Here is a 62,789-nt window from a genome sequence, read left to right as displayed (position 1 = left end):
ACACCAAAACCGTCACCCACACCAAAACCACCACCAACACCAAAACCATCACCCACACCAAAAACACCAACACCAAAACCGTCACGAACACCAAAACCATTGTCCACATCAAAACCGCACCATACTAAAACCATCACCCACACCAAAACTGCCACTTATACCAAAACCACCACCAACACCAAAACCACCACTTATACCAAAACCACCACCCACACCAAAACCATTGTCCATACCAAAACCACACCATACTAAAACCATCATCCACACCAAAACCATCACCAATACCAAAACTATCATCCATACCAAAACCGTCACCAATACCAAAACCATCACCAATACCAAAACCATCATCCACACCAAAACCATCACCAATACCAAAACCATCATCCACACCAAAACCGTCACCAATACCAAAACTGTCACCCACACCAAAACCATTGTCCACACCAAACCACGCCATACTAAAACCATCACCTACATCAAAACCGACACCAAACCGAAATAATCACCGACTTAGCTTCTTGGATTTATAGAGAAAAGAAAAGGCCCCTTGGCCCATCAAGTCCGCACTGACGTGACTACTACCCAAGGTGTTCAAATTTCAATTTCCTGCACTAATCCCACATCCTTGAATGTTATGATATTTGAAGCGCTCATCCAAATAAATTTTAAAAGTTGTAAGGCTTCTGACCTTCACTAACTCCCAGGTGGTGCATTCCAGATTCCCACAACCCACTGAGTGAAAATGTTTTTCCCAAATTCCCTCTGCATCTCCTGCCCCTTACCCTAAAACTATGCCCTCTCCTGATTGACCCCTCAACCAAGGGTGTCAACTGCTCTCTAATCACCCTGTCCATACCCCTCACAATCTTATACACCTCAATCATGTCCCTCTTCAGTCTTCTCTGCTCTAAAGAAAACAATCCAAGCCTATCTAGTCTTTCCTTATAGCTCAATTTCTCCATCCCAGGTAACATCCTAGTGAACCTCCTCTGTACCCCTTCTAGTAATATGACATCCTTCCTGCAGTGAAGTGACCAGAACTGCACACAGTACTCCAGCTGCAGCCTAACTATTGCTCTGTACAACTCCAACATTACCTCCTTGCTGTTAGACTCTCTGCCACGACCGATGAAAGCAAGTATCCCATGTCTTCTTAACTATCCTATTCACGTGCTCTGCCAACTTCAGGGATCCATGAAGATATCTCTTTTCCTCTAAGCTACTGAGTATCCTGCCATTCATTAAATACTTCTTCAACTTGTTTCTTCTTCCAAAGTGCATCACCTCACACATATCAGGCTTATATACCATCTACCACTGGTCTGTCCATCTGACCGACCCATCTATATCTTCCTGTAGCTTACTACCATCTTCTTCATTATTAATCACTCTACCAATCTTGGTGTCATCTGGAAATTTACTTCACACTCCCCCCCATATTTTCATCTATACACGTTTGCATATAACAAACAATAAGGGTCCCAGTACTGATCCTTGTGGGACACTGCTGGGCACCGGCCTCCAGTCACTCAAACAGCCTTCTACCACTACCCTTTGTGTGTTATTACGAAGCCAGTTTCTGATCCAACTTGTCAAGCTTCCCTCCATTCCATGTACCTTCTCAATCAATCTCTCATGTGGGACCTTAAAGCTTCGCTAAAATCCAAATACACTACAATAACCGAACTTCCCTCATCCACGCACATGATCAAATTTTCAAAAAGTTCTAACATTTGTTAGGCACGATCACGAAAACCATTACCTACACCAATATCGTCACCCACACCAATACCATACCTACACCAGTACCGTACCTACACCAGTACCGTACCCACACCAATACTGTATCCATACCAATACTGTATCTACACCAATACTGTACCTACACCAATACTATACCTACACCAATACCGTATCTACATCAATACTGTACCTACACCAATACTGTATCCACACCAATACCGTACCTACACTAATACTGTATCCACACCAATACCGTACTTACACCAATACCGTATCTACACCAATACCATACTCACACCAATACCATACCCATAACAACACTGTCACCCATACCAAATGAGACGAGATTCAGGACTCTGTTTCTGCTTGAAGTTTAGTAGGAGGGTATCAGAGAATCCCTATAATATAGAAGTGGGCCATTCGGTCCACTGGGTCCACACCAACCCTCTAAAGGGCATCCCATCCAAACCCACCCCTACCCTATTCCTGTAACCCTGCATTTTCCCATGGCCAATGCACCAAGCCTGCCATCCTTGGAAACTACGGGCAATTTAGCATGGCCAATCCACCTAACCTGCCATCTTTGGACAATGGAAGGAAACCAGAGCACCCGCAGCAAACCCACGCAGACACGGGGAGAATGTGTGAATGCCACATAGACAGTCACCCAAGGAAGGAATTGAAATGCTCTGAGGCAGCAATGCTAACCACAAAGTCACTGCGTTGCCATATCGAATTAAAGCTTACAAAACACTAAGATGTCTGGGTAGAGTAGACATGGAGAAGATGTTTCAACTAGTTGGAGAGACTAGGACCTGAGGGCACAAGCTCAGAGTGAAGTGATGGTCCTTTAGAACTGAGTTTAGGAGGAACTTCTTCAGCCGGAGGATGGCGAATTTGTGGAACTCATTGCTGCAGAGGGCTGTGGAGACCATGTTATTGAGTGTAATTAAGACAGTGATAATTAGGTTACTGCTTAGTAAAAGGATCAAGTTTTACAGGGAGAAGACTGAAGAATGGGTTTGATAAACATATCAGCCATGATTGATGACTCAATGGGTTGAATAGCCTAATTCTGCTTCTACATCTTATGGTATTATGGTGTATGCATTCTGTTTGCTCTGTATATTTTTATCCATATAACACTTTTCAACAAGAAGTAAACTGAAAGTAAAGTTCCCTGGACACAGTTCCCATCAAACACTTCAAATACACTCCTTGCTCCATGTACACACATCGTCTGTTGACTCCATTCACATACTAATGTGTGTCTCTTTTGTTTCATTGTATTTCCAACCCTCACTTCATCTCTCTATCTCTTTTCTCCACTTCCTTTTTTTTGAATTTATCCTTTAAAAATCTTCCCATAATTTTTACAATGTAGAAGGAGGTCTTTCTTATGTGCATCAGCTCTCTCATTCCTGATGAACAATTTACCCATTTCCTCACCATTCTTCTTCAGATAACCAGCCAATTCCCTTTGGAATGAAAAACCGAACGAACTCCAGATGTTGGAAATCAGAAATGTAAAGGGAAGTTGTTGGAAAAGCTCAGCAGGCCTGGCAGCATCTGTGGAGAGAAATCAGAGTTAACGTTTCAGGTCTGGTTCTGAGGAAGGATCACCGGACCCGACGTGTTAACTCTTGATTTCTCTCCACAGGTGCTGCCAGGCCTGCTGAGCTTTTCCAGCAATTTGTTTTTGTCCCTTTGGGATGCTTCAGTTGACCCTGCCTCCAGCACACTCTTAGGCACTGCATTTCAGACTGGAACTATGTCTCTCCCTCACCCTCTCCGTACATTATTTCTGTTGATGTATTCCCCTTGCACTCTCTCACCTCTGTTTACAGGCTCTGATGGGACTGACTGTAAGTATGATCTTTCACCATCTCTCTAATTCTCTGTCCCTGTTACTTCCCCTTTTTGGTTCAACTCCCATCTCCATCTTTCTCAATTCTCTCCGTCTGTTCGTTAGATCGGTTCCTGCCTTCTCTGTCTCTCAGTCTCCTGCTCTCCGTTCTTCTCACGTTTAATTCACTGAGGTCTGCTCAATTCTTGACTTTTTCTGTCTGCTCATCTGCTCACTATCGTCAATCCTTCATTTTGTCTTTCTCTGTCTTGCATACTTCTGGTTCGCTTCACTCTTTCTCTTTAAATATATATTTTCCTGTTTCCCTTCTCTCTCCCCCTGTTGGTTGGACCTTCTCAGTCCCTCCACCTCTTTCTCTCTCTCCTCCCTTTCTCCTCCCCCTATCAGTTTCCTCCCCCTCTCTCTCCTCCCCCTATTAGCTGCCTTCCTCCCTCCCTCTCTCTTTGGAGGGTGTGAGTTTCCCTCCGGTGCTGCTAACTCGGTTCTCTCCTTCCTGCTTTGGAACAGACACCGCTCCCGTAAGTGACTGAGTGCGGGCTCCGGGGGCAGAGGGAGCGGGCTCGGAGCGGGATTAGTTGCGGAGTGAGCTGGGGGTCGGTGTGGGGCCGCTTCACGATCGCTCTCCGGCCCCAAGGAGGGACAGCACTGTCTGGGATCAGTTTTGGATCTGTCTGGGGGATCAGCCTGGGATTAGACAGTACAGTGTCAGTGTGATAATCTCACACCGTGATTTGTGTATGGAGCTGTATAGACTTTATTCACCACACATTGTGTACGTACCTTCATTGTAATCCTGGCTTTGCCTTCCTGATCTTCTGAATCCACTCTTTCAAGGCGGCACCGCATCCTCTAGTCTATCCAGCAGGCTGTCCTTACCCAGTTTATTCCTCATTTTACTGGTGCACATCTTTCAGTTCCACACTGAACAACCCTCTAAAATCTCTGTCCCAGGCCCAAACTTGTTGAGCTACAATCCATTCTGCTGCCTTTCCTTGATCCCTACACTGTCGACTGATCGCCACTGTCCCCCCTTCCCCCCGGAAATCAGACCGTAGCCCCTCAATACCTGCCCTTGTGCCACTAGTGCTGAGGACGACAAAGGGATTGATATAGAAAGGGAAAATAGAGTACAAGTCTAAACTAAGTGTAAAAGTTTCAAGAAGCATGTGAAGAGAAAAAGATTGATGAAGACATATGTAGGCTCCTTACTGTCAGAGACAGGAATTTATAATGGGAACAAAGAACTGGCTGACAAAATACATACTTTCATTCTATGTTTAGGAAGAAGGATACAAAGATATAGCAGAAATGTTGGGGAACGCAAGGTTTAGGGAGAGCAGAGAACTGAAAGAAATCAGTATTAGTAAGGAAATGACGTTGGCGAAATTGATGGAATTAAAGACCAATAAACCCCAAAAGTACTTCAGGAAGTGGCCTGAGAAACAGTGGATGCATTAGTGAACATCTTCTAAGATTCTACAGACTCTGGAGCGTTGGAGGGTAAGATTGGAGGGTAGCTAATGTAACCCCTTTATTTAGAAAGGGAGGTAGAGAGAAAACTGGAATTATATATCAGCTAGCTTGATGTTGGTAGTGGGGAAGGTGCTAGAGTCCATTATAGAAGAATTAATAGCTGAGCATTTGGAAAACAGTTGCAGAAGCTGACAGAGTCAAACGGATTTACACGTGGGAAACATACTTGATAAATCTGCTGGAATTCTTCAAGGATGAAACTCTTAGAGTTGATGGGGGCGAGCCATGGATGTGGTTTATTTGGAATTTCAGAAGACTTTTGAAGTCCTACATAAGGGGTGTAAAATTAAAGCACATGGGATTGAGGCTGATCTATTGAGATCATAAGACCATAACATGTAGGAGCAGAATTAGGCCATTTGGCCAATCAGGTCTGCTGTGCTATTTGATCATGGCTGCTATGTTTCTCAACCCCATTCTCCTGCCTTCTCCCCACAACCCTTGATCCCCTTACCAATCAAGAACCTATCTATTTCTGTCTTAAAGACACTCAATGACTTGGCCTCCACAGCCTTCTGCGGCAGTGAGTTCCACAGATTCATCATTGCCTGGCTGAAGAAATTCCTCCTCGTCTCAGTTCTAAAGGGTCGACCCTTCACTCTGAGGCTGTGTCCATGTGTCCTGGTCTCTCCTATTAGGGGAAACATCTTCTCCATGTCCACTGTATCCAGGCCTCTCAATGTTCTGTCAATTTCAATCAGATCCCCCATCATCCTTCTAAACTGCATCGAGTACAGGTGCAGAGTCCTCAAGTGCTCCTCACATGACAAGCCCTTCATCCCTGGGATCATTCTTGTGATCTCCCCTGGACCTCCTGCAACACCAGCACATCCTGCCTTAGATATGGGGCCCAAAATTGCTTACAATTTTCCAAATGCAGTCTGACCAGCGCCTTATACAGTCTCAGTAGCACAACCCTACTGTCCTATTCTAGCCATCTCCAAGTGAATGCTAACATTGTATTTGCCTCCCTAACTGCCAACTGAACCTGTATGTTAACCTTAAGAGATAGATGGAAAACTGGTGGCAGACAAGAAACAAACAGTAGGAATAAACAGGCATTTTTCCAAATGGCAGGCATTGACTAGTGGGGTACGGTAGGGCACAGTGCTAAGACACCAGTTAGTCACAAAATATATTAATGATTTTGGTGAGGGAACTAAATGTAATATCTCCACATTTGCAGATAACATAAAGCTGGGTGGGCAAGTAAGCTGTGAGGAGGAGGAAGAGATGGTTCAGTGTGATTTGGACAAGTTGAGCAAGTGAGTAAATGTGCATAAATGTGAGGTTCTCTACTTTGATAGCTAAAACAGGAAGGCAGATTCTTTATCTGAATGGCTAAAAGTTCAGAGAAGGAATGTACAAAGAGACCAGTCACTGAAGGAGAGGATGTAGGTGCAGCAGGCAGTAAAGAAGGCAAATTGGCCTCCATAGCGAGAGGATTCGGGTACAATTATACAGTGCCTTGGTGAGACCATACCTGGAGCACTGTGTGCAGCTTTATCTGAGGAAGGATGTTCCTGCCATCAAAGGGAGTACAGTGCAGGTTTACCAGGCTGATTGCTGGCTCATTGGGACTGACGTATGAAGACAGGTTGAATCAATCAGGATTATATTCACTGGGGTTCAGAAACATGTTGTGGGGGTATCTCATAGAAACTGATAAAATTCTAACAGGACTGGTCAGGGTAGATGCCGGAAGGATGACAGGGCAGTCCAGAATTAGTGGTCGCAGTCTAAGGATATGGGGTAAATATTTGGACAGAAATGAACAGAGATTTCTTCACCCAGAGAGTGCTGAGCCTGTGGAATTTGCTACCACAGAAAGCAGGCGAGGCCAAAACATGATATTTGTAGAAGGGATTGGTTGTGGCACTTGGGCCTAAAGTGATTAAAGAATATGGGGAGAAAGCAGGAACTATTGAGCAGGTTACTGAGTTGGATGAACAGCCACGATGAATGGGGGAAGCAGGCTTGAAGGGGCTGAATGGCCAACTCCTGCTCCTATCTTCGATGTTTCGATGTACTACACCCTCTGGCATTTGCTTTTCCTCCTAGAGAGTATTCTGCTCTTGCTCCATGATGCCCTCTTCCTGGCACTAAGGAGGCAGTATGCCATTGCAGAATTCATGGTACTGGTTGTGTCCATTTTCCTGCCTACGGGAATCTCCTGGCACTGTGGGCCTGCAGTCCCACCCCTCCCACACCCCACACTAGGGCCAGGGCCTCTGTAAGCCCTATTCAGCTTTAGGACAGTCAGGTTCCTCTGTGCCTGGTAACTGCTCTGTGGGCTACGACATGCCTGGGTGACATGATCCTCCATCTGTCTGTCCAATTGCCTGTTGACTGTGGCCCTCAGAATACAGTCAGTTCTGAGAGAGCTGTGCATCTGAGTGCAGGGCAAGTATTAGAACCAAGACCCCCCGCAAAATGGAAAGAATTTTAAGATCAGAGGTTGGTTGAATAGGTTTAAGATTGGCCAGAGGTGTGGTTCCTGAGAATTATTGCGAGTACTCAGTTGGTTGGAGGCAGTATTAAAGCTGAGCTGAGCTGTGAGATGAGTGAAGGTTTGTTGTCGTGCCCACACTGTGATGGAGGAGAGTTGCATTACCGAGCTGCCTGGCCCAAGGCAGGCTCTCTCAACATCAGCCCTGTTCATGATAGGTATGTTTTAGACACTGCTTCTGGGGCATCCAGAACAACTGGTCACAGTCTAATGATATGGAGGAAATATTTAGGACTAAGCTGGGGAGAAATTTCTTTACTCAGAGTGGGGCGCCTGTGGAATCCATAGCCACAGAAAGCGGTTGAGGCCAAAACAGTGAACGTTTTCACAAATGAATCCAGCCCAGCTCTGCTGGGTAAGGTTGAGCTGTTGGAGGTGTGGTGTAAGTTCTACAGCCTCGTTGTTGTGCTGCAGCAGAATTGACCGCGATCAGTAAGGAGTGATTCAGTGTTACTGAGGGTTGAGTTTTGATGAACCTCCGACTCGATGAGGAAGGAAGCGTGAAGGGAGTGAGGAATTCCACTTTTCAGGGTGCCCTCGTTGAATTAATTTGACTGGGTTATTTTTAATTGAGAATCACTGAGGAAGTGACAATAAAATAGAAAAAGATGCTGCAGCAAAAGTTAGAGATGACCTAAAGTTACTGAGCAAATGTGGTTAGCAGGTTCTCATTGAGCAGATGTACGTGACTCTGTCAATTAAACCCTCTCACCAAAGTCAACAAACTTTTATCAAACACATCTTCACCCACATTGATCTGTCCTCTATTTGCACTTTCAGACAGACTCCACTCCTGTGTTTGAACTGACAGACCATGCAGTATCTGAATGGACAAGCAGGCCACCCTGTAACTGAAATGTCAGGCAGACCTTGCATGCTACTGATTATTGAATGGACCATATAATCTCCTGTGACTGATTAGAGATGAAACTGTGACAATGTTCTTTCTTTCAATGCGATTATGGTGTGTAGCGACTCTTTTGCAGTGAGATAATTCCCTTTTTGCATTTTGTCATGGACATACAGTGCAGCTAAACTGATAAATCAGCCTCAAACCTCATTGTTACATTGTAGAGAATAGTCTTTCAACAATCTCAGTGTCTATCATCCCGCTTTCAATCTAATTGACTTCACCCACACTCTGCTATTTATGTCTAGTGAGAAGCAGCTCCATGACATCATCACAACCTTGCTCCAGGGACCTAACGGCCTTACGTCTCCCAGTGTTTTAACCTGTACAGGACCTTGTCCTACGCATCCAACCACCACCAAAATTTCTCACTTTCTCTGCCTTGGAGCTCTTGCCTCCACCCCCCAGCTACCGCCCCAACCCCCCCACAACCCAGGCCTATATTGCTAGTCCTACCCAGCGCAGAGTAAGCAGCAGACTATGAAATTCCCTGTCTCACCCCATTTCTTTGACCAACCATTTGGTGTTGTGTCCAGTACCTCCTGAGATGGCAGGAGAGAGATAGAGTTGGTTAGAATTGTATTCACTGGCGTTTAGAAGAATGAGGGGGTGCTCATAGAACCCTGTAAAATTCTAGCAAGACTATTCAGGGTAAACACAGCAAGGATGTTCCTGATGACCGGATTAAAGCTGAGCTGATCTGTGAGATGAGTGAAGATTTGTTGTCGTGCCCACACTGAGGAGGGTTGTGTTACCAAGCTGCCTGGCCCATGGCAGGCTCTCCCAACATCAGCCCTGTTCATGACAGGTATGTTTTAGACGCTGCTTCTGGGGCATCCGGAACAACTGGTCACAGTCTAATGATATGGAGGAAATATTTAGGACTGAGCTGGGGAGAAATTTCTTTACTCAGAGTGGGGCGCCTGTGGAATCCATAGCCACAGAAAGCGGTTGAGGCCAAAACAGTGAACGTTTTCACAAATGAGTTAGATATAGATCTTAGGGCTAAAGGGATCAAAGGGAATGGGGAGAAAGTGGGCACAGGGGACAGAGTTGGATGATCAGTAATGATCATACTAAATGGAAGAGTAGGCTTAAGGGCTGAAAGGCCTACTCCTGATCCTATTCTCTATGCTTCTGTGTTTAACTTCACCCCACTGTCCATTTTTATCTTATTTCCTTAATGAGCAATTTGGAATGCTTTCTTGTGTCCAACGGTGCTATGCAAATACAGTGGTTATGAGGCCACCTTATTTGAAGCCAAGCTGACTAGTCGGGGCTACATTGACGTTTTGAGTTGTGTGCACAGGGGCCTGAGATGTTCCTGCTACACTGTGTAGCACAGCAGCTTGTCCTGCCCATGGGAAAACCTGGAGGAACATTATCCAGGCCCACTACTCCCCTGACTCTGGGCACAGTCTGGCCTCACACTGTCCTCTCTGACAGGGCCTGAAATTGTAGGCGCCTTGTCCATAGCACTGTTCGTGGGACCACTGGCTGTCTTGGAGTGTGCAGGGACTGGTGAGAGAGTGGGTAACAACAAAGGGGAAGACTAGAGGTTTCATCTGAGGAATGGGCATTGAGTGCTGCAGGATCCCATTTGAGGGTACATTAGGGGTACGGCTTGTACCTAGTGTTATCGCAAGGCTGCTAGTGTGACCAGGGCAGATCACCTCCCTGGCACTCAGTGACCACTGGTAGGTCCATGGCTTGTATCTGGAAAAAGTCTCCTATCAAGGAATTGGGAATCCTTCAACAAGTGAAGTGGTGGCTTGCTGGCTTGTCTCAGCTTTAATGGCCCTGCTCAAATTGCCTTTGCTGACAACGGCTCAGCTCTTTAGACTGGAGAAGCATCCAGCCCTGACGCTAACCGAGCTCAGCAAGGTGACAGACCTGAGGTATTCCGTTTTCATCTCTGTTAAACTCACTGACTTCAGAGCCACACGGTTTGTGTGTCAATTGGAATAGCCCCTAAGGAGCAGTGTTATGTTATCGAGACTCTGGGACAACCCCAATGAAAGGAATTACTGGCTGGATTGGAAATGTCCTCACTCAATCAGAGATATAACTGCCTGACTCTCTGGGACATTGTTATCACAGCTCGCAGATATAAACCATCCAAATTGACTCAACAACGTGCTGACCATGGGGAAGCGATCAAGTCAGGGCGACTTTTATAAAATAGGTGGCCTCTGGTATTTAGAGTCTGGGTATTATAAAGGGAGGTCTGAGTTCAACACAGGCTGTCTCCTCCAGGTAATACTGAGGAGCATTGAGAGGGGACATTGAAGGGGGGATGTTGAAGAGGGACAAAGTGGTTAAGGCCCCAGGGACAGATCAATGTGTTTGTTGTGAGATGGGATGGTGAGAGACAGCGAGGAAGGTGATTGGTGGATTAATCAATGATAAACCTGTAACACTGGCCTGGAGGGAATTTCCATTCCTGATGGTTCTGGTATTCTTCCATGCACCTGGGCAGTCAGAGTGCTGAGGATCTTGTACTGTACCGACAGCTCACTCTCGATATTGATCCCTGGTGGAACAAGGCCACTAATACATAGATATCAGCTGTGAGGAGAGATTGGACAAACTTGGTTTGTTTTCACTTGAACATCGAAGGATGAGAGGCGACCTGATAGAAGTTTACAAACTGATGGGGGGCATGGAGAGAATGGATAGTCGGAGTTTTTCTCCCAGGGTAGAAATGTCACTGGCTAGGGGACATAGGTTTAAGGTAAAAACGGCTAAGTCTAAAGAAGATGAGAGAGGCAGGTTTTGTACACAGAGGGTGCTCAGTGCCTGGAATGCACTGCCAGAGGAGGTGCTGGAGTTGGATACAGTAATAACATTTAAGAGGCGTCTTAACAGATATATGAATAAGCAGGGAATAGAGGGATATGGACTGCATAGAGAGAAAAGGTTTTTAGTTTTGAAAGGCATCATTTGTCAGTGTAGTCTTGATGGGCCGAAGGGCCAGTTCCTGCGCTGTACTGTCCTTTGTTCAGGTCTTCTTTGCTCTAGCATGCAGCAGACTGATCCCTGCTCACTGTCTAGAGATCCCTGATAGAGCAAGGCCTGTGATAACCCCATATTGACCCTCAATTACTGAATATACACTGACCTGGAATGAGTCTCTGGTTATGTAGGTTTGGATACAAAAATTAATGGGGTGATAAATAGTGAGGAGGATAGCATTAGATTAGAGGAGGATAGAGATAGGCAGGTCAAATGGGCTGGTCAGTGATAAAAGGAATTCAATCTGGATAAGTGAGAGGTGAGACACTTGGTCTAACAAGGACTAACAAGGCAATGGAATACATAAACGGTAGGATCTTGGTGTGCTTGTTCACCAGTCCCTTAAGGTAGAGAGACAGTTAGATAAAATATAAGAAGGCACAGGGATACTTGCCTTTATTAGCCGAGGCACAGAGTTTAAGAGCAGGGAGGTAATGCTGTGACTGTATAAAACATTGGTTAGGCCGTAGCTAGAGTATTATATGAAGTTCTGGAAGCCACATTATGGGAGTGTTCTGATAACATGAGAGAAGGTGCAAAGATTTACCAGTATGTTACCTGGGCTGAAGAGTCTGTTACTTGAGAGATTGGACATACTGGGGTTGTTTTCCTTAGAGTAGAGGAGATTGAGAAGGGACATGACAGGGATGTATAAAATTATGAGGCACAAATATAGGGTAGACGGGAAGAAACATTTGCCCGTGATGGAGGGACCAATGACTGGGTTGGAGGGGATGGAGGGTGCAGATTTAAGGTGGGGCAGAAGGTTAGAGGAACTCACTGTATATAGATTCCTGATGGAACAAGGCCTGTGATAACCCCAGGCATATCCCTGATCACTGTGTCTGGGTCCCTGATGGAACAAGGCCTGTGATAACCCCAGGCAGATACCCGATCACTGTATATAGATTCCTGATGGAACAAGGCCGGTGATAACCCCAGGCAGATCCCTGATCACTGTGTTTGAATGCCTGATGGATAAAGGGCTGTAGGGTGGGGAATGCTGGTTGAATAAGCAGCCGGGAGGTAAGGCAGCATGTGTAATCGGGGTACTCGGTGTGGCACAGTGACAGGCAGTGGGCAGCAAGGCACAGTTCCCCTGAGAGCAGCAGGGGGAGAGTACCCCTCACTTACACACTGTCACAGCAAAGGAGCAGGAAGCACACAACGATGTATAGTCAAAGCTGAGAACTCTGTGAAGCATGTGCTGTTCCAGCTGAGGAACATTAAATCTTGGCACAGCTCTAATCAAACTTTGTCAAATCAGTTCAGAGTGATACACAGTCTGCGCAGAGCAAAGAGCCTGCTGTTTCAAACTGCTGTCCACTCTAATATCCTTTCCTTTGAGCCTGGCTGACTGGGTCATTCACCATGTCCTACAGGTTTCCCACAGTTCACTTGCAGGCCATCACCTCCCTCCCCAGAACCATCACATGAGCCCCTCCCCCCACCACTGTCTCAAAGACAGTCAGCTGTTGTAATAAAAACAGGAAGTGGTTAGAAACTACTGAGAATTAAAGCTGTGCTGCTACAAGAACCATCTGTATCAATGTATGTTAGAGTATGAGCATGTGTGTGTGTGTGTGTGTGTGTCAGTGAGTCTGTATGTGTATGTGTGTGTTGGAGGTCTCTATGTAACACCCATCAAGATCTTTTTCCCTTTTCAGTTCCCCAAATCTACCCACACAGGTTCTACACCTTCCAACCTATATCACTTCTTGCTATCTATTTAGTTTTATTTCTTACTAACAAGGTAATCCCGGCCCTTCTGCCCCTCTGCCTGTCCTTTCAAAAGTACGTGTATCCTTAGATATTTACTTCCCAACCCTGATCCCCTTGCAGCCAGTGTCTGTGATACCCACAACATTGTACCTGCCAATTTAAATCTGCGCTCCACGCTAATTTCCCTTGTTTTGTACACTGCGTGCAGTTCAGTACAACACCTTCAATCCTGCATTGACTGCCCCCTTTTCTCACAGTTGTTCCCTTATCTGCTGTGCCTGAAGTTGTATTCCTGACTCTTTCCATTCTGTCTGTTGTCTTACTTGTTCTGGAGACTTTAATAGCCCCTGCTCAGCCCTCTCCAGCTCTAACTTTTTCCATAATTTTTCATGCAACTGAACACCCCTCTTCCCCACCCCCACTATTTAGCTTAAAGCCCTTTCCACAGTTCCAGTTATGCAATTCTCCAGGACTCTGGTCCCAGAATGTTCCAGGTGGAGCCCATCCTATTCGATCCTGGTCCATGCTCTGGTCTCACTCCAACCCCGATCCCGGTCCCTGCTCGGGAAGTGTTGCTTGCGCTGTATGGGAATGTGGCCTATCCTGCTCTCAGTCCGTGTAGAAGAAGTCATTGGGAGAGTGGCGTTCCCAGTAGGAATGATGCCTGTGTCTCAGTGAGACACTGAGTGGTTCCAGACCTCAGTCATATACACAGTGCTGTCTTATTAATGGTTAGATCTCTCGGGTGAATTTATTGCAGAGTTTACATTACACACTTTATGGCTTTTGGCTGCTTGTCCTAGTCCTTGCTGTTTTGATGGTTTGGTTGCTGGGTTTCATTGCAGTAAACACGGTGACAGTGAGGTCATGCCCCCTTGAGAGTGTGGATCTCACTGTATAATTCTCTGCATGGCATGTGCCTTGCCTTGCGTTTACCACAAGAACAGGCCTTGACTGGACTCCTCAAGGAGGTGCCCTGCGATTGGCTGGTGTCATGTGCTCTGTGATGGGTAACGTGTCCGTTGTGTGTGGCCCACTGACTGTGGAGACTGCACCCTGGAGGATCTGTGTATTTTACAACCAACCCGGCATTGACCCTGTCCAACGAATCAACCCATCCTGTATCACATACCCTAGGTTACAGCCCTGAGTGATTCCTATTTCATTAATCTCTGTCAAATGAGAATCCGTCATGCAGTGTTGCCCTCCTCAAGATGGTGAAGGTGACCTTGTTCATTTCAACAACCGGCCTTTATTTTCTGGAGCTGTGTTGGCCTATTGAGTCGATCCAGGCCTGGATGGTGCCTTGTTTGTTGTTTTGGCTGGGCGGCTTGCCTGTAGTTGAAGCTGGTGGTATTTTAAGAAGGTGGGATGATGGACCTATGTGACACATATCATGTGAGTGTGATGCAGTGTATCGGCTGCAGAGGCTCAGAGATGGAGAGCTCACTGACAAGGTGGGCTTCTCTACTGCACAGAGTCTTTTCACACTGCGTTGGCCAAGGGGAAAAGGACAAATTGTCGCCCAGCAGGAATACACATTGCATCAATTACCCTGAGCCTCAAACTACACAGCAAGTTTGCTCATCAGAGATTGTCAGGGATATTCTTGGAGTTGGGAGGAAGGCTCTGTCTCTATTCTCCCACTTCAAGAATTCCCCTGGCCTCGCAGTCCCTGAAAGGACTCCATTATCACTGTATCTTTCCACATTGTGTCCCTCTCACTCCTCTTATTTTAGTGGCGACAGGTCTCCTGATTTTGAGAGTGGGTGTATTTTAACAACTGGTCGTAGACCACAGGTTTGAAGGCACACGTGTGTATTTCCTGTCTGCTGCTGCTCTTTGAGTACGTCGGTCATGTTTGGAACTTTGATTAGATTTGGCTTTGACTTTCTGCATTTCCCTGGCACCGACAGCTCTCCTCCAGTGGACTGCAGTGTCTCCCTTTGTTGCTGGAGCTCCAATCCGATTGTCCGTTGCATTCCATAGTATCCAGCCCATTCCCCCTCACACTGCTGCGACTAGTCACGGCTTAAAGTTTCAATTTGAGGGTCACTGTTGTCGGTGTGTACGTCCTCACCACAAGCCAGCCACTGTCCCACTGATGTTCTCCACCTCACTGGGCTGTCTGTTTCCATGGCAATCAATCTCCACCTTTCAAAGACATGGATCCTGGGCATGCTCGGAACAATGGGTTTTCCAATTCTGTAAACTGACTCCTCCATCAACGGGATCTCTCTGCTGGATCTCTGCTTCTGACAGTCTCCCCTCTTGTCTATGTCTGCTTGCCCTGTGTTTTCCCATTCATATGTAATTGATGTTTTACTCTGCCGATTCACACCTTCCCCCCAGGCCCATCCCTTCAATAACACCATGTATTTTCCTTTCCCCTGACCCCACCCTGACCCCTCGTGCTGTTTATCAGCATGGCCTCAGTTTAATATGGGTTGTGTATAGATGATTACATCAATATCTTGCTGGAGCCTGGTTCCCTCTCACCATAGAGGTGACAAATTCGCTTTAGTGAATCCTCAGTACCTGACTTGACCTTACAGTATCCATTTTCCCCACCCATACTGTGGGTTACTGTGACTATTCCTAACAACTCCCACCTTGGTCCATCCACCCATTCCACTGGTAGCTCCTCTTCCAAACATCTCACTGCTTTTTGCTGCTCTCAATTCTCCTTTCTCATCCTGATTCTCAACTGATAACTCAATGACACAGGCTGACGGCCAGGCCGGGACCCACGGATGAAGCCAAACAGCTCCTGAACAGAAAATCCAAAGGTGTTTAATTGTGAAGTTAAAAAGCTTGTGCTGGATCTAGTTGCTTTATTTTTTAATGAGCTGTCTGCTGATTTTAAGAGACTGGTTGTTTTTCGCACTGCCACAAGCTGCCTGTTTAATTGGATACAGAGATAGTAGGAACTGCAGATGCTGGAGAATCCGAGACAACAAGGTGCAGGGCTGGATGAACACAGCAGGCCAAGCAGCATCATAGGAGCAGAGAGGCTGACGTTTCGGGCCTAGACCCTTCATCAGAAAAGGGGGAGGGGAAGGGGGTTCTGAAATAAATAGGGAGAGAGTGGGAGGCGGATAGAAGAGGGATAGAGGAGAGGATAGGTGGAGAGGAAACAAACAGGTCGAAGAGGCGGGGATGGGGCCAGGAAAGGTGAGTGTAGGTAGGGAGTTAGGAAGGGGATAGGTCAGTCCAGGGAGGACGGACAGGTCAAGGGGGCGGGATGAGGTTGGTCGGTAGGAGATGGAGGTGCGGCTTGGGGTGGGAGGAGGGGATAGGTGGGAGGAAGAACAGGTTAGGGAGGCAGGGACGAGTTGGACTGGTTTTGGGATGCGGTGGGGGGAGGGGAGATCTGTTTACTGTATTCTGGAATGTTTTAAAGGATGGAGATGAATATTAAACTCAGTTACATTTCTTTTTCTGTCCATTCTCACAGACCATTGGAAAACCATGGGAAAAGGCTGCATTAAAGCCACCAAGTATTTTCTGTTCCTCTTCAATCTGCTCTTCTTTGTAAGTATAGGATTTCTTCATCTTGCTGAAGAGAACCAACAATCTCATTAACATTCATGGTGTGCACAGAAAAGCAAGGTTTTCAGCTTCTGCATGTGTTGTGAGATTCCAATGGCATCTCTTCATAAATAACCTCTGCCCAGCTTGGATTTAGCCTCTCAGTTCCTCAGTACATTTGCCGAGGGGAGGGGGGTGAAGATGCTGGGTCCCCATGTTTAATAAAGGAGGAGTTGACAATGATCCTCCCTATTAGTTCCTATTATCTATTCTGTTAGCCTCCATATTCATTACAGGAACATTTTGCGTTTACTTTTTGCCATTCTTAGTATATCTTTAATGCCTGTTTTGTGGTTTTCCATATTGCTCCAAGGCCATTGGATTAATGTGTTCTTAGTACTTCTGATCCTATTTTAACAAAATGTTACAGCTCATGAACTAACCATCAATATCCCCGATGATGGAAGAGCCCAGCACATCAGTTCAAAAGATAAGGCTGAAGCACTTGCAGCAATCTTCAGCCAGAAGTGCTGAATGGTTGATCCATCTCAGTCTCCTCCAGTGTTCTTCAGCATTACAGACATCAGTCTTCAGCCAATTCGATTCAATCCACATGATATCAATAACTGGTTGGAGACACTGGATACTGCAAAGGCTATGGGCCCTGACAACATTATGGCAATAGTACTAAAAGCAAGAGGCAGTCATAACCATTAGATTAACTACCTCTAATAGGATCAATGGTTAGGGACAGGTTGAGGGATGCAGGAGGCAGTGCTGAAGGAACTTCAGTCCTTGAGCTTGTCCAACAGTTTTGAGATTCTTGCTTACTGCATGGATGAGAGTGGGGGCTATAGGGAGGATGAGCAAACTGACCGTAGAACTGTGGTATAGGGAGCCATTCAAGATGGGGAGAAAAATGTACTTGTGATTGGGGATATTATTGTCAGGGCAATAGACAATGTTTTCTTTGGCCAAGGTTGAGAGTCCTGAAAGCTGTGTTGCCTGCCTGGTGTCTAGGTTTAGGATATCTCATCTGGACTGTAGAGGAACTTGGAGTGGGAGGGGAAAGATCCAGTTGTCGTGGTCCATGTAGGTACCAAATATAGGTAGAAAGAGGAAAAAGGTTCTGCTGAGAGAATATAAGCAGCTAGGGGCTAAGTTAAAAAGCAGAACCACAAAGATAATAATCTCCGAATTACTACCTGAGCCATGAGCAAATTAGCACAGAGTCAACAAGATTAAAGAGGTAAACATGTGGTTCAACGATTGGCATGGAAGAAATGGGTTCAAATTCCTGGGACTTGGGCACCAGGACTGGGGAAGGAGGGAGCTGTTCTGATGGGATGGGTTCAGCTTGACTCATGTGGTGACCAGAGTTCTTATTTTTCACCAGACCAGACACCCTCAAAATATTTTAAGAAGGTAGCATAGACACTAACTTTTTCTTGTTTTTTAAAGGCAAATATGAAGTGCCTGCTCCAGATGCAAAGCAACTGGTCAAGCTACTCGACATTAAGCAAATCACAATTTGTTCAAGCACTGTAGTTTAAAAATAGAACCAAATAAAGAGGAATTTAGAATAACTTGACTCTATTGGAAAACCTAGAATAATAGATACAATAACCATTACTAATTAACTGTTCCGGTGTAGTAACATCCCATAAACACACGCCTTGGCAAAAAGGAAAATTCAGATATAGATTCTCACATGCATTTCTCCAATCCAGGAGGGGAAAAAAATATCAAGAGAAAATTCAGAGAATACCAGCCGAGAGACATTCACTGAAGCTTCCAACTCTGTTGAGACCCCAATAGCTTCTGATGCTGCTGAAAAAAAAACAAAACCCAGAAATCTGGATCTGTGAGAGCTGGCCAGATCCATTCAGGCTGTTAAACGAAACCCAAGGTCTCCCAAGCTGTTTATGTTACTCCAGACTGCTCGTCTCCTCTGCCTTACAACCACTCTTCAAAAAATAAACTGGCACATCATCACAGTCCTGAGAATCACACAGCTAGGGCTTTAAACCAAATACTGGGTGGCTGTGGGTTTAGTTGCATGGAAAATTATGAGAACATTTAGAGGGAGAAAGGGCTCAGCAGGGACTATTAAAGTTTCCAGAACAAGTAATAGGACAGAGGGTATGAAATGGGTCAGGAATCCAACTTCAGGCACAGCAGATCAGGGGACAGTTATGAGCAGGGAGCTAGTCAATGCAGGGCAGAGGGTGTTGTACTTAATGCATGCCGTAAACAAAGCAAGGTAAATGAGCCTGGGGCACAGATTGAAATTGGCGGGTACGGTTTTGTGCATATCACAGAGACGTGGCTGCAGGGGGGTCAGGACTGGGAACTAAATGTTCAAGGATACATGTCCTATTGAAAGGACAGGCAGATGGGCAGAGGGGGTGATGCTGCCTTGTTAGTAAGCAATGAAATTAAATTGATAGCAGGAAATGATATAGAGTCGGAAGGTATAGAATATAGTGGGTGAAGTTGAAGAATCGCAAAGAAAACAGTGGGAGTTACATACAGGCCTTCTAGCAGTAGTCAGGATGTGGGGAAGAAAGTCAATCAGGAGATAGAAAATATATGTAAGAATGGCAATATTACAATAATCATAGAATATAGAACAGTACAGCACAGTACAGGCCCTTCGGCCCACAATGTTGTGCCGACCTGTTATCCTACTAAGATCAAACTACCCTGCATACCCTACATTTTACTATCTTCCATGTGCCTATCCAAGAGTCACTTAACAGTCTCTAAAGTATCTGACTCCACTATCACTGCCGGCAGCACATTCCACATGCCCACCACTCTCTGTGTGAAGAACCTACTCCTCACATCTCCCCAATACCTTCCTCCAATTACCTTAAAATTATGCCCCCTCGTAATAGTCATTTCCACCCCGGGAAAAAGTCTCTGACTATCCACTCTATCTATGCCTCTCATCATGGGGGACTTCAGTATACAGGTGGACTGGGAAAATCAGGTTGGAAGTGGATCTCAAGAAAAGGAATTTGTGGAGAGTCTACAAGATGGGTTTTTTTAGGAGCAGTTTGTGTTAGAGCCTACTAGGGACAGGCAGTTCTGGATTCGGTAATGTGTAATGGGGCAGACTTGATTAGGGAGCTTAAGGTGAAGGAACCCCTAGAGGCTAGTGACCCTAATACAGTAGAATTCACCCTGCAGTTTGAGGGAGAAGCTGGAATCAGATGTGATGGTTAAGGTAAGGTAACTACAAAGACATGAGGGTGAAGCTGGCCACAGTTAATTGGAAGGGAAGATGGTGGAGCAGCAACAGCGAGAGTTTCTGGGTGTAATTCAGGAGGCACAGCAGAAATTCACCCCAAAGAAGAAGAAAAGTACTAAGGGGAGGATGAGGCAACCATTGCTGATGAGCGAAGTCAGGGACAGCATAAAAGCAAAAGAAAAATCATACACTGTGGGGAAGATCAGTGGGAAGCCAGAGGATTGGGAAGTCTTTCAAAACCAACAGGTGATAGCTAAGAAAATAATAAGTGGGGGAGAAAATGAAATATGAGGATAAGCTTGCTAGTAATATGAAAGAAGATTGCAAGAGTTTTTTTTAAGATATATAAAAGATACAAGAGAGGCAAAAATGGACGTTGGACCACTGGAAAATGAGGTTGGAGAAATAGTAATGGGAACAAAGAAATGGTGGAGGAACTAAATCAGTACTTTGCATCAGTTTTCACAGTGGACGACACCAGCAGCATATCAGAACTTCAAGAGAGTCAGGGAGAGAGGTGAGTGTCATGGCCATCACTAAGAAGAAGGTGCTGGGGAAGCTGAAATGTCTGAAGGTGGATCAATCGCCCAGAGGGAGATTGGACCACACCCCAGGAAGAAGTGAAGGAGATAGCGGAGGAGATTATAAAGACTTTGGAGATCTTTCAGGAATCGCTGGAGTCAGGGAGTGTCCCAGAGGGCTGGAAAATGGTGAATGTAATATCCCTGGTAGGGAGGGAGGCAGAATACAGGAAATTATATAGGTCGCTTAGTCTGACCTTAGTCATTGGTAAGATTTTAGAGTCGATTGTTAAGGATGACACTGAGGAGTACTTGGAAATGCGTGGCAAAATAGGGCTGGGTCACATGGCTTCATCAAGGAACAGTCATGGCTGACAAATCTGTTAAAATTCTTTGAGGAGGTAACAAGCAAGTTAGACAAAGGATAGCCAGTGGACGTGATATACTTGGAGTTCCAGAAGGCCTTTGATAAGGTGCTGTGCAGGAAGCTGCTAAAGAAGGTCACAGCCCATGGTGTTCGGGGCAAGGTACAGGCTGGGATAGAAGATTGGCTGATTGGCAGAAAGCCAGAGTGGGGATAAAGAAGTCCTTTTCAGGATGGTAGCCAGTGACTAGTGGAGTCAGTGTTGAAATCACACTATTCATGTTATAAGTTAACAATTTGGACAAAGGAATTGAGGGCATTGTTGCTAAGTTTGCAGATGACAAAAGATAGGTGGAGGGACAGGTAGTGTGGAGGAAGCAGGGAGGCTGTGGAAGGACTTGGACAGGTTAGGAGAATGGGCATAGAAGTGGCAGATGGAATACAGTGTGGGAAAGTGTGAGGTCATGCACTTTGATAGGAAGAATAAGAGGCATGGACTATTTTCTAAACAGAAAAGGGCATTCAGAAATGTATGACGCAAAGGAAACCTGGGAATCCCAGGTCAGAACTCTCTTGAGGTTAACAAGAAGGCTCAGTTGGCAGTTAGGAAGGTAAATGCAATGTTAGCATTCATTTCAAGAAGGCTAGAAAGAAGAGCAGAGACGTACGGCTGAGGCTGTATAGGGCTCTGGACAGACTGCGTTTGGAGTATTGTGAACAGTTCTGGGCTCTGTATCTTGGGAAGAATATGCTGGCTTTGGAGGGCATGCAGAAGGGCTTGTCATGTGAGGAGCAGTTGAGAACTCTGTGTCTGTACTCAATGGAGCTTAGAAGGATGATGGTGGGAGGGTGGGGTGGGGTGGTGGCGGGAAGTGGGGAAGAATCTGATTGAAACTTACAGAATACTGAGAGGCCTGGATAGAGTGGATGTGGAGATGTTCCAACGAGTAGGAAAGTCTAGGACCGGAGGGCACAGCCTCAGAGTGAAGGGACAACCCTTTAGAACTGAGATGAGGAGGAATTTCTTCAGCCAAAGGATGGTGAATCTGTGGAACTCACTGCCGCAGAACACTGTGGAGGCCAAGTCATTGAGTATATTTAAGGTAGAGATACATTCTTGATTGATAAAGGAATCAAGTGTTACAGGGAGAAGGCAGGAGAATGGAGTTGAGCATCATTTCAGCCATGATCGAATAGCAGAGCAGACTTGATGGGCTGAATGGCCTCGTTCTGCTCCTATGTCTTATGGTCTTCCCACCCAGGACAAAGCAGCCGCTTAATTGCCGCTACATCTATAAGCATCCACTTGCTCCTCCACCGCTGCTCAGTAGCAGCAGTGTTGTACTACCTACAAGACGCACTGCAGAAATTCACGAAACACCCTCAGACAGAACCTTCCAAACCTGTGACCATTTCCATCTAGAAGGATAAGGGCAGCAGGTTCATGGGAACACCACCCCCTGCAAGTTCCCCTCTAAGCCACTCACCATCCTGACTTGGTAATATATCGCTGTTCCTTCACTGTTGCTGAGTCAAAATCCTGGAATTCCCTCCATGGCAACATTATGGTCTACCCACACTGAAATGGACTGTGGTGGTTCAAGAAGGCAGCTCACTACCACCTTCTCAAGGGCAACTAGGGATGGGCAAGAAATATTGGCCCAGCCAGCGACACACACCCACAAGTGAATAAAAAAATCTCATCAAGCTATTGACTACCATTGACTAGGTATATTAAGATTTTGACAAATTTAGAAAGACTGAGAATAATAGTATGGAAGAGTTCATAATTGAATTCAATGGGTTGTATGAAGATTGCAGAAATGTGGCAAATCTCTGCTGGCATCTATATTCTTCAACTGTGCCAAAGTATCAAATATTGCCAAATATTTTGGCAGGAAAAAAATTGCAGCATCAGAAGCACTAAACAGAGTGCTAAGAAAGCATTCCTCTCAGTAACACTTGTAGCACAAAGGGGACAATCAGCAAATGAAGGGAAAATGGAGAACAAGATGTTAACAAATTGGCAAGACTGTGTGGATACAAGTTGCAGGCAACGGTACAAAAGGAGAACTGCAACAAACAGAAATGAGAACATAAATGTTTTTGATAATTTCAGGAACCAAAGAGAATTTGGGACTTCCAACAAGTGATTGAACCCTAGAATTGCTCAGTGTTTCAGTTGAGATTTAAGGTAACATTATGTCATGAACTGTCCCAGAAATGATTTGAAACTAAACATGTATTTGAGGATCTGAGGAACTGTATGGAAATCCAAGAGAGGGTATTGTCTTGGTCACAGGAAGATTCAGCCCAGTGATGAATGCATTGGTGGCAGAGTCATTCAATTGTGTGATATTGGACAGTGGATGCACATCTACCATGTGTGGAATAGTTTGGCTTAAATGCTATCTAGGTGCTCTGTATAGAAGATTTTTTATGAGTTCCACCAGTTTCAGATTGCAGATGATCTTTTGAAAAAAGTGGTTATTCCAATTTAAGTAACCGGTATTGACCATTTTTTCAGCACAGATGTAGTGCCCAGTGAAATACCCTTGTTACTAAGTAGACTATTAATGAAAAAAAGCACAGATGAAACTGGATATAAAAATGCCGAAGTTATTGTATTTAGAAAATCCATGAATTTGCAATTTACACAACTGGGACACTGTGGTATTCATTAAATGGAACATAAAACCTAAAGAAATTAAAGAACTGTTATTGATGTCAGTGTAGAAGTTTAGAAGATATGGGGCAGCACGGTGGCTCAGTGGCTAGCACTGCTGCCTCACAGCACCAGGCACCCAGGTTCGATTCCAGCCTTGGGCGACTGTGTGGAGTTTGCACATTCTCCCCATGACTGCGTGGGTTTTCTCCAGGTGCCCGGTTTCCTCCCACAGTCCAAAGGTGGATTGGCCATGCTAAATTGCCCATACTGTTCAGGGATGTGTAGATTAGGGGGGTGGAATGCTCTCAGGGTCGGTGTGCACTTGTTGGGCTGAAGGGCCCGTTTCCACACTGTCGGGATTCTATGACAAAAAGTCAACTGTGTTAAAATTGGATTAAAATGTGCCCATCTGCTTTCTAAACAATTAAAACTTTTACTGAAGAATGTAGGAATAAGGAATGAAGAGTACAGTAAGCTCATCGGAGAGATAAGTGGTAAGATTTGTAAGAAATATTGAAGGATGCCTTAATGGCCTATAATAAGTCTGTCCTGAGCAAGAGATTTTAACAGGGTCCTGGTGATGGATTTAAGGGAATGGGCCGAGAAACAAAGATTTACTTCCTATATTTTGTAAATCTGGTGACCAAATTTTGTTAGTCAATGATTATGCCAAGTAAAGATGTGAAAAAGTTTGTGGATAAAGTATTGGGAAAGTGGATAGGAACTGGACTTGTGATCACCAGCAAAATTTCTCACTGATAATGGGGATAGGGGTTGAGGGGAGGGGAATGATATGTGAAACTGTGACCTTAATAGTTACGCATAGGGCAGCAGAAGCCCTTTTAGCAATGGGACGAGTGAAAGGATGCATACTGTAAAAGATGAAATGGTTCATAAAATTTTGACAGTTCAGTCAAATTGTAAATAATACTCTGCACCAGCATTGGCTGTGCATACTTAGGATTTGATGCACGCGCTGGGAAGATACCATCCATATCAATTAGTTTTTGATAGAAATCATAAAGTCCTATCAGGGCTAGGTGACCAGCACAGTCTTGAGAAGAGGCTGTAATTAGTTTCACCATTATATAGGACATTTGAATGAACTGCATGTAGGCGGAAAGACATTCATTCAAACCCAAAGTCTCAGAATTCGGCAAGCCTTAAGATACAAGGTAAGTTTGTTGGAAACTACTTTCAGTCTGGAAAAATAGAATTAAAAATAGAAGGTTATTGGTAAAGAGAGAAGATGTCTTCGTGATCATGAACAAACTGAAAGACTGGCTCGTAAAAGATGCCAAACAACAAAGATTGTTGAGAATTTGAGGGGTACAAAGAGGTGCCAGATATGGGATAAGACATTCCCTGAAGGAACTTATCAGGCTAAAACAAGGTTAGTGGCATGAGGTTTTGAAGAAAAACTGCAAAGTCAGGCTCTAAGGGTAGATTCACAGAAGGCAGCAGCAACTCTTAAGTTTTTTTTGTTTTGTAAACGGTAAAGCATGGGAGTATGGATCAATTGATATTAAAGCTGCATTTTCGCAGCGAAAGCAACTTAAGAGGGGGTTGTTTCTTTGTCCTCCAGATGTGGCACCAAATTCATTGGAGCCGCTCTGGATGGTCAATAAATGCATAGAAAGCTTAAATTAAGCATCTAGGTTTGGTACTTTTCAATAAGCTCTGTCTCTTATTTAAATTGGTTTGTCTTCATTTAAAAGTCGACTCTACCATGTTTTACTGACATCATTAGCGGCAGCCTATACAATGCATGTAGAAATTTCTTGTGGAGTGAGAACAGTGAATTTGAAAACATTGTCATAAAGGTACTTAAAAGATAATCAGAAATTGGAAGTCACACTTCTGGGGCTTTTACGTGCACTGGATTAGAAATGAGGCAGAATGGATCATGTGTCACTTTCTATCAGCAATCTAGGATGTCACAAAAAGACGCAACAACTTCCGAATCTGAAATGAAAGGATTGTGAAGCAGAATTAGATTGTGGAATTGGCTGGCAATTCACACAAGGCCAGATGTCTGTTCTAAAGTGTTAGAGTTGAGTGCTCCTATAGAGTCATAGAAACAGACCCTTTGGTCCAACTTGTCCATGCTAACCAGATATCCAAAATTAATCTAGTCCCATTTGTCAGCATTTGGCTCTTATCCCTCTAAACCTTTCCTATTCATGTACCCATCCAAATGCCTTTTAAATATTGTAATTGTACCAGCCTCTACCACTTCCTCTGGCAGCTCAATCCATACACGCACCACCTTCTGCATGGAAAAAGTTGCACCTTAGGTCTTTTTTCATATTATCCCCTCTGACCTTAAACCTATGCCCTCGAGCTTTGGACTCCCCTAACTCTGCGAAAAGACCTTGGCTGTTCATCCTCTCCATGCCCCTCATAATTTTATAAACCTCTATAAGGTCACGCCTAGCCTCTGACACTCCAGGGAAAATAGCTCCAGCCCATTCAGCCTTTCCCTATGACTCAAACCCTCCAACCCTGGCAACTTCCTTATAAATCTTTTCTGTATCCTTTCAGTTTAACAACATCTTCCTTATAGCAGGGAGACCTGAATTGAACACAGTATTGCTAAAGTGGCCTCACCAATGTCCTGTACAGCCACAACATGACCTCCCATATGCTATGCTCAATGCACTGACCAATAAAGGCAAGCATACCAAATGCTGCCTTCATTATCCTGTCTACCTGCAACTCCACTTTCAAGGAGCTGTGAACCTGAACTCCAAGGTCTCTTTGTTCAGCAACACTCCTCAGGACCTTACCATTAAGCGTCCAAATCGTGTCCTGATTTGCCTTTCTAAAATAAAACTCCTCACATTTATCTAAATTAAACTCCATCTGTCACTCCTCTGCCCATCTGATCAAGGTCCTCCTGTTATATTCTGAGGTAACCTTCTTCACTGTCCCCTACACCACAAATTTTGGTGTCGTCTGCAAACCTACTAATCATTCCTCCTATTTTCACATCCAGATCATTTATATAAACGACAAAAAGCAGTGGACCCAGCACCGATCCTTGCAGCACACCAATGGTCACAGGCCTCCAGTCTGAAAAGCAACCCTCCCCTACCACCCACTGTCTCCTACCTTCGAGGCAGTTTTGTATCCAAATGGCTAGCTCTTCCTGGATCCATGTGCTTTAACCTTGCTAACCAGTCTACTATGTAGAATGTTGTCAAACACCTTGCTGAAGTCCACACAGACAATGTTTACTGCTCTGCCTTCATCAACCTTCTTTGTTGCTTCTTCAAAAGACTCAATCAAGTTGTATGACACAATTTCCCACGTACAAAGCCGGGTTGACTATCCCTAATCAATCCTTGCCTTTCCAAATACATGTAAATCCAAATACATGTACATTCAGAATCCTTGATGTGGAGGTGCCGGTATTGGACTGGGGTGGACAAAGGCAGAAATCACACAACACCAGATTATGATCTAACAGGTTTATTTGAAATTACAAGCTTTCAAAGCACTGCTCCTTCACCTGATGAGGAACAATGCTCCGAAAGCTTGTAATTTCAAATAAAACTGTTAGATTATAATCTGGTGTCATGTGACTTCTGACTTTGTCCTCAGAATCCCCTTCCACAACATACCCACCACCGATGTCTGTCAGGCTCACCGGTCTGTAGTTCCCTGGCTTTTCCATACCATCTTTCTTAAGTAATGACACAACGTTAGCCAACCTCAGTCTTCTGACACCTCACCTGTGGCTATCGATGATACAAATATCTCAGCAAGGGGCCTAGCAATCACTTCCCTAGCTTCCCACACAGTTCTAGGGTACACCTGATCAGGTCCTTGGGATTTATCCATCTTTGTGTTTTAAGACGTCCAGCACCACCTCCTCTGTAATATGGACACTTTTCAAGATGTTGCTATTTATTTCCCCATGTTCTCTATGTTCCAAATCCTTCTCCACAGTAAATACTGAAGTGAAATACTCATTTAGTATCTCACCCATCTCCTGCGGTTCCACACACAGGCAGCCTTGTTGATCTTTAAGGTGCCCTATTCTCTCCCTAGTTACTGTTTTTTTGCCCTTAACGTATTTGTAGAATCCCTGTGGATTCTCCTTAACCCTATTTACCAAAACTATCTTGTATTCCCTTTTTGCCCTCCTGATTTCCCTTTTGAGTATACTCCTACAGCGCCTATACTTCACAAGGAATTCACTCGATCCCAGCTCTGTGTACCTCCCATATGCCACCTGTATCTTGACCGTAGCCTCAATTTCTCTAGTCATCCAGCATTCCCTACACCTACTAGCCTTGCCCTTTACGCTAATAAAAACATCCCTGGACTCTCGGTATCTCATTTTTGAAGGCCTCCCACTTTCCAGCCATCCCTTTCCCTGCAAATAGCTGCCCCCAATCAACTTTCTTAAGTTCTTGCCTAATACTGTCAAAATTGGACTTTCTCCCATTTAGAACTTTATCCTTTTCCATCACTATTTTAAAACTAATAGAATTATAGTCACTGGCCCCAAAGTGCTCCCCCACTGACACCTCAGTTACCTGCCCTGCCTTATTTCCCAAGAGTAGGTCAAGTTTTGCACTTTCTCTAATAGGTACATCCACGTACTGAGTCAGAAAAGTTTTGTGTGCATACTTAACAAATTCCTCTCCATCCAAGCCCTCAACACTATGGCAGTCCCAGTCTATGTTTGGAAAGTTAAAATCCCCTACCATAACCACTCTGTCATTCTTACAGATAACTGAGATCTCCTTACAAATTTGTTTCTCAATTTGCCACTGACTATTGGGGGGGGGTCTATAGTACAATCCCAATAAGGTGATCATCCCTTTCTTATTTTTCAGTTCTACCCAAATAACTTCCCTGGATGTATTCCCAGGAGTATCCTCCCAAAGTACAGCTGTAATGTTATCCCTAACCAAAGACTCCACAACCTCTCTGTCTTGCCCACGCCCCCTTCTATCTTTCCAATAACATCTGCACCCCAGAACATAAAGCTGCCAGTTGTGTCCATCCCTGAGCCATATCTCTGTAATTGCTATGATATCCCAGTCCCATGTATCCAACATCCTGAGTTCATCAGCCTTATCTGTTAGGCCTCTTGTATTGAAATAAATGCAGTTTAATTCACCAGTCTTACCTTGTTTTCTGCCTTGCTGTTGTCTGTGTTGACTATTTGACTTACTCCTCTTCCCAACTGCACCAGTCTCGGACTCTTTTCTCACTATCTCCTTGGGAACTGCTCGTTCAAGTCCTCCCAAGCAGCTCTAGCAAATTCCCCCGCCAGTATATTAGTCTCCTTCCAATTTGGGTGCAATCCGTCCTTCTTATACAGGTCAGTTCTGCACCAGCAGAGATTCTAATGATCCAAAAAAGTGAATCCTTGTCCCCTGCACCAGCTCCTCAGCCGTGCTTTCATCTGCTCTATCCTTCTATTCCTACTCTCACTAGCTCATCGCATGGCGAGTAATCCAGATATTATTACACTTGAGGACATACTTTTTGTCCTCCTGCCTAATTTTGTATATTCTCTCCTCGGAACCTTATCCTTTTCTTTCCCTATGTCATTGGTACCAGCGTCTACAATGACCTCCTGCTGGTCCCTCTCCCTTTTGAGAATATTCTGCACCTTCTCCGAGATATCCTTGAAACTGGCACCATTCTGATGTCTCGCTGTTGGCCACAGAAACATCTGTTTGTGCCTCTGACTAGAAACAGACCCCTAATCCAATCGATCGCTTGGAACCTGACATACCCCTCGTTACATTAGATCCAGTCTCAGTATCAGAAACCTGGCTGTCAGTGCTACATTTCCCTGAGAGTCCATCACTCCTTACATTTTCCAAAACAGCATTCTTGTTAGAGATGGGGATAGCCACAGGAGATTACTGCACTACCTGCCTCCATCTCCTACCTTTCCTGGTGGAAACCAATCTACCTGACTGTATCTTCAGTTTATCTCCTTCCCTGCCACTGCCATCGATCATACCCCCCAGCTCCTGTAAATTCCTCATTGCCTCTAACTGCTGCTTCAACTGATCCATGCGATCTGATAGGATTCACAACCAAGCACACTTCCTGCAGACATAATTATCAGTAACATGGAACTTCTCCCTAATCTCCCACATCCGACCGGAAGAGCACATCACCCTATTACAGGTCATCTCAGCACCTTAATCTGCAGACCCAGAAAATAACAGTCTTACTGCTTTAAAAACACTGCACTAGGATAACTTAATATCTATGTTTTATATTCTAAAAAATTTAATCAAGATACAGATCTCAGTAAAACATAAAAGAACGCACTACTCTATTATAGATTTACGAAAAAAAAATAAGATTTATAAGTCTTAAAAACAGCCACTTAGCTGCTTCAGGCTCATGTACAAAACCCCAAAGTGGAAGATATTATTCAGACAAATAAAACAGTGGAAACATTAAAAATGGAGCATTGTGTTTTGAAAATTGCATCACTGGGAGAGGCCAGGAAAATGAAACTTGTTTTTACTGATGCTTCTTGTACACACCTTTGTGATCAGTTCACTGACTCTCCCTGTAGATAAATACGGGAAACCCCTCGCTGACTGTCCCTGTGGAGAGGTACAGGAAACCCTTCGCTGGCTGTCCCTGTAGAGAGGTACGGGAAACCCCTCAGTTCAGTCTCCCTGGCTGCTCATGTCAGGGGACTGTATGCATTTTTGAGCAGTTTGCTGACTGTCCCAGTATGGGGCATGTTCCTGTATCTGTTCCTCACGTGGAGTTAGTTCAGCAAGACCTTCTCTCTCCTCACCCTCCCTTTCCTGTGGATTTTGTGTGTTCCTGTTTTTCTCTCTCTCCCTGATGTATGGATTGTTCTCCAGATTCTCGGAGCTGTTATCCTCGGTTTTGGTCTATGGATTCTCCTGGATAAAACCAGCTTCATCGCCGTCGTACGTAAGTGTCTGCAGTCTACACTTCCTTCTCCTGCTGGGCCTGTCCTGTGGTTTAATACATGAGCGTACAAGAATTCTAGTATGCCAGTCCAATTTCCCTTTGGAAAAATTATCCATCGCAGATTTAAAATTAACAACTGACCCAGCACTCCATGCTGTTTGTGGAAGACAGTTCCAAACCTCTGCCACCCACTGTGTGTAGAAGTGCTTCCTAACATCTCTCCTGAATGGTCTGACCATAATTCTCAGACTATGCCCCCTAGTTCTGGAATCCCCAACCAGTGGAAATAGTTTATCTTTATTTACCCTGCCTTTTCTTTGGACAGCCACTGTATTTAACTTCATATCTTCTAAAAATTATCCTGATCTATCCTTTTGTGGTCTAAAATGGATAATCTCACTCTTGCTTATACTGAACTCCATCTACCACTGTTTTGCCCATTCACCTAGCCTGTCAATATCCCTTTGTAATTGTGTGCTATCATCTACACTGTTCACAATATCACCTAACTTTGTGTCATCAGCAAATTTAGACATATGACTTTCTATGCCATTATCCAAGTCATTAATAAATAACATGATTAATTGAGGCCATAAAGCAGATCCTTGCGGGACACCACTGGTCAGATCCTGCCAATCTGAGTACCTAGCCATTATCCCCACTTTCTGTCACTTGTCACTCAAACAATTTCCCAGCTGTTGGAGCTCTGCCTCTGTTGAAGTGGAGCTCTGTTCTCCTATTGCACCGCACTCCTGTTTAAGTGGAGTATTATGGAGTCTTTTGAAGTATTTGTTTTTCAACTCACTGGAAGATGAAGATGAATAAAATTCAGGAAGAAATAATCTTTGACATTTCATGCCTGAAGAACTTGATAAAATTGAGCAGTGACCTCATAGCTTCTCCCAGGTTTCCAGTTTGATGGAGCTGGGCTCAGTGCAGTGTACATTACTGACTGATGTAAGTGAATGTTGACTCAATATTGATTTGCTCTCTGCAGAGTCCTCATCGTCTGCTTTGAAAGTTGGATCGTACATCTTGCTGGGAGTCGGCTCTGTGACCATGTTGATGGGATTCCTCGGGTGCCTTGGAGCAGTGAATGAAGTCAAATGCCTTTTAGGATTGGTGAGTCGGGGCAGTGCAGCTATTGCAGGATTACAGAGACTGGTCCACATTGTTTCCATTGGAAATCTGGAGCACTGGGGTCTTTGGGTCAACTGACATCATGGAAGCTTGGGAGATACTTTCAAATTTCTCTGCTTTACAGGTTCAGTATCACTACACACTGCAAAAACAACAGGCGCTGAGCAAAACTGGGGAAAAGCCTATGGGTGAACACAGACAGGAACATATGCATCGAGTGCATACCGATGTAGGCACACATACATTGTAATGTGCACACACATACATACACATGCAAACACATTCTCTTACACACTCAGTCACGCACACACCCTCACCCGCACACGCCCCCCCCACACACACACAAGCGCACACTCAGACACACAAGCGCACACGCAAACAGTATCTCACACGCACACTCTGCCTCACACAGGCGTGCGCATACTGCACGCTCTCCCATACACACACATGCACACACATGCTCTCTCTCACACGCACAAAACACGTACACAGTGTCACGGGCGCTCTCTCTCGCGCGCGTGCACACACACCGTACATTTTATTTTTGCAATTTGGTTACACGGTTTTCCAGTTCAAAGTTCTTGTGATTTCTCACAGAATCTGAGCTAGTTCTAACAGTGACCTAACAATGTCAGGGTCCCTCCTTTTCACTCAATAAACTGAGCAACCACTTTACACACCTCGTCATTATAAGATCCTGCTTTTATCGGACTTTCAATGTAGCCACTTACTCTCTCAGTGTAGCCATAGTCAAAGATTTCATACTGTCCACAGTTACATTTTGTCCTAGAACTGTTTCAACCACAATCCAGCCCATTTTGAGATTCCACTCTGTGTCACATACTTCCTGACAATTCTCCTGTTGCTATGACGAATACCTCCACATACTTATCCCTTTAAAGATCCCACAGATCCCTCATCTGTTTACCAGCTTGCTATTGATTCCAGCTGATGGTGATCCTGGACAAATCTGATTCCAGAGTGATTTCCCTTGGATACATCACAAGCTTTATTTTTGCAGTTTGTTTCCATAGTAACAAGTTACTCAACAGATTCACATGAAGCTGCCAAAGTACTTTTAACAAAATGACATCAACAGTTATTACACAGCAGAAGACATGTAATTAGAAACTATATATGCATGAGATAATTTGGGAAAGACCTTATCATAAACAGAGAAATGAAAGATTCAACCCTTTTCCCCAGAAACAACCTTTACAGATTTTCAAGCCCACTTCTGTTTTCACTCTTTAATTTCTTTCATACTGACAAGGTCACAAGCATATTCATCAATTTGTGTATGTTTACCAGATGTATTCTCTCTAACTGTCTCTTCTTGAGACACGGAGACACAGACTCACCGACTTTAGTTCTAAGATAAAGCATAGGACTTTTTCCAGTTACTTTGCTGCTAAGCAGAACACGTACTGGGGTGGATTGTTTAGTCTAAACTCAGCCTGCTCCTGGCTTCTGGCCATTCTGTCTATGGATCACAAAATCTCAACTTAATAAATACTTCAGCAATCATTTCACCAACTCGATACTCAGATCATATAGTTTACCTCCCATGATGAGCTAGAAATTTGCGATAATAATGAGTTTCTAAACCTTAAAAAGACAAATCAATTTCACACACTGAAAACCATAAACCCATTGAATTCAGCTTTACTTCCTGAGTTCCAAAATAATAATAATATTGTACACTTTCAGCAAAGAACATGCATACATGTGCATTCATACTTTGTACGCACACAAGCAGGCACTCCCGCAGATACAAAGACACACATACACAATGCACATATGTACGTGCACATATCCGTGCACACTTGCACATGCACGCACCTCCACACAAACATGCATGCACGTACATACATGTACACATGTGCACACAGGTGCACAGACACATATGCACACAATGACACATGCATGTGCATGCGCCCACTCTCCTGTATGTGGAAACATACACACTCATGTGAACACCGCCCACAAGGACACCTGCGCACACACACTCCCATGTACACAGGCACACACGCACTCGTGCATACACACCCAGGTGCACTTACATGGAGGCGCGCACACTCAGACGGACATGTGTTCACGTGAATATGCTGACACACGTATGCATGCATACACCCACGTACGCAGACACGCACACGCGCATGCACGCACGCCCAGGTACATATAGACACGGACACGCACACGCTCAGACGGACATGTGCTCACGCAGATACACAGATACACACACACAAGGAAACCCCTCCTGACAAGCCCATAGGCCCATGAGTGTGCAGAGAACCTGCTCTTCCACAGTGTGCTGAGGGATTTGATTGGAATGAATGTGCTTTGTTTTTCAGTATTTCACCTGCTTACTGCTGATCCTGATCGCTCAGATTACGGCTGGGATTCTGATCTACTTCCAGAGGGACGCGGTGAGTCAATCAGACTTTCAGCTGCACTTGCAGCTCTTTGCTGCTGGCAACAATGTGAATAACAATGTGAATAACAATGTGAATAATGGGCTGATGGTGCAGAGAGGGAGGGAGAGCACAGCTGGGAACGAGAGTGTGTTTCAGAGAGAGAGAGAACCTTGAAACAGTCTTTGGGCTTTGACAGAGTGGGAGTGAATACAGGGCACTGTACAGTGGGAGAGATAATGTGGATGGAGTGATTGGGGATATGTGGGGAATGGGTTCTATACAGCCCCCATACCCTTTAATTTCTTTACCCTAAGAACTATATCTACCTCTTCCTTAAAACCATTCAGTGGTTTTGCCTCATTTTGCCTCGACTGCTTTCATCTCTGTCTTAAATGGTCTACCCCATATACTTAGACTGACCCTTCGTTCTAGACTCTCTGGCCATTAAGAACATCCTTCCTGCATCTACTCTGTCCAGTCCTGTGAGAATTTTAAAGGTTTTTATGAGACTCCCCCTGCACCCCCATCATTTTTCTGAAGCCCAGTGAATATAATCCTGATCAATTCAATCTCTCCTCATGGCCCTCTATAATTGTACCTGAATCCTCTTGCTATGAAGGCCAGTGCACCATTTGCTGCCTTTACTGCCTACTGCACCTGCGTACTCTCCTTCAGCGACTGGTTTCAGTCCATTTTCATATCTATCACCATTTAGATATTAATCTACCTTCCTGTTTTTGGATAACTTCACATTTATCTACATTAAACTGCGTCTGTCATGTATCTGCCCACTCACTCATCCTGCTGAAACCACACTATGTCATCTCTGCTTCCTCCTGACAACTCACCCTCCATCTGACTTTGTTGTGGGTCATCAACTATTTTCTTAAACATCTGCCATGGTTCCTCAACCACCTTTGCAGCAAAGTCCTTTCACAGGCCACTCCAGCCATTGGCCACTCTGCCGTCATTCTTTTGTGGTCTATATGCTCAGAGTATACCGAGAGGCCTGTGGGGAGAGTGGGGCCTCTGCCTAATCTGTACCTACATGTTAACATTTTATGATTCATAGACCAAGAGACCCACATCCGTCTATACCGCTGGGTTCTGCAATCTCTCTCCATCTTTGCCAACGCTTTTGGTGGATCCATCTGATGGATTTTTGCCTATCCTTTAACCTGTCTGTATCCATTTACAGGCTGTTTACCCTCTCATGACTCTGTTACCCCCTAACTTGATGTCATTGCTAAACGGAGCTCCCATATGCTCATTCCTGTCACTGAAATCATTAATAAAGATCGTAAATAGCTAAGGGCCGTGCACTGATCCCTCTTGGTAGTGCACTAGTTACCAATCACCAACCTGAAACCGACCCAGTTATCCCTGCTATGTGCTTCATGTGAACAAACCAGGCCTTTCTCAATATGGGTGGATCAGCCCCACGCCAGGAACACTTACCTTGTGTGGGAACCTTTGACCGGTTGCATTTTAGAAATCCAAATTCACCACATCTCTAGGTTCCCCTCTATCCACAGTGAATGTTACTTTCTTAAAGAAATCTCAAATAAATAAGTTAAACATGATTTCCCTTTCACGCAGCTATGTTGACCTGGCCCAATCACGTTGTGGTTTTATAAATTTCCTGGTAGAATTTCCTCAACAGTGGACTCTAGGCTTTTCTATCAGACAGCTCCTCTGCTGACAGGCCTGTAGCTTCTTGCTTTTTGCTCCCCCCTCCTTTTCTTTTAAATAAAGGGGTTACATTTGCAATTTTCCAAGCTGCTGAAAGTACTGCAGAATGTAAGGAATTTTGGAAGCATCTAACCATTGCATCTAGTCTCTGTAATGCCATTTACCATGAGACTCTCAGTTGCAGATCACCTGGTTCTGGGGATTGTCAACCTTTAGGCCCCATAGTTTATCGTGTGCCTTCACCCCAGTGATGATGACTGTTGTAAATTTGTCCTCCCTATCACCTAATTAAATGTTGGAAGTTTTATAAGTTGTCTTCTAGCTGCAAGTCACTCTTTTCCCATTCAGAAGCTTTTATGGCCTGATTTTATGTTGGTAGCTGACTTTCTCTCATGCTGTGCTTTCTGCGGCTTTATTATCTTTACAGTCATTCTTTACTGGTTCTCAAGTCGAGGACTGGACAGACTGTGTCACCAATCTTTGCAAATTTGTACAGTGTCTCTGTTAACTTTCTTATTTAGCTGCAGATGATGAAGCTTCCTTTTCCAAAACCCTGTCTTCTTCACCAAGGTAAATCGTTGCTGCAAGTTATTAACTATTTTGTTAATCGTGTTCCACTGTGACTCTACTGCACTGCCTCCTAACCTTGCTATAAAACTATACAACATCAAAACTCTACTATTATGGATACTATTTATTACTGCTATGAAACTCCACTGATACTATAAAACCTTAAATTATTCATCTCTCTTAAAGCCCAGGAACATTGTGAGCAAAATACTCACCAATCAATCACTGAGGCTGGACCTTGAGCTGCCACCTTTTTCTTTCTCTCAGAATATCTGCCATGTGGGCTGTCTGTCCTCTCTCATGCTACTTGACAATCAGTCCAACAGGGTCAGGAAGTGGAAAGGAGCATCTTCCTCTGCTATTCACGAAACTTCCTTACACCCCAAACCCCAAGCTGTACACTGTGTCACAAGCTGCGCTCCATCATGGGATTCAAAACTGAAACCAGCGTGTGGACTGATGTCTGCGGTGGAACTGATGCCTTTGTTGGAAATCATAGCTATGCAGGCAGTACAACCACTTCACATGTATCAGGCCTGTTAGGGACTGAGACTAAGTGATGGCAACAGAATGGTGCCCCTGTAGGCAATGCAGCTCATATACAGAATGTGGGGCCTGTGAGGAACATGAGGCCTGTGTGGAATGTTAGACCCGTATGGAATGTGAGACCTGCATAGGGAATGAGCGATCACAAATGGCCCATTTATGATGTTGTCCCTCCAAGTTGTTTCAGGTTTCAATGAAATGTCATGTTTCTTTTACAGCTAAAATCGGAGATATCTGACATCATCCATCATGTGATTGTTAACTATGACCCAAACATGGAGAATACAGAGGAACAGTCAAATGAGAATTTTGGGAAAACATGGGACTACATCCAGGAGAAAGTGAGTGTGCTGTGGGAAACCAGTGGGAGGGTGGCACATTGCAAACTGAGACTGAGAGCATGTTCACAGGGAGATGTGCTAAGGATGTGTAATTACTGTGTCCCCTGTCTGTGTTGTTACTCCGACTGGTTACCTGTCAGTTACCTGTTAACTGTTAGTTTGCCTGTTGCCTGTGCTTAGTGTAATGCACGGTCTGTGTCTGCGGAGTTTCCAGAGTATTCTGAGGATTATTTTCTCTGTTCCAGTTGAATTGTTGTGGTTGGATGAGTCCCTCAAACTGGACGGAAAATAGAATCGTCCAGAACATCTCAGTGACACTGTTTCCATGTTCCTGTTACCATAACAGAACAAGACATGAGACCGGATTCTGTCAGGGAGACAAGTTTCTGCACCAAAAGGTGAGTATGCTGAAGGCTTCAATATCGGGATTCCACAAAAGCGCAGGCCTCCTGTGATTGGGGTTAATTACCCGGTGGGGGGGACAGTGATTTTTCTGTCCATGTGTGATTGAGACAATAATGGGGTGTATCTGCAGGAGAACAGTGTGCTTTTTTAATTGCAAAATATGCTCTATTCATAAAAAATCTTCATGTACAAATACAGTTACTGAAGCAGTTCTGTACAGTCTTTACACAGGAAGAACAAACAAACATTAGAAATTTGGCATTCCCTGCAGTTGTAAAACAAAACCGAAAACCTCTCTTACATATACAATACTAATATTTACATATCTTTGAGGCACTAGGAGGGTCCGATAACTGAATGGACCCCAATTTCCCTTCAGCGGGAAGACCTCAGACAATGGTCTTTCCCTACTGCATCTTGGCAGCAACTGCCCGAGCTTTAGTGCGTCCCTCAGCATGTAGTCCCGGATCTTGGTTGTGCCAGTCTGCACCACTCAGTCGGGGTCAACTCTTTGTTCTGGAAGACCAACAATTTTAGACAGATCAAAGAACGTCTTTCACCGAGTTGATGTATCTCCAGGCACAGTCGATGTTTATCTCGGTGTGCGTCCCAGGAAACAGATCGTACAGCACAAAGCCATGCAAGGAGCTGCTTGGGACGAATCTTGACACAAATCAGTGCATTTTCCTCCAGATTTTCTTTGCAAAGGCACATTCCAGAAGAAGTGTGACAGTCTCATCGTCCCCACAGCTGCTTTGAGGGCAGTGTTCGGTGGTGCAGACTGACTGGGCATACATAAAGGATCTCACAGGTGGTGTCCTTCTCACCACCAGCCAAACAATGGTGCTTGTTAGAAAGTCCTGGTGATAAGGCATTCTACCAAATGACTTTGACAGTTTGCTCAGGGAACCATGTGACAAGATCCACCCTCCTTTTACCTCAGGGTCTCGAGGATGGTGTGTGCTGACCATTTCCTGATGGACTGGTGGTCAATGGTGTTTTTCTTTGCAAATTTCTTGATGAACGACAGGTGATATGGAACAGTCCAACTATTTGGAGCATTCAGTGGCAGTGAGGGCAATCCCATCCTTCACAACACCCGAGACAATTAGAACCTCAGTACATAGTGACACTTAGCATTTGTGTACCAAAGGTCTACGCACAGCTTGATGCAGCCGCACACAAAGGTGGCTATCAGGATGAGGATGGCGCTGGGTACATTCCTTCCTTATCCAGAGCTTTCCACATGGTTTCCTGTGGACACAGTCCATCTTAGAGTTCCCGATGAAGTGGAAGATGGTTCGGGTCACTGCAACGGAGCAGGTTTGGGAAGTGGGCCAGACCTGTACCATGTACAACAACAGAGAGAGTACCTCATACCAGGTTTTTACCGCCAATGGAGATGGAGTGGTGCTCCCAAAAGCCCAGCTTCCACCTCACCTTTGCAATATGCTCTTTCCAAGTTTTTGTGGACACCCTGGCCACTCCGAACCATATTCCTGGCACTATCATGTAATCTGTTCCTGTTATATTGTGTTGGAAATGGTGGATGTCATTGTGACAGAGTACTCACATCAGTGAGGTTTATGTACTGGGCAGTGAGAGGGTTTTGATAAATATTGTGTGACTATTTCTTGTTTTGTTTAATGAAGGGCTGCATGTCTAATGTTGAGGATTGGCTTCATCAGAACATTGGCATTATCCTGGGCGTGTGCATTGGAGTAGCTGTGACAGAGGTAGGTCCATATTCAGTACTGCTACTTGTAAGCCTCTCCAAATAATCCCTCCCTTTCCCCCACCACCTACTCCTCCCTCCCCCACCACCTACCCCTCCCTTCCTCCCACACCTTTTACCCTACCCCCATCCTCTCTGCCTGTCCCTCTCTCTCCTCTCTCCTCTCTCTCTCTCTCTCTCTCTCTCCCCCTCTCCCTCTCCCTCTGTCTCACACACTCTCTCTCCCTCTCTCTCTCTCACACACTCTCTCTCGACACCCCTCTTCCCTCCATCTCTCTCCATCTTCCCCTCCTTCAGCCCCATCCCATTCCCTCTTCCTCCTCACCACCCCCCCCCCCCTCCTGCCCTTCCCTCCTTCCTTCTGTCCCCCCATCTCTCTCTCTCCCCCCCCCCCCCCCCCCCCTCTCCCCCCCCCACTTACCTCTCTCTTCGCCCCCACCCCCCCCGCCTTTCCCACCTCTGGTTAAATGGATGTTAAGACAGAAGCTGCCGATTTTATTTTTTGTGATTGTAGTCAGCTCTTTCAGCAAAGAATTAATTCCTGATGCTTGTCCCCTGGCCTCTCTCGTCCTGACTTACAGCCGTCTGCTTTTTATAACTCTGTCACTTTGAAGCGCTGCCAATCACACAGCTTCCAGCTTTCAAACAGTGTCCTTGATTTTGTTTTACAATGATTCATGGAACAGGGACATTGCTGGCTGGGTCAGCATTTATTGCCCATCCTGAGCTAGCCATGAGAAGGTGGTGGTGAGCTGCCTTCTTGAACCTGCTGTCCATGTCACTGTAGGTAGACCCACAATGTTGTCAGGGAGGGAATTCCAGGATTTTGTTGATGGACTAAATGCAAGGAATGTTTTAACCATCCCTCAGGGCTTGTGCTGGCTAAGTCTGTAGTGAGTAATGTCTGTCTATGAGAGTAGTTCTGACACCGAGTGTCAGGCTCAACTTCCTGCCTCAGGATTTGTTTCCCTCATCTATTGGGAATGAAAGGCTCATCCTGCAGTAATTCCTGGTGAACTCCGGTATTATGGGACAGTTTTTCCACCTGGGATACAGTATAGCCACCTCCCTCCCTTGCCTGATAGCTGTTTCAGTGTCGCTGAGAGTACAGTCACTGTTCTGAGCCCCTAGTTTAGCCTGTCAGCTCCCTCCCCAACTCCCAATAAACTAGAGATGTTCCTCACTTTTATCCTGTGACTTTTTTTTTGTTCCCAGTAGTTGGTTTGCTTATGTATTTGTTTTACCTGTGCTGTGATATTTATTTATAATGTACTGTTTGGCAGGATCTGCAAGTTCATACATCCCAGATATACTGTAGCTGCCTGCCATCTTTTCCACTGCCAGTGTTCTCTGAGCTATTCAACTCATCTCACTACCTCACCTTTCCAAATAGCCCTCCAGCAATTTGTCCTTTAGATAGTTGCCCAATTTTGTTCTAAAATTGTCATTAATGCTGCCTCCACCACTCCCTCAGGCAGTAGTTTCAATCTAATCATTGTCATAGAGATATGGTTACAAGATGACCAAGGCTGAGTTATACGTATTCCAGTATACACAACGTTTAAAAAAAATAGAGAGAATAGGAAACAAGGGGTAACCCTAATGGTAAAGGATTAGCTAGGAAACTAGAGAGGAAGGATCCTGCCTCAGAAAATAGAATCAACTTGGGCAGAGATAAGGATTAGCAATTGTCAGAAAACACGGATGAGTTGTTTTAGAACCTGCCCTTGTAAAAATAGTTACACCAATGGACACACTCCAATAATTTCATGTTCAATCTCAATGGAGAAGGGGCAGGATTTTAAGCTTCATATAGGCTGGACCTATCAACAGTGACCTGGAGGAGAAGTTTGTAAAATTTTTTTGCGACTGTTTGGTTGAAGTGATATATTCCAGAACCAACTAGGGATAAAGGTATGTTAGATCTTGTATTGTGTAATGAGGTAGGATTCATTAGCAATCTCATAATAAAAGTTCAGCTGAGAAATAGTGATCATAATACAGCTAAGGTCCATATTCAATGTGAAAGTGACACACTTCAACCATAGCTGAGAATCTTAAACTTAAACAAAGCCAATAGCATAGTATGAATTGAGAATTGGCTAAAATTGATAGGCTGAATAGATTTTTGTACACTTGAATCTATAACCCAGTCCAGATACTCTAGATATCTTTTACTGGTCTCATTCATTCAAGTATATGCAGGAGAGCCACAAGACAGAATGCCATCTCTCCTCAGTAACTCCTTGGATACTGAAGCAGTCAGTGTTCAAATGCAAAAAGATCTGGACAACATCCAGGCTTGGGCTAACATTAGGCAGTAACATTAGGCTAACATTTGTGCTACACAAATGCCAAACAATGACCATCTCCAGTAAGAGACAATCTAACCACCGCCCCTTAACATTCAGTGGTGTTACCTTCACTGAATCCCCCATTATCAACATCCTGGGGGCTACCTTTTGACCAGAAACTCAACTGGATTTGCCACATAAATGCAGTGGCTACAAGAGCAGGGTCTGAAGCTAGGAATACTGGGGTGAGTAACTCCCCTCCTGACTCCCCAAAGTCTGTCCACCGTCTACAAGACACAAGTCAGGAGTGTGATGGAATACTCCCCACTTGCCTGGATGAGTGCAGCTCCAAAAACACTCAAGAAGCTTGACACCATCCAGGACAAAGCAGTCCGCTTGATTGGCACTACTTCCACAAGCATCCATTCCCTCCAACACCGACGCTCAGTAGCAGCAGTGTGTACTATCTACAAGATACACCGCAGAAATTCACCAAAGATCCTCAGACAGCACCTTCCAAACCCATGACTACTCCTACCTTGAAGAACGAGGGCAGCAGATATATGGGAACTCCATCACCTTCAAGTTCCCCTCCAAGCCACTCACCATCCTGACTTGGAACTATATCGCTGTTCCTTCACTGTCGCTGGGTCAAAATCCTGGAATTCCCTCGCTAACGGCATTGTGGGTATTCTTATACTCCAAGAACTTCAGTGGTTCAAGGCACTAGCTCACCACCATCTTTTCTAGGACAGTTAAGAATGGGTAATAAATACTGGCTCAGCCAGTGACTTCCCCACCCCATAAAATAATTTAAAATGTAGGAAACTTAATAATGTTGCAAAGAATAGTAGCAAGTCTGAAGATTGGGAGTTTTTTCTAGGGAACTAGCAAAGGGCCATCAATAACTTGATGCAATGATAAACTAAGAATAAATTAGCCAAGACTATAGCGCAGACTATGAGATCTTTAACCTGTATCTTAAAAAGAGGAGAGTAGCTAAAGTAAATATTGGTTTCATAGAAGCAGCTATAGGAGAAATTGTTTTGGTGAATGAGGGAATAACAAATGCATTGTACAAATATTGTGTGTTCATCTTCACAATCAAAGGCACAAGTTTCATGCCAGGAATACAGGGCAATGAAAGTGACAATACAAAGAACAATACCACACAGGAACAGGCACTTCGGCCCACCAAGACTGCACTGACACATGATGCCTTTCTAAACTTAAAAACTTTTTGCTGTCTATATCCCTCTGTTCCCTGTCTATTCATATATCTGTCAAGATGCTTCTTAAACATTCAACACTCTCCCTGCACCTGGACCCCTCCCTCTGGCCCTTTACCTGCACATGATCTGTTCATTGAGAATTGTTGATGTGACATTGGTCACCTCATTTTCTGTGCCCCACCGCCTCATCCCAATCCAATCTGTCTCCCTCCGAACTGACTGCGCTCTGTGCACTTGGATCCAATCCCAACTTTGTTATAAACCCTGCCAGTAAGGGTGGTGCTGTTATAGTCTGGTGTACTGACCTCTACACCACAGAGGCTGAGCGCCAGCTCTCAGATACCTCCTCCAATCTCCCCTGGACCATGACCCCACCATGATGCATCAGGCCATTGTATCAACTATGATCACTGGTCATTTCATCTGATGATCTCTGTCCCATTGCCTCCAAGCTGATAGACCCCCAGTCCCACACAGCTCGCTTCTGCCTCCTCCTGAAAATCCACAAACAGGACTATTGTTTCAGCCTGCTCCTGCCCCACAGAACTCATCCCTTCTTACCTTGACTCAGCCTTTTTCTCCCCTGGTCCAATCCCTGCCCACGTACATCCGCGATTCCTCTGACGGCTTAGGCTGGTTTTGGAATTTCCAGTTTGCAGGCTCCAGCCGCCTCCTCTTTACCATGGACATGCAATCCCTTTATACGTCCATTCCCCACCAGGAGGGTCTCGGGACTCTTCACTTCTTCCTGGAGCAAAGGCCTGAACTATCCCCACCCACCACCACCCTCCTCCACTTGGCCGAGCTTGTCGTCACCCTCAAGAACTTCTCTTTTAAACTCTCTTATTTTCTTCAGTTCAGAGGGATGGCCACGGGCACCTACATTCTGCTCGCAAAAATGACACTGAGCTTCCAGTCGCCTGCCACTTCAACACACCACCCTGTTCCCTGGCCAACATCTCTGTCTCTGGCTTGCTGCAGTGTTCCAGCGAAGCTTAGCACAAGCTTCAAGAACAACGCCTCATTTTTCAGCTTGGGGATCCTGCAGCCTTACGGACTCAATTTCAAGTTCAATAATTTTAGGGCCTGAACTCTCCCATGTGTAGCCCCCTACCCCACACACCAGGCTTTGTTATCACATAGCCTGCCATTACCCACTACCTATTGTTAGCCACTGACAGTCCCCATTAACAGCTATTCACCCTTATCAACTCCTTTGTCCAACTATTCTTCTTTGTCTTTGGTCTCTATCCACACCTACCATTTACTCCTTACCCCCATCCCCCTCCCTATTTTCTGCATATAAACTAGCATTTTCCTAGCTGCCATCAGTTCTGAGGAAGGGTCACTGGACCGGAAACGTCAACTCTTATTTCTCTTCACAGATGCTGCCAGACCTGTGAGCTTTTCCAGCAACTTCTGTTTTTGTTGCGTCTTAAACATTACCGTTGTAGCTGCCTCCACCACCTCGTCTGGCAGTGCATTCCAGGCACTTGCCACCCTCTGTGTAAAAAAAAACCTGTCTCTCACATCTCCTTTTAAACTTAGCCCCTTTTACCTTCAACCCATGTCCCCTATAATTGACATTTTCACCCTGGGTAAAAAGACTGGATTATCCTTTCTATCCATGCCTATCATAATATTATAAACTTATGTCAGGTCGCCCCTCATCCTTCAACGTTCAAGTGAAAACAAAACAAGTTTGTTCAATCTCTCCTCATAGCTAATACCTTCCAAAACATGCAACATCTGGTAATCCTCCTCACTATCCACAGCTCTCCCAATATTTGTGTTGTCCAAAAATTTAGTAATCAAATAGTAAACTATATTTTCCTCCAAATTACTTATACATATTACAGACAACAAGGGTCCCAACACTGATCACTGTGGAACACTACTGATCATAGATCTCTAGTCAGAAAAACACCCTTCCACCAGTACTCTCTGTATTTTTTGGCTAAAAAAGTTATGTGTCCGTTTTACCAGCTCATCGTGGATCCCATGGACTTCACCTTTTGTATCAGCCTCCCATGTCAAAGGCCTTCCTAAAGTCCATATAGACAACATCTACTGCCCTGCCCTCATCAATCATCTTTGTCACTTCATACAAGTTTAAGAGACACAACCTTCCTTGCACAGAACCATGTGGCCTATCGTTAATAAGCCCATACTCTTCCAACTGTGAGTAAATCCTATCTCTAAGAATCTTGTCCAATAATTTCCTACCACTGACATAGGGCTCGCTGGTCTGTAATTTCCCAGATTATTCCCATTGCCCTTCTTAAATAAAGGAACAACATTAGCTATTCTCCAGTCCTCTGGGACCTCTCCTATAACTAAACAGGATACAAATATTTTGTACAAGGCCCCAGCAATTTCCTCACCTGCCTCCCTCAGCATTCTGGGATGGATCCCATCAGGTCTTGAGAACTTGTTTACCTTATGCTTTTTAAAACATCCCCTGTTTTTATGTTGACATGACCTGGAATATTAACATACCCCCTCTCAAGCCTCTCCATCCACCACGTCCTTCGCTTGTGTGAATATCAATGCAAAGTATTCATTAACCACCTCTCCCACTTCCTCTGGCTCCACTCATAAATTGCCTTCTTAGTCCTTGAGTGGACCTACCCTTTCCCTGACTACCCTGTGGCTCATTATTTATGTATAAAATCCCTTGGATTTTCCTTAATACTGTTTGTCAAAAACATTCCGTGGCCCCTCTTAGCCTCCTAATACCTTGTTTGAGTCCTTTTCTACTATCTTTGTAATCTTTGAGAGCTATTGTCTGTCTACAGTTTCCTAAACCATACGTCTGTCTCCTTTCTCTTTTTGATTAAGCTGTCAATTTCTCTTGTCATCCAAGGTTCCCAAATCTTGCCATCCTTATCCTTTTCACAGGACCGAGCTGGACCTGAACTCTAATAAACTGGCCTTTAAAAGATTCCCACAATATCAGATATGGATTTACCCTCAAACAGCTGTCCCATCTACATTCTCCAAATCCTGCCTAGTATTGTTGTAGTTAGCCTTCCCCAATTTAGTAGTTTCACCTGACAACTACTCTTATCCTTAGCCATAAGTAACTTTAAACTTATAGAATTATGGTCACCGTTCCTGAACGGCACCCCTACTAAAACTGTAATCACCTGGCCAGGCTTCTTCCCCAATACTTGGTCTAGTATGGCCCTTCCTGGTTGGACTATCTACATATTGTTTCAAATAACCATCCTGAACACACGATTAAGCCCCTGGTACTAAACATGCCCCTGTTAATATGGAGGAAGTTAAAATCTCCCACCGTAATAAACCTTTTGTTTTCACATTTTTCCATAATCTGTTCACATACGTGTTACTCTATCACCCACTGGCTATTGGAAAGCCTGTAGTACAATCCCATCAAAATGATTGCACCCTTCCTGTTCCTGAGCTCTACCCATATGACCTCAGTGGATGTGCCCTCCGCGGTGTCCTCCCTCAGTATAGCTGGGATATTCTCTCTAATCAGTACATCCCTCTCTATCTCACCTGAAACATCCAAATCCTGGAATAAGAGTTAGAAAACTACAATCGTTCAAAATCAGCAGAGAAAAGAACTGGAGAAGCAGTAGGCTATAAAAGCCAACTAACCCTCAGGACCTATGACCTCCATCCTCAGGCACATCCACTCTCTGTGCAGATACAGCTTTCAACATTGTCCAGAATATGGAGGTGTCACATCAGGTTACAAATGGGCAAAGTGATTGCACTATCCCTGAGCAGAGGGAAAGAGGGTCCCACAGGCCAGGGAATCTGACATTAGTCAGTGGGCAATGCTGCAATCTGTTACTAGGTGCAAGATATTCCAAAAGGCACATGGTAATGTTTCACACAGACTGTGCAAGCCCCAGTGAGGCCATCATCAAAGTGTACATTCTGTGTCTAGGTGTGTGTGTGTGTGTCTGTGTGTGTCTGTGTGTCTGTGTGTGTCTGTGTGTGTGTGTGTGTGTGTGTGTGTGTGTGTGTGTGTGTGTGTGTGTGTGTGTGTGTGTGCATGTCTGTGTGCGTCAGTGTTTGTGTTCACAGAGAACTGTCTCAACTTGAATTGCCATTAATGAATTTTCGTTGTAGCATTAAGGAGCCAATCACAAGATTTTCTAGAGTTTGGAAAAATATCAAGTTGTTACCATTTAACACTGAGAAAAATCCTCGAGGTGTGGCAGTCCAGTGTGTAGCCTTTAGACTGCCCATGTCTCACTGAGGATCAACACAAAAGTGACAATTTAATAAATCTCCTGAAAACCTGATTTTCCCCTGACTGGCTGATATCCAGGATAAATGCAAGCCCCCAATTTAAAATAAAACTCTGTTTATTGTAACCCAGCTAAACTTTAACAAGAACAGGATTTCTGTTCAGTTTCTGAGTGAAGTAAAGAGTGTGATGTTGGCCCAGCTGAAGGCAGCTAGTCAACCAGCTGAGACTGACCCTCAGAAATACTCGCTGTCCTGGCCCTCACTCTGAGCGCAGGTCTCCCGCTGTCACTTACAATCCTCTACTCCTCAGCAACCTGGCCTTCCTTCAGAGAATTGGTCACTCTGACACTGGCCCTTGCTAGTTTCTGGATGTCATCACCATTCAGCCACATGAAGTATCTGTCAGTTAGCCCTTGCCCTGTCTTCAGTATCAAACCCAATCCGGCAGAGACTGTACGCCTGTCTCTCCCTCTCTACCATATTGCCATTAAGCAGCCCCTCTCCCTTGCAGTGAAAAACCACCTCCATCCACATTACAACTGCAGGTCAGGCTCAGTAAGATGTAACCTTTGCTTATCTCTGTCCTCCCTCACCAAAACAGACACTGTGTTGCTGTGCTATAGACATTCTGGTGCCTGTGTGAGCTGGCAGACTGAACCCACTGCATCAGATGTCGCTTCATCTGTCTGACGATCCTGTCTCTGGCTTGGTGCAGTGTTCCCTGCTACATTTCTTGTTTCAGCTTTGCCTGAAGCCTGGAGCTGACAGCCCCAGCTCATAAGCAAATACTTGGTCAGGTTTCCGAATCCCTACAAGGTCAGGCACCTTTCTGAGAGGGATCCTGGTGAGAGCACATCTGCACTGGAGGAGTCAACTTCTGCTTGACTCTAATGTTGTACAACAGCTTGGTGTCTGCCTGTTGTGAGTCAGGCTGAATGTTGCTGTATCCATCTGGGGCACTGTTACTACCTGCAGACCTTGATTTAGTCTGAGCCTATCCCTCTTTCACTCAGATAATGACAGGGCAGTAAATCATATAGAGACAGTTTACAGTGCACTGGAAGTGCATGAACAGCATATTGAGGTTGTCTCCACATTCAGACTGTCCAGATCATTGAGAGCATGCAGTATTGTCGTCAGTGCTATCACCTGAAAGCACCGTGTTACTTTTCATATGCTCATTGGCAACACCCACTCATCTTCAATGCTCTCATCTCCTCCATAGTTACTAGATTATCAGATTGCTTATCCCACATCGGACTCTGGACGAGCTGAAATTGCCTCCAGGTAAACATTGGGAAGACTGAAGTCACTGTACACAGGTCCAGCTCCAAGCTCTGCTCCCTAACTACTGTACCCACCAGTCTCCCTGGCAACTGCCTGACATGAAACCAGTCTGTTCACCACCTCAGTCTCACATCTGAACTGTACAGCACCTCCTGACTTCACCCATATCATCTGTGCATCCACTAAGTCCTGCTTCGCTAACACCATTCCACTTTGCCCCATCTCTGCTCACCTCTTGCTAAAAGCCTAATCTGTTTTTTATTAATTTTAAGACTGGGTGATTTCACTGTCTTCCTCATTGGTTTTCCACACTGCAAACTGTGCTGCTGTATCTTAGTTTGGCAAGTCCCCATTCCCCGAACACCTCATGGTTATTGCTGTCCATTAGCTTCATTCATTATTTGTTTATGGGATGAGAGCATTACCAGCTGTGCCAGGTATTCCTTACCTAACCCTAGTTATCCTTGAGAAGGTGACAGTGAATGGTCTTCTTCAAACACCACAGTTCTGGGCAGTAGAGACACCCACAACACCCTTACGGAGGGAATTCCAAGATTTTGACCCGGTGACAGTGAAGGAATGGGGATATATTTCTTGTCAGGATGGTGAGTGGCTTGGAGGGAAACTAGCAAGTGGTGGTGTTCCCATGTCTCTGCTGCCCTTGTCCTTCCAGATGGAAGTGGTCGTGGGTTTGGAAGGTGCTGTCTGAGGATCTTTGGTGAATTTCTGCTGTGTATCTTGCAGATAGTACATATTGCCGATACTGAGCGTCTGTGCTAGAGGGAGTGGATGCTCATAGATGTGGTGCCAATCAAGTGGGCTGCTTTGTCCTGGATGGTGTCAAGCTTCTTGAGTGTTGTTGGGGCTGCACTCATCCAGACAAGGGGGGAGTATTCCATCATACTCCTAACTTGTGCCTTGTAAATGGTGGATAGGCTCTGGGGAGTCAGGAGGTGAGTTATTTGTTGCAGTATTCCTAGCTTCTGACTAGCTCTTATAGCCACTGTGTTTATATGGGGTGAGTTTCTGGTCAATGGTAACCCCCAGAATGTTGAGAGTGGGGGATTCAGTGATGATAATGCCATTGAATGTGCAAAGGGAGATGGTTAGAATCTCTCTTGTTGGAGATGGTTATTGCCTGGTATTGTGTGGCGCAAATGTTACTTGTCACTTATCAACCCTGACTGTTGAACAGGTCTTGCTGCATATTGAAGGGGACTGTTTCAGTATCTGAAGGATCTATTTTCTATATTTACAGTTGCTTGGATTGATCCTCTCAATGTATCTGTGCAAGAATGTGGAACAAGAAGATTATCGCAAAGTCCCTCGGTACTGACATATCTGAGCTGCTCTCTGTCCTCACGCCAATGGCACAACCTGATGTGTGTTGGATGCATCAGTGACCAATCATAATCCAATGGATTTGCTGAACTTATGTATTTGCTTCACTGCTTGCCAAATTTGCCTTATAAACCTCAGCACTTTGGTTCTAAACTGTTGATCAGTATATATTTTGTAAAGATACATTTTCTATTTTGCAGAACTTTCAGCATGGCATCTTCTTAAGGAGCTATTGTCATCATCATGTGAGCATGCAAATGATTATTATCCCAAGGTTTTGTTAAGAGTCTGTATGAGAAAGCTGGGGCTAGGTAATGGAACGTACCTTTGGAATATATGTAGTGTGATATAAAACTGCTTCAGTCTCCATTCAGAGAGAAAACGTGTTGAATTGATGGTCCTGCTCTTCCCTGTTTGCTCAGTGAATCATTCTTCTGTAAAACACCAACTTTCTCTCAAAGTTTTTAAAAAAAAGTATTTTGTATCATTACGTTGAAAATGTACCAAAACTGTAGGTCTGTTCTGATCTTCCAACCTTAGTAAATATTTTTCAAAAATGAAAGTGCTATGTTTTGTTCTTTTTGATGAATAGTGGATAAGTTAGAATTCAATTTTGGTGCTTTATTGTCTAGGAGAATACTTATTTCTTTTATAAATAAGTAATTCCTAAAATGGTTGTGAACTTCATTATGAAGAGCAGAGTGGGCTAAAAATGTTCAACGGCAACAATGAAAGGCAAGCTGCATGGAGCATTGGTAAGTCTCCAGCTCCAGGTGGGATGATCCAAGGAGGAAAGGGAAATTGGAAATTATGGCTGCATTTACCATAATCATACAACAGACTGGACCAATTTTACACCCTTGTTCAAAAAGATGGGCATAGATAAACTCAGAAACGATAGACCAGTCAGATTAATCTAGGTGGTAACTAATCTGCGTTAATGCCTCTAAGAGATTTCTTAAGAGAAAACACAATTTTGTTGAGAACATTTATGCTAACTAACTTGTTTGAGTATTTGATGAGGATTATTGAGGATAATGTGCTTGATGAAATGTACATGGACTTCCAAAAGACATTTGATTAGGTGTCGCAGTTATTGGTTAAAGCTATTGTCTGTGGAATAAGAAGGACAGTGTGGATTTATAGTTGACTGAAGGACAAAAAACAGACCATTATTGTTGAATAGTTGTTTATGAAACTGTAGAAAGATATCCAATGGGGTTCTCCAGGGGCTGGACCACTATTTTGCTTTAAATATATTCATAGAATAGACAAGGGTATGCATGGCAAAATTCGCACATGATACAATAATTTGAAAATATTGTAAACTATGAGGAAATAGTGATGGAAAAGTGGTCAATTTAAAGAAGAGAAACATCCCCCAGCTCCAGCTCCCCCCTCAGGAGAAACACCCTCTCAGTATTAACCCCATCCAGTCCTTCCAGGATCTTGGATGTCTCAATAAGATTGATTCTCATTCTCCTAAATATTGGTAGGTATAAGTCCAAGTTGTTTGCCCTGTCAAATTTAAGGGACAGAATTCTGATGGGGGTGGGGTTGGAGCAGGTACAGGAACAACGACCTACACAAATTGTTGAAGGTGGCAGAGAAAACTAAGAAAAGGGTTTAAAAGAAAGGATTCCGGACCTGGGGTTTATAGAGGCCTAGAGTAGAAAAGTAAGAAAGTCATAACGTTCAGTTATGAAACACTAGTTTGGCCTCAAATAGAGAATTGTGTCCAGTTCTGGACACTGCACATTAGGAAGAATACGAAGTCTTTAGAGAGAGTGCAGATAAGATTTGCTAGTATGGTTCCAGGGATGAAGGACTTCAGCTTTGTAGAATAATTTGAGAAGGAAAAGGGTAAGTGATAGGAAGTAGAGTGCTCTTGTAGAGAGTTGCACCAAACACAAGAGACAGGTTACAACACGCAATCAAACCAGTCTCTAAGAGTCTGTGAAACGCACATTGTATTGATTCCCTTTGCCAAACATGGCTTTGGTTTGCCTCCTGTTTCACTTGGATCCACACCTACAGTGGTTCAGTTTTTTCAAACAGTCCAAGTTTCTAAGTTTCCATTCAAACATTAAGCTTCCATTCTAAGCTTCCATTCAAACACAAGATCATTGGCTCAGTTCCCAATTTCAAATCAAATGCTCAGCTTGGTGCCAGTTTTTCAAATTAGCTCCTTTATATAGCCCCCATTTCTCCAACTGACTGCAGCTTTGGTGAATATTAAAATTGCCCAGCTTCCATTGTGGTCTCTGATTCCGTTCTCTCTCTATACAAGTAACCCAGACAGTGATTGTAGAGGAAATCAGAAAATCTGACTCTCATCACTTGCTAATAATGATTGCTCATTGTTGGAATCTAGTACAAAGATGAGACGCATCTTCAGAAATATCATGGAGAGTAAATAAAAATGTTTTACTCTAGATGATTTACATAATCTTTTTGTTTCAACTGCTGCGCATTAAAATCCTTCTGAATGCAATATTCTTGTTGGTTTCTGTAGGATTAAATTTTAAGCCTAATTTCTGAATGGATCGTGATCAAGTAATGCCTGACTGCTGCTCACGACATTACTCTCAAGACTCAAGCAGTTAGGGGTAAATTTTAGTTCACTGCACCCAGCACAGGGCCTATCCAATAGCAATCAGTCCTTAGGTTCATAGACTTTCTTTTTAAAATCATAGTATCCCTACAGTGTGGAAGCAGGCCATTCAGCCCATCAGGTTCACACTGCCCCTCTGAAGAGCATCCCACCCAACTCCTGTTGCTCTGGGTAGGCGTTTTCAATGTCCACCACCAAGAGTGGCTCGGCAGCAGTACTACAGATCGAGGCCACTAGACTGGGTCTGCGGCATGTGGTGAGGGAACCAACAAGAAAGAAGGTAAATGAGCTTGTGGTGCACATCGAAATTGACAGATATGATGTGATGGGCATCATGGTGACATGGCTGCAAGGAGATCAGGATTGGGAGCTGACTATCCAAGGAAATACACCTTATCAAAAAGATAGGCAGATGGGCAGAGGGGGTGGGGTTGCCTTATTAGTAAGAAATGAAATTAAATCAATAGCAAGAAACAAAGTCGGGTCAGATGGTGTAGAATCTGTCTGGGTAGAGTTGAGGAACCACAGAGGTAAAAAAAACCATAGCTGGAATTATGTACGGGCTTCCAAACAGTCAGGAGCTGGGGCGCAAGACACACCAGAAGATAGAAAAGGTGTGTAAGAAAGGCAAAGTTACAGTGATCATGAGGGATTTCAATATGCAGGTGGACTGGGAAAATCAGGTTGGTAGTGGATTGCAAGAAAAGGAATTTGTGGAATGTCTATGAGGTGGCTTTTTGGAGCAGCTTGTGGTGGAGCCCACTAGGGAACAGGCAATACTGGATTTAGTGCTGTGCAATGATAAGAGAGCTAAAGGTGAAGGAAACCTTAGGAGGCAGTGACCGTAAGATGATAGAATTTACTCTGCAATTTGAGAGGGAGAAGATAGAATCAGAGGTAACGGTATTACAGCTGAATAAAGGCAACCACAGAGGCATGAGGGAGAAGCCTCGCAGGAAAGACAGTGGAACAGCAATAACAGGAGTTTCTAGGAGTAATTCTGGAGCCACAGCAAAAATTCATTCCTAGGAAAAAGAAGCATGCTACAGGGAGATAACAAGGTGTAGAGCTGGATGAACACGGCAGGCCAAGCAGCATCAGAGGAGCAGGAAAGCTGACGTTTCGGGTCTAGATCCTTCTTCAGTAGATCTGTAGTACTGCTGCTGAGCTACTTTTGATGGTGGACATTGAAATCCCCTACCCAGAGCAACAGGAGTTGGGTGGAATGCTCTTCAGAGGGGCAGTGTGAACCTGATGGGCTGAATGGCCTGCTTCCACTGTAGGGATACTATGATTTTAAAAAGAAAGTCTATGAAACTAAGGACTGATTGCTATTGGATAGGCTTTGTGCTGGGTGCAGTGAACTAAAATCAGACATGGACTAAAATTTACCCCTAACAGCTTGAGTCTTGAGAGTAATGTCATTTCTGAAGAAGGGTCTAGACCCAAAACGTCAGCCTTCCTGCTCCTCTGATGCTGCTTGGCCTGCTGTGTTCATCCAGCTTTATACCTTGTTATCTCAGATTCTCCAGCATCTGCAGTTCCTACTATCTCATGCTACAGGGAGGATGAGGCAACCACGGCTGATGAGGAAATCAGGGACAGCAGAAAATCAAAAGCGAAAGCGTATAATGTGGCGAAGGGCAGTGGGAAACCAGAGGATTTGGCAGTCTACAATGATAAACAGGGCAACAAAAAAGAGGGAGAAGATTAAATATGAGGGTAAGCTAGCCAGTAATATAAAGGAGGACTGTAAGAGCTTGTTTAGATATATAAAGGGCAAAAGTGGACATTGGAAAATGACGCTGGAGAGATAGTAGTGGGGAACAAGGAAATGACTGAGGAACTGAATTGTTACTTTGCTTCAGTCTTCACGGTGGAAGACATGAGTAATGTCCCAAAAATTCGAGAAAGTCAGGGGGCAGTATGGTGGCCGTCACCAAGGAGAAGGTGCTAGGAAAACTGATTGGCCTGAAGGTGGACAAATAACCTGGACCAGATGGACTACACCCCAGAGTTCTAAAGGAGATAGCTGAAGAGATAGTGGAGATGTTAGTGGTGATCTTTCAGGAATCGCCAGAGTCAGGGAGGGTCCCAGAGGAAAATCGCTAACATGACACCCCTGTTTAAAAACGGAGTAAGGCAAAAGACTGAAAATTACAGGCCGGTTAGCCTAACCTTGGTCATGGGTAAGATTTTAAGAGTCCGTCGTGAAGGATGAGATTTCTGAATACTTGGAAGTGCATGGTGAAATAGGGCAAAGTCAGCATGGTTTCATCATGGGGAGGTCACACCTGACAAATCTGTTAGAATTCTTTGAGGAAATAATGAGCAGGGTAGACCAAGGAGAGCCAATGGATGTTATCTACCTGGACTTCAAAAAGGCCTTTGATAAGGTACCGCACAGGATGCTGCTGAATAGAATAACAGCCCATGGTGTTAGAGGCAAGGTACTAGCATGGATTGAAAATTGGCTGTCTGACAGAAAGCAGAGAGTGGGGATAAAAGGGTCTTTCTCAGGATGGCAGCCAGTGATTAGTGGTGTCCCGCAAGGGTCAGTGTTGGAACCACAACTTTTCACTTTATACATTAATGATTTAAATGAAGGAACTGAGGGCATTCTGGCTAAGTTTGCAGATGATGCAAAGATAGGTGGAGGGACATGTAGTATTGAGGATGCGGAGAGGCTGCAGAAGGATTGGACAGGTTAGGAGAGTGGGCAAAGAAGTGGCAGATGGAGTACAACGTGGGAAAGTGTGAGGTCATGCACTTTGGTAAGAAGAATAGAGGTATAGCCTATTTTCTAAATGGGGAGAAAATTCAGAAATCTGATGTGCAAAGAGACTTGGGAGTTCTAGTCCAGATTTGCTCAAGGTAAACGTGCAGGTTGAGTCAGTAGTTAGAAAGGCCAGGTCATTGAGTATATTTAAGACAGAGACATAAGGTTCTTGATTGTCAAGAGTTACGGGGAGAAAGCTGGAGAATGGGGTTGAGAAACTTATCAGCCATGATTGAATGGTGGAGTAGACTCGATGGGCTGAATGGCCTAACTACTGCTCCTATGTCTTATGGTCTTTCTGGTCTTAAAAGGGAAAAACATGCTTGACTTCGTCCTTATCAATCTGCCAGCTGCAGATGCATCTGTCCATGACAATATCAGTAAGAGTGATCACCACACAGTCCCTATGGAGACAAAGTCCCGCCTCCACATTGAGAATAACTCCATCGTGTCATGTGGCACTATCACCATGCTAAATGGGACAGACTTTGCACAGATCTAGCAACTCAAGACCGGACATTCGTGAGGCGCTGTGGGCAACAGAATTCTTCTCCAGCACAATCTGTAACCTCATGGCCCGGCATATCCCCCACTCAACCATGACCATCCAGCCAGGGGATCAACCTTAGTTCAATGGAGAGTGCAGGAGGGCATGTCAGGAGCAGCACTAGGCATACCTGAAGATGAGGTGTCAACCTGGTGAAGCCACCAAACAAGACTGCTTGCATGCCAAACAGCATAGGCAGCAAGTGAAAGACAGAGCTAAGTGATCCCACAACCAATGGATTGGATCTAAGCTCTGCGGTTCTGCCACATCCAGTCGTGAATGGTGGTGAACAATTAAACAACTCACTGGAGGCGGAGGCTCCACAAATATCCCCATCCTCAATGATGGAAGAGCCCAGCATATCAGCACAAAAGATAAGGCTGAAGCTTTCGCAGCAATCTTCAGCCAGAAGAACCAAGTGGATGATCCATCTTGGCCTCCTCCAGTAGTCCCCAGCATTACAGATACCAGTCTTCAGCCAATTTGATTCACTCCACGTGATATCAAGAAATGGTTGGAGGCACTGGACACTGCAAATGCTATGGGCCCTGACAACATTCTGGCAATAATACTGAAGACTTGTGCTCCAGAACTTGCCGCTCCCCTAGCTAAGCTGTTCCAGTACAGTTACAACACTGGTATCTACCCGAAAATGTGGAATATTGCCCTCGAATGTCCCGTACATAAATGGCAGGACAAATCCAACCTGACCAGTTACCGCCCCATCAGTCTCCTCTCGATCATCAGTAAAGTGATGGAAGGTGTCATCAACAGCGCTATCAAGCAGCACCTGCTCAGCAATAACCTGCTCAGTGACGCCCAGTTTGGGTTCCACCAGGGCCACTCAACTCCTGACCTCATTACAGCCTTGGTTCAAACATGGACAAAAGAGCTGAATTCCAGAGGGGAGGTGAGAGTGAAAGCCCTTTACATCAAGGCGGCATTTGACTGAGTGTAGCATCAAGGAGCCCTGGCAAAACTGGAATCAAAGGGTATGGGGGGCAAACTGTCCACTGGAAAATGGTCATGGTTGTTGGAGATCAGTCATTTCAACTCTAGGACACCCCCACAGGAATTCCTCAGGGTAGTGTCCAAGGCCCAACCATCTTCAGCTGCTTCATCAATGACCATCCCTCCATCATAAGGACAGAAATGTGGATGTTCGCCAATGATTGCACACTATTCTGCACTATTCATGACTCATCAGACACTGAAACAGTCCATGTCCAAATGTAACAAGATCTGGACAATATTCATGCTTGGGGCTGACAAGTGGCAAGTAACATTCACACCACACAAATGTCAGGCTATGACCATCACCAATAAAAGACAATCTAACCACTACCCCTTGGCATTCAATGGTGTTACCATCACGTAATCCCCCACTGTCAACATCCTAGGAGTTATCAATGATCACAAACTCAACTGGACTCACCACAAAATGCAGTGGCTAATATATAGGATGGGCTGAAGGGCTAAGAGTTTAATGATAATCGACAGCTGCATGAGAAAATAGAATGTATAGGATGGGAAAGTTAATGATGATTCCCAATAAGCTGCATGACCTTGAATGAGTCCTGAAAACATTTCCTTATAGGCTGAAGATGATATCTGCAGCTTCTTTTTCCGTAGCTGTGTTTTCTGTACTAGCCAGCAATTTGGTCCTCTGTATCTGCTGTTCTGTGTGCTGGCTGTTTGTTACACTGTATAAGAGTGAGACTTTCATTCCAAGTCACTGGACTTCACCTCAGACCTGGATCACAAAACGGTGCCAGGAACAATCTCAGCCTCCAGACCAGCCGTCATTCGAGGGGTCCCTGATGGGCAGAAGAGGGTGAGGCTTATTTTATTTCCCTCACTTTTTCATTCTTTTCATTTACTTAATTAATGTTCCTTTCTTTTCTTTGTCTTTTATTCTTACTCAATAAATGTTCATATTTAAGCAAATTGCTGTTGTTGAGACTTCACTTAATTATATTTAACCAAATCCACAAAGAACTGTTTGGGTATAGTCTGTGATCCAAGATAGCTGCAAGAGCAGGTCAGAGGCTGGGAATACTGTGATGAGTAACTCACCTCCTGACTCCTCAAAGCCTGTCCACCATCTACAAGGCACAAGTCAGGAGTGTGATGGAATACTCCCACTTGCCTGGATGAGTGCAGCCCCAACAACACTCAAAAAACTTGACACCATCCAGGACAAAGCAGCGTGCTTGATTGGCTCTACATCCACAAGCATCCACTCCCTCCACTACCGATGCTCAGTAGCAGCAGTGTGTACTATCTACAAGAGGCATTGCAGAAATTCATCGAAGATCCTCAGACAGCACCTTCCAAACCCACAACCACTTCCATCTAGAAGGACAAGGACAGCAGATACATGAGAATACCACCACCTTCAAGTTCCCCTCCAAGCCACTCACCATCCTGACTTGGAAATATATCATGTTCCTTCACTTTTGGTGGGTCCAAATCCTGGAATTCCCTCCCTAATGGCATTGTGGGTCAATCTACAGCAGGTGGACTGCAGCATTTCAAGAAGGCAGCTCACCCCATTTTCTCAAGTGCAACTGGGGATTGGCAATAAAAATGCTGGCCAGACTGCAATGCCCACATCCCAGAAAATGAATTTTGAAAAATACTACATTTCCCATTGCTAACTTACCTCACCTGTCCATCCCTGGACACTATGGGCAATTTAACATAGCCAATTCACCTAACCTGGACATCTTTGGACTGTGGGAGGAAACTCACACAGACAGCTGCCCAAGGGTCAAATTGAACCTGGTGCTGTGAGGCAGCAGTGCCAACCACTGAACCACCCTCAGTGCATCCTGTTAGGACTATCAGAACTAACACCAAGTTGATAATGGAGTTCCAGGTTTGGCAGGTGCTGCCAAAAAACTAAAGCAATTACTGCAATGCACCTTACTGATATTAAACACTTCAGTCATGGTGCAATGTAGTGGAGGGATTGAAGTTTTAAGTTTATTATTGGGGTGTTGATCAAACTTTGTCCAGCGTCGAGCTTCCTGAGTGTTGCTGAAGACACATCTATTAAGTCAAATCAATTGATAGTGTTGCTTCACACTCCTGACTTACTGCTTAAGATGCACAAACTTGGAGAAGTTAAGACCTGAGCCATCAGTAAATAAGCTCCAGCTTCAGATCTGCTATAACAGTTATGGAATTGATGAGGAGAGAATTGGGAGCTGGAGCAGTAATAAATCAGGAAACCTGGGGAGAAGATAAATTGAGATCCAAGCATGGGGCCCATCACTTATCTGAGAAAAAAATGTTGGGAACTAGAGTGCACCTGGGTGGGTCAGGGTTTGAAAAAGTATAGTAGAAGTCAAACTGTGACTTCACAGAAAGACAGAGTTTGTTGACTAGTGAGCATTGCTAATGTATTTTCTTTACTCCACAGTTAGGGGTTAGTCTCAACTGGGGAATTAGAAATTCCAATTAAGTTAAAATAAGGAATGAGTAAAACTTTCAGTTTCCTGGCTTTAATGATGGCATACAGAGTACAAAAGCAAGGAATTTATGTTAAATCTGTATAAAACATTAGTTTGGCCTCAACTGGAGTTTTGCATCCAGTTCTGGCCAACACACTTTTGGCAGGATGTGAGAACAGTTGGGAAAATGGAGCAGAAAAATTTACAGGAATGGTTCCAGGGATGTGGAGCCTCAGTTACACAGACTGAAGAAGTTGAGTATATTCTTGAGAAGGTTAAGAAATTAGTTGATATAAATGTTCAAAATCATGAGGTGCCCAGACAGAATTGAAAAATCTGTCCCCAATCGTAAACAGATCAGGAACCAAAGGATACAGATTTAAGGTAACTAGCAAAAGAAGCAGTGGATACATGAAGAAGAATCTTTTCTTGGAGCAAGCAGCAAGTGGTTAGGGGCTGGAATGCATTGACCGAGACTTTTAAAATGGAATTGGATTGTTGAATTGAAAAGGAAGAATATACAGGGTAACAGGGAGAAGCTTGGGCTGATGTGTGTGTGTTTACATGTTTGTGGAGGAGAATGGGGTGGGAGGTGATCTGCTCCTTTAGGGAACCAGTATAAACATCTTGATCAAATGTCCTCATTCTATCCTGTAACCATTCTGTAATGTGCCTAGTTTGGTTGTATTCCTGATCAGTGGTGACCTTAAGACATTGACACGGGATTGGTCATGCAGGCACAGAGGGAAACTTTAATGACACCATTCAGTGGAGGTCAGTCGTTGCTCCTGTTGGATAGTTATTTCCCTTCTCCTCCATTATGGAGGTAATGTTTATGGTTCTGTGCAGTGGGGAAACTTTCACTCCTGCCATTTGTTGTGACATCTATCTTTGCACATTGAGCACTGTCAGCTTGTCAACTTCAGTCTACCAGTGTGGTTCAAATGTGTGGTTTTATTACCTATCTCCCTAATTGTTCTCGAACTGAGTGGCTTGATCAAGCCATTTCAGAGGGCAGTTTAGAGTCATTACTGTGGGTCTGGAGTCAAATATAGGCCAGGTCAAGAAAGGATGGCAGATATTCTTTCCTGACAGACAGTAATGAACCAGACAGGTTTTTACAACAATCAATACTGTTTGACATGGCCATCATTACTGAGGCCAACTTTATATTCCAGATTTATTAATTAAATAGACCACCTACCAGCTATCAGGATGGGATTTGAACGCATGTCCCCAACACATTCACCCTCCAGATTACAAGTGTTGCTACATCACCCTCTTATGGTGGTATGATTATGCCACTCGTTAGCCAACTGGTATGGAGACAATGTGAACCGTCATCCCAGGCTGTTGAGATTAGCCATAAAAGAATGTGATTCCTGATCCTGTGCTTATTATTCTTAGGTATTATGACATCTGAAAAGAGAACTGAAGACACTCAAAGAATACCAGTATTTACATAAACTTATTAATACATCATAAAATGTTTATTTGTCACAAGAATAAATAGAGAATACATGGACACACAGCTCTCAGTGAAATGGTACCAGTCCTAACGCAGCCAAATTTTTCTTTTATTCTGACATCACAGTTCCTTGCAAATCATAAAGATAACACACAAAGTGTCAAAAACATTATTACAACACAACTGGAACATAGAAGAAGGCAAGCCAATAATTGTATAAATCAATTTTAAGTGTCATTTTGTAATCCCAGGAGGATTCCTAATCATCTATGCCAGGCCTAATCCCTGACGGAGCAGGATAACCAGGAACTCTGTCTACTATGTCAGCGCAATGGAACCGCACAGTTGGCACAAGTATCAATGATCCAGACTTCCACCAGGCATATCAAGATACTTGAACATGCTTTATGGAAAACATTTTCGTCTTTCCTTCAAATATATTTTTTGGCCACAAGCTGCTGCTTTTAAGGTCAAATATAACAAAAATAACAACTTAAAGCTTAACAATTTCACAAAAGTCATTCATGACTTTAGCTGATTATACTGTACAACAAATGTTGGATGCTAGCGTTAGAAAAGTAGTAATGGCAATGAAAAATAGTTTGGGTTGTCCTCTAGAAATTATAGTGCTCATGAGGAAATCAACATTAGGCACGATATCAACATACACACATTGCATTGGCTCCACTGAAAAAAATCTTCACCTGTGAAAACACAAAACAAAATGAGGAAATTACTATTGAATATCACTGAACCAGAGCTGTCTTCATATTGAAGGTTTTAGGAGGAAGTCAATGAGCCCTCTGATGTAAGCTGCTGCCACAGGCTGATTTCATATGGTCCTATCTTTCAGCTGCTTTTCCTACAACATTCAAATAATTATCTGGTACCTTTTTAAGTGCTTGGTGTGCATTTGTGTAAGTACATTGAACCATCCCTTTAAAAATCTGATCACATGATGTCATGATGACATCACTGGCCATTTTGGAGGGAAACAGTTTAGTTTAACTTTGCTGCCTTTGGAGTAAACACCGCCTTAATAAAGCTTCTGCATTTGTCAAACACCTCGGCCTTCTGGTGCTTCTTGAAATATAACACTAGTGGTAAAATTAGTTTTCCGGCTAACACCAAACAAGCCACAGTGGATCAGAAGCCTCCTTTGATTCCTGCCTGAGCTGCTGACTCATTATCACCATATTTGTACCGCTGCCTGGGAACAAGAACCACACCATCCACATTTAACACAGAACATTTTCAATCATGCGAAACTTTCACAAGAAAATATTTCTATTAATCTGATGCCATCTAGTGCTTAGCTGCATTTCATGAGGCAGAGTTTTAACCTGCCAGCCAAGAGTAATATTGACCTTATAGATGAAATACAAACTCCTCCATTTTCACTTGTGCTTAATTCAGACCAGTGGGTGATTAGCAATGTCTGGGTAACAACTGGAAAATCTAAGCCAAAATCTTGAGAATTCAATTTAAATTGATAAACAATCTATCCAAGATAACCACATCTTATTCTTTCCAGAAACATGGATGAATCCATCAAATCCTCTTATTAATTCAAACCTTTCCTTTGTAGCTCATAGAATCCCTCCCATGCAGAAAGAGACCATTTGGCCCAGCAAGTCTGCAGTGACCCTCCAAAGAGCACCTCACCTCACCTTTTACCATGGCTAATCCACCTAGCCCGCACATTCCGGACTGTGGGAGGAAACCAGAACACACAGAGGAGACACGGGGAGAATGTGCAAACTCCACACAGACAGCCACCTGTTGGTGGAATCAAACCTGGGTCCCTGGTGCTGTGACAGAGCAGTGCTAACCATTGAGCCACCGTGCCACCCATTGGGCTCATTCTTGGTGTTTACCTTTTGCTGGGTAATTATTTACCAAGACCCCTAAAACAACACATAGAACTTCAGCTGTAGAGTTATCATTACCATTGACTTTCTCAAACCTTTTACTTTATCTTCCCACTTTTCAGATTTACGTAGTGTGCGCTTATACAGCAGACATTAACATTAACAAATTAACTTAATACTGCACTCCTGATAAAAGAAGATACCAAAGTACTTCTCAGAGTCAACAGTCAAAAGAAGG

The 62,789-nt window shown here is 44.3% G+C and overlaps 1 protein-coding gene across 1 annotated transcript; it reads left to right on the top strand.

Moving 5' to 3' along the window:
- The first annotated feature begins 3,716 nt into the window (after positions 1–3,716).
- cd82b (CD82 molecule b) lies at positions 3,717–50,376 on the top strand. The gene is made up of 9 exons (XM_048607234.1): positions 3,717–4,131; positions 16,760–16,836; positions 30,509–30,581; positions 31,579–31,703; positions 34,076–34,150; positions 37,165–37,287; positions 37,533–37,685; positions 39,345–39,428; positions 49,732–50,376. Exons 2-9 carry the CDS (start codon positions 16,774–16,776, stop codon positions 49,807–49,809), a joined length of 774 nt encoding a protein of 257 aa, XP_048463191.1. The 5' UTR covers positions 3,717–4,131; positions 16,760–16,773; the 3' UTR covers positions 49,810–50,376.
- Positions 50,377–62,789: the final 12,413 nt, after the last annotated feature.

The sequence above is a fragment of the Rhincodon typus genome, chromosome 17 (genome assembly GCF_021869965.1).
Source record: "Rhincodon typus isolate 14 chromosome 17, sRhiTyp1.1, whole genome shotgun sequence".
Classification (NCBI taxonomy): Eukaryota; Metazoa; Chordata; class Chondrichthyes; order Orectolobiformes; family Rhincodontidae; genus Rhincodon; species Rhincodon typus.
This window is presented reverse-complemented; position numbering and strand designations above follow the sequence as displayed.

Bases quoted from the DNA above. Each gene is read 5' to 3' on its own strand.
- cd82b (XM_048607234.1), top strand. From the start codon at position 16,774: ATGGGAAAAGGCTGCATTAAAGCCACCAAGTATTTTCTGTTCCTCTTC. The intron at 16,837-30,508 runs GTAAGTATAGGA...ATTGTTCTCCAG, and splicing joins TCTTCAATCTGCTCTTCTTT to ATTCTCGGAGCTGTTATCCT. The intron at 39,429-49,731 runs GTAGGTCCATAT...CTATATTTACAG, and splicing joins TTGGAGTAGCTGTGACAGAG to TTGCTTGGATTGATCCTCTC.